The 72,089-nt window shown below is 43.6% G+C and overlaps 2 protein-coding genes and 1 long non-coding RNA gene across 4 annotated transcripts; 2 read left to right on the top strand and 1 right to left on the bottom strand.

Annotated features, from left to right (window-relative positions):
- Positions 1–8,699: 8,699 nt before the first annotated feature.
- On the bottom strand, positions 8,700–16,409 carry LOC311001376 (uncharacterized protein). Of its 2 annotated transcripts, XM_083992458.1 has the most exons (5): positions 16,191–16,409; positions 12,656–12,876; positions 12,482–12,568; positions 10,040–10,188; positions 8,700–9,015 (listed from the first exon to the last, which is right to left on the bottom strand). In XM_083992458.1, the coding sequence occupies exons 2-5, from the start codon at positions 12,774–12,776 to the stop codon at positions 8,962–8,964; spliced, it is 411 nt and encodes a 136-aa protein (XP_083848584.1). In that variant the 5' UTR covers positions 12,777–12,876; positions 16,191–16,409; the 3' UTR covers positions 8,700–8,961. The 2 variants fall into 2 exon arrangements, with proteins under 2 accessions (XP_083848584.1, XP_083848585.1); XM_083992459.1 differs by lacking the exon at positions 12,482–12,568.
- Positions 16,410–16,628: 219 nt separating this feature from the next.
- LOC311001513 (uncharacterized protein) lies at positions 16,629–48,113 on the top strand (the record flags this gene model as incomplete). The annotated part of the gene is made up of 2 exons (XM_083992601.1): positions 16,629–16,658; positions 47,166–48,113. The coding sequence occupies exon 2, from the start codon at positions 47,223–47,225 to the stop codon at positions 48,111–48,113; it is 891 nt and encodes a 296-aa protein (XP_083848727.1). The 5' UTR covers positions 16,629–16,658; positions 47,166–47,222.
- On the top strand, positions 18,068–34,046 carry LOC311001422. The gene is made up of 6 exons (XR_014596179.1): positions 18,068–18,538; positions 20,007–20,101; positions 26,915–26,985; positions 27,187–27,252; positions 33,171–33,279; positions 33,746–34,046. It is a non-coding gene; the product is annotated as an uncharacterized lncRNA (long non-coding RNA).
- Positions 48,114–72,089: the final 23,976 nt, after the last annotated feature.

The raw sequence follows: 72,089 nt of genomic DNA on the forward strand, positions 1-72,089 counted from the left end.
TCTCCCCCCTGCTTACACCAAGGACTGTATACCAGTGAATCGAACACACATTCCTACCTGTGACACGGCACGGAACTGGAATCATCTCATCAAAATAGCAGATGAAATCCCACCACAGCTGGAATGTGAAGTCGGTCTGCTGATCGGCTACAATTGCTCAAGGGCACTGGCACCACGGCAGGTAATCCTTGGAGGAGATAGCGAACCATATGCAGTTCAGACGGATTTGGGGTGGAGTATCGTAGGCTGTTCACCTCACCACAACTCACCAAGCATCACCAACATGTGTCAAAGAGTTTCAGTCAGAGAGCTTCCTCCAGTGACCCCAGCTGAGGCACTCAGGGTTCTCGAGTCTGACTTTAAAGATGCCAATAAGGACGGAAAGACTGTGTCTCAGGATGACATCCGCTTCCTGGATGTGTTAAAGGAAGGGATCAAGAGGAACATTCAGGGACATTACGAGATGCCACTCCCCTTTAAAGAGATACCTCTAGCTACAGATGTTAGCGCAGAAATACAGATTGGAGATCCTGAAGTCAAGAGGATTCAGACTCTAAACACACAGACACGGGAACAGCTGAGTCTCTCAGACCGCCTGTCAAAGTTTTCTTCGTGGTCAAAAGCAACTCAGGCTGTCGCTCGTCTCATTCGTCGTGTCAGACATGATAAGTCAACAGACCACAGCACCGTCCAAGAACGAGAAGACGCACGCTGCATCATCATAAGAGACTTACAGAGACACGCATATCCAGAAGAGTTAAAGTTGCTCAGTAAGGTAACTCAACTTCCCTCTCAGAGTAAACTGTTTCAGATGGATGCTTTTCTTGATCAGGATGGACTCCTCAAGGTGGGAGGAAGACTGAAAAATGCATCACTCCCTACCTCACTGAAGCATCCAGTGATCATACCAAAGAGTCATCCCATCACCAAGGCAATAATTGCTCACTGTCACGAGAAAGTCCAACATCAAGGAAAAGGCTTGACTATTAATGAGATCAGATCAAATGGATTCTGGATTCCAGGAATCAACAGAGCTGTGGCAACGCATCTGCATCAATGTGTTACATGTCGAAAACTCAGAAGATTCACAGAGGAGCAGCGAATGGCAGATTTGCCGTCTGAGCGTGTGGATCCATCACCACCTTTCACCTATTGTGGAATGGACTGTTTCGGTCCGTTTTTCACCAAACAAGGACGCAAGGTACAAAAGAGATACGGACTGCTTTTCACCTGCCTTTGCTGTCGAGCTATCCACATTGAAATGTTAGACGACATGTCGACAGATGCCTTCATAAATGGACTTCGTTGTTTCATTGCAATAAGAGGAGCAGTACGTGACATAAAATGTGACCAAGGAACGAACTTCGTTGGAGCTAAAAATGAACTGAATGAAGCTCTCAAGCAATTGGATGCTGATCGTCTGACTACGTTTTTGGCTGAGAAACAGTGTGACTTCAGCATGAACGCTCCGCATGCAAGCCATGCTGGAGGCGTATGGGAGAGACAGATCCGAACGGTGAGGAATGTTCTTCGTTTAACTCTTTCACCCTCATCAGGCAGGCTGGACGATGCCTCTCTACGGACATTCTTTTATGAGGCAGCAGCTATTGTGAACAGTCGTCCACTCACCGTTGACAACTTAAATGATCCAGATAGTCCAGAGCCGCTAACGCCCAATCACCTGCTCACCATGAAACCCACTGCAGCCTTACCACCTCCTGGCAGATTCATCAGAGAGGACATGTATGCTCGGAAGAGGTGGCGCCGTGTTCAGTACCTTGCAGAGCAGTTCTGGGGCCGGTGGAGAAGAGAGTATGTGTACAACATCGCCACCAGACAACGCTGGCATACCCCAAGGAGAAACCTCAAAGTCGGTGACATTGTGATGGAAAAGACAGAAGATCAACCTCGCAACGAGTGGAAATTGGCTAAAGTTGTAGAGACAGTAACTGATAAAGATGGACTAGTGAGGAGAGTGAAGATTCGTGTTGGAGACCAGAAGATGGGAAAGGAGGGACAGCGTTCTGGCAAGCCATCCATCGTTGAACGTCCAGTGCAGAAGCTGATCCTGCTCCTAGAGACTGTTTAATCACCCCCTTCACTCCACAACCTATACTTTACAGTATGAAGAGTTTATGGACATTTTTTGACTCAAGCACTAAAGGTTAAAGGTCACATGGTTTAGAAATCATTCATGCTTTACATCTAATAAGGGGATGAAAAACCAGTAATGATTTGGTGGGAGTGTAAATGACCTTTAATATGAGCATAGTATTTTTATAAATGTGTTTTTATGTTTACTTAGTAACATCCTTTAAAGCCAGGCTTTTATTTTTTATACATTAAGCAGACGGATATTCAGGGCTTTTATTTTGAAAGCGTCTCGCTGAGACCTCGTACACATCCGGTGCTTCGGAGTTTACCGGCAGAAGGAAAAGTGTGTCTTCAATGCTAAAAGCAAGCAAAGTGTGTCTAACCCACATGAAACGCCCTAGCACCTGGCTAATAAGGGGCACAAGGTTTGTTTTGTTACCATTTCATGCTATATTTATGTCCGGCTCGAGTTTGGTTGCCGTGGATATTTTCATGCATAAAACGTATTGTGGTTAGCGGTAGCTACTATTAGCATCGGCGAGCTGCCGTGTCGGTCTGTATTGAAGTGAGATGAAGCTATAAGCTAACTCGTAGGTTGTTTTGGTAATGCAACAGGATGTATTTTGTCTGTTTTATATAAGGTCTGCTAAGGTTAAAAACTGTTTATTGGGTTAAAAACGAACGGTTAAAAATGCTAATTTCATGTCAAATACTGTTTTATATTGCACTCTATGGGAGGTTGTCTTTCAGTTAAAATGTGAATTTTCCCTCATGACTGTAACATCAATCATAGCAGTTAAAATATATATATTTAAATTCATGGAGTAAAACCTGTGAGTCTACAATAAGTTTATTAGATAAAAGGAGAGTCAACTTACATGATTGTTATGTGATAAAGGCAGTTAAAGGTAATTTCAAGTAAGAGTAAAGGTAACTGTATTTTGTTTTCTTCTTTTCATAGCTCTTACGGTGTGTTTACATTGAATACGGTCCAAGGAATAAAACATTGTGAACCATCAGTTTGAGAGTCCGACCATCATTTAGCCGGGGATGCTACAAAAAGAGACCCGAACCCCTCCTTCCCGTAGGTGATGACGTCATTTAGCGACTTCTAGCAACTTGCAGACTTGGGCTGATTATGCGATTGTATTTGCGTTTTTCATGAGGGGCCGCTAATTACCAGGAAAAGTAACCGCCCGGGAAAGGCAGTCGGCGACAAAGTTGTCCTTGCCCGCCACATGCTGAATGTCTGTAGTGAGTGCAGAGATTGCAGAGCGCTGCCGGTGCTGACGACCAGACCATGGCTCAGAGGCCTTGGGACATGGCGAATGTCAGAGGCTTGTGGTCCACAAATGCAGTGAACCGGCGGCCCTCCAATAGGAATCTGAAGTCTCGGGTTGCGAGGAAAAGGCCCAGGAGCTCTCTATCAAAGGTGCTATATTTTTTCTCATTGTCGCGGAACTGCTTGCTGAAAAAGGCCAGGGGCTGCTGGCGCACCCATCTCCCAGTGCCCAATAGTCTCCACTACAGACGCCTCTGACTATGCAGTGGGGGCGTTGTGTGAGCAGTGGGTGAGCGGTGCCTGAAATGTTGATTGCCTGTATGTTTGAATAATTTTTCTGAATGGGTGAATTCTGGGGGGGCCTATTGTGGTGACCCACAATTGATAGCTTTCAGTCACGTGACTTCCCAGGGACCTTGCGGTCAAAAGCAACATTCCAAAATGGAATTGCTTTCTATGGACAAGCAACCGAGTAATGACTTAAATCATCTGCCAGCAGCTGAGAAAGAAAGATATAAAAACAACTTTGAAGTTTTGGGCACTTGTGACTAGGGTTGCCACCCGTCCCTTAAAATACGGAATCGTTCCGTATTTTGAAATAAAATAGTGCGTCCCGTTTTGAATCAATACGGGACGGGCTTTGTCCCGTATTTCCGAGTTGTCATGAATGCAGCATCACTTCGCACGTGTTCTGTAAAGATCCAGCATTTGTCAGAACGAAACAGAGACCATCCTCTCTGTAGGACACTTTCTATCCATCGCTAACTCATTTTCAGCTGGCGTCACCTTTACTTTGAAAGTCCAGAACGGAGCGTTTGGGAGGGAGAGATCAGCTGATCCGCTGCTGTTGACGTCTCCGCCTGCAGATGTTCAGCTGAGGGGATACGCTGCTCAGCTGTTGAGCCGAGCGTCAAGAGGTCATTATAGCCTATTTACAGTCAGTTACCACTGAAAGAAGTTGTGCGCCGCTCGCAGCAGGACAGATAATAAGATGGATAATCGGTAAATTAATTTTTAACTTAATGTGACTATCTACATATTTCGCCGCCCTGTTATGTGTTGCTCAAACGCAAATCTTGAGTAGGTCTACTCTGTTTTCACATTTAAAAAGGTCTTTGTACAGAGACAACATGAGATTTGCTTGTAGCTACAGCACCTAAAAAACCCACTGTAACCTATTTTCAGTCTAACGGGATGATGAATGAACGGGCAATATGGAAAAAAAAAATCTCTGCTTGAAGCGACAGCTTTACTGGGCTGATTTTATATTAGGCTTTTATATTATTATTATTACATAAACAAAAGCAAACTAACTCAGTGGGTGCTATTTATTCGTCTGACCTGCTGTTGCTGGTAGCCTATGCAGCTGGTCTTGAACTTGTCTGAACATTAGCACAGTGTTATTTCTGATCATTTTGTGCAGATGCATTTTTATTTGATTTGCGTGTTTCAAACCATGGTAAATCACTGTTAATAATAGGCTTTATGCACAGCTCCACTACTTCCTGAACTTAAACCATCCAGTCCTCCCATTAAGCTGGCCAGCTCTCTGACTATTGAGGTCAGACACACCTGGATTAATCAGTTTGTCCAATAATACAGGAAATAAAGGAACTTGTTTAAATGTTCAGGAAGTAGTGGAGCTGTGCATAAAGCCTATCAGGCTGTTGTGAGGAATCATTACATGTGTAACATGTGACAGCCTCTTCACATAGGCTATAGGCATTAATATGTATGACTATTATATTTAAGTGGGATATTGCAACTTTATGTTTTGGATCAAACAGCCCGTCCTGGCCTTAGCTATGTGAAGTGATAACCTCAATAAGGTGCACTGTACCTGCCCCCATTCCAGTTTAAAATATGTGTTAATACAAGAAATTGAACGTGTACAAAATACATAGGCCTACATGAAAAGTGTGGCGTTTTGACCCGTGTCCCGTCGACATTTGGTCGAGTGTCCCTTATTTTCACAACTCAAAGGTGGCAACCCTACTTGTGACCCATATTCAACACCAGCTGCTGTATACGAGCTGTTTAAGATGACCAGTTCCCTGCCGAAGCTCGAGTTGGGCGATGTTTACATTTACCTGGTGGAGAAGCCATCATCCTCCACCGCTTGCAACCAATATTTCTGGTGTTATGGCTCAACTGGTTTCTGATTAAAAGCCCCATTTTGTAGTTTTGAGATCTTTGATCTGAACTCATTGAAGTGGTAGAAATGAACCTGTAACTTCCCTGTGCGTGAACACCGTCCTGGTACGGCAGCTCCGCTGAGCTCCACAGTCTGAGCTCCAGCCCACTGAGCCCAGGCTCCCTGCTGCTCTCCCCCACAAACCAGAGCCCTTAGCTGGGCTGCACGGTGACCAGCTGCCCCCCCTTCCCCCCGGAGCTTTGCTACGCACCGCTACCGACGGCAACGATGACGGCGGTCCGACAGCAGCGGGACCGGCGGCGGCGGTAACCCGGCGGGACCGCCCGCCACCGGACACAGCAACAGCACTGCCCGCGGCAGCAGCGACGATGGTAACGGGACCAGTATTGTTTAGCATATTTTCAGAGTGTTTTCCATTAGTTCGTAACTTTAACACGACAGGCTTTGTCATAGTGTGCAGTGTTGTGCAGAGTGAGAGTAGTGTGGCGCTGACTGTGAGTGAGCCTGGTTTATTCCTCCATACGGACAGACGCATATTGGCTGCAGTAACATGTGAACTGCGGCTTGATTTGTGAATTTGTGACAAATCTGCGGACGGAAGTGCAGCACAGCTGTTGTTCGGTACGGTAACCAGTTAAATCAGACACCAGTTGGGCCATAACACCGGTATCTTTGAAGCAGCAGGGAGCAGTGTGTGTTTTTCTGAGTTTTTATTTGTTTACCAACACGGCGGATGTGTGCTTTAACCTGACTGCAGAAAGAACGGAGCCTTTTAAACACCAGCGGTGATGAGGTGGTTATGTCCACACACCCGTACTGGTTTATGTGACTAAAGGGGGCATGTCGGTGCAGGAGGGAGTGGAGTGTGGAGCCAGTCTCCTTCAACCATGCAGGGAAAAGGGGAATGATGGGAAAGGTTTTTCTAATTTATTGAGAAAGTAGTGGTAGTGTCACGGAGCTGTCCCCGCTTTTACGACGGCCATTAGTGACTTTCCTTATTGAGTAGTTAACAACACTGGCCACTGTGGACTTCAGCTGATTATGCGTTGAATGATGCAATCACATAATTGCATTTTTCATGAGGGACGGCTAATTACCAAATAACTGTTGCATTACTCTTTTAAAATATAAAATACGCAAACATGTCAAATAACTTGGACTCGCCCCCCTAACCTCCTAACCATAACCCCTATAAACGCCCTAATTCTCATCACGGGTTACTATATCAACTCAAGCACTGACATGTTTTCCTTAGTTTCAAAGTATAATTTGTACTGGAAATAATTCTGCTTGTAAGATTTGTGAGGAATTTAAAAAGATAAACAAACGTCTATCCATTATTGATTGATTGATTCTCTCTCTATCTCTCTCTCTTCCTGTCTGTTGCCATAGAAACAGAATAACACCAGAGAGAGGCCGTACAGCTGTGAGATGTGTGGGAAGGCGTTTACTCAGTCTGGAGAGTTAACGGCCCACCGACGCATCCACTCCAGAGATAGGACAATCCGCTGTGACTGCTGCGGCGCCACCTTCAGCAAGATGTACTCGCTGAAAATCCACCGGCGTAGCCACACCGGGGAGAAACCGTACGGCTGTGAACAGTGTGGAAAGGCGTTCGCTAGTTCCAGTAGGTTAGCGAGACACCGGCGCGTCCACACCGGAGAGAAACCGTACAGCTGCGAGCAGTGTGGGAAAGCGTTTACTCAGTCTGGAGAGTTAACGGCCCACCGACGCATCCACTCCAGAGATAGGCCAATCCGCTGTGACTGCTGTGGCGCCACCTTCACCACGTTGTTCTCCCTGAAAATCCACAAGCGCAGCCACACCGGGGAGAAACCGCACGGCTGTGAGCAGTGTGGGAAGGCGTTCTCTACCTCCAGTCGGTTAGCGGTCCACCGGCGCAGCCACACAGGAGAGAAACCGTACGCGTGTGGACAGTGTGGGAAGGCGTTCTCTACCTCCGGTACGTTAGTGAGACACTGGCGCAGCCACATCGGAGAGAAACCGTAAGGCTGTGAACACTGTGAACCAAGGGGGCAGTTGTGGGTCTGAGAAGTGAAGTTCACTTCCGCGTTCAAAAAACTGCAATCCCCTCTTCTTCCTCTGGGGGCTGGTGTCAGAAAGCAGCATTCTCCATAGACCCCCATGTTAAAATCACCGACTTTACATCCTCAATAAACATGATCAAAGCCTGGTGTCACAACGTTTTTTGGTCTCAACCGATAGTTTCTACCCCCGCACACACTCTGAGGGGTTTAACTCTACCGTTTTACCGTTATCAGGTTAAAACTCTGGCCAATTAGGGCGCGGAAACGTCGAGTGACAGGTCCGAGCAGCTCCGTGGACAGCTGCTTCGAGGCCAGTGGGCGGGTTCTCGGCCGGCCAATCCAACATGGCGCTGTTCAGGCCGCCATGTTGGAGTCAGAAAAACGACTCCCCAACACCACTGGGGGACGTCACGGACGCTACGTCCATTCTTTTTACAGTCTATGCTGTGAACACTGTGTGAAGGTGTTCTCTAGCTCTAGTAGCTTAGCGGGCCACCGGAAAGAAACTGAACGTGTGTGGGAAAGCCTTCAGCCGGTTCAGCCACGTTAAGAGACACCGGCAGCTCCACAGCAGCGAGAGGACGGGACGGTGCAGTCCTACACCTGAGCAACCAACGACTATTTAAACGATTAATCGATTAGTTGTTTGGTTAATAAAATGTTGAAAAACATCACCAGATGACGTCCTCAAATGTCTTGTTCTGTCCACAAACCAAAGAGAGACTCAGTTTATTGTCATAAAGGAACAAAGAAACCAGAAATATTCACATTGAAGAAGCTGGAATCAGAGAATCTTGACTTTTTTCTTAAAACTGATTATTGATTAAAAGCTTAGAATGGGTTGTTTACAAATACATCGTGGCGGTGCACCCACCTGAGGCTGTCATGTTGCATCGCCGTCTTTGAATACGGTATGCGAAAGCGGACAAACTTGGCTCGTGTGTTAAAATAATATTGTTAGCAGTTAGCGGTAGTTTGCGAAGGTGTTTGTACCTCGGTGGCCACGGTGCAATCTAGAATCTGAACGCTGGATGGCATGGTTTAGCCGCAATACTACATACTTTTCACAATAAAAGGCTGGAAATAGCTTAGCTTCATAAAACACTCTCCTGCACAAAACAACCTTTTCCACATGTTTATTTTGAAGGAAAACTGTTTCCTGAGATCAGGTGAAGGAAGATTCACAGTTTTTTTTTTTTAAACATGTTTCAGAAATCAGATCAAAACAAGATGTCCGACCTTGGTGCCATGGCAACGTGGTTACAGTTAGCTCTAACATGAGAAGTGTGAAGTTTGTTGTCGTTCAACAAAATGGAAAAATAAACCTGAAAACGTTTTAAAAGTTGACTGAAGTGAGTTTTCACTTGTATCTGATCAGTGCGTCACTGGGAACTCCTCTGATTGGCCGGTCGTCCAGAGGGGGCGGGGCCAGAGACCTGTAGGAGAAGGAGAAGACCGTCAGACTGTGTGCTGGCTGTTGGTCTCTATAGCCTCGTTTCCACTGTCGGTACGGGTACGGTTTGGGTCGATATGGTCAGCTTTGCGTTTCCATTGTATAAAGGACCTTCAGGGGTGGGCGGAGTGCGTGTCGAAGCGTCACTACGCAAAGGCCCCCACGCACCCCGACTACTGCCGACCAGAACGATTGATATAACAGAGTGGCGATAGGACTCCCATAGAAATACACACCAATTCTAAGTCATAAAGTGGTAATAATCTTTGCCATGTACAGTAACCATGTTGACTTAACAAAATAAAATGTATTAGACTGATCGGTTCATTGTAAAACATTTATTTATTTACGTAACTGTGGTGATTTCAGTACGTAGCCCTGAGGCAGCCCTGCTCACTTTTCATTCAAACAAACTAATGCCACTGCCACAGTTGTTAAATTTCATCAATGAGACCAACATTAATCTCCTAAAAAGAATTCAACCAGCCGGTGGTAAACATCCAAAAGCGTGCGGGATCCCCCGGGATGAGGACGGAGCTCGGCCAGCAGATCAGCTCAGTAGACCGGCTGCTGCCCCTGTGAGAGTCGCTGCCACGGTTCCCGGTCGCGGCTTCCGCAGACTCTGCACTTCTTGTCTCATAATTATTCTGACACCCTCCTTGAAACCGACCGTTCACGCTATCTTGGAAAACTACAATGAATGAATCTAGCGGTATGCTCCTTTAGCCTCCCACAGTGATCAATGACTCCACACAGTGGCCAGAAATGTCTGACCCAGACATCTACACGTATTTGGTGGAATCACCGGGAGGTTTTGGCTAAGTGTTGTCTGTAAACAGCCTGTTAATACACAACTTTTTGTTAGTTAGTTTGTCAAGACAGTTTAGGCTGAACTTTTCAATGGAGGGATGCCGGGCGCTGCCCCTAAATTACCCAGAATGCCTCAGTCATTCTCAGATGCCGCTCTGGTCTATGGTTGGAATCAGAACCACAGAGGACAGTCTCACCTGTCTGTCTCTGTCCGGTCCCACTTGTCCTCCTCCTCGTCCAGAGAAGACGGTGGTCAGCCCGTTGTGGGCGGGGACGTGTCTGAGGGGACGGGACCTGGACGCCTTCAGCTCTGACAGCAGCTCGGGGCTGGACAGGGACAGACGAGCTGCAGAGACAGAGACAGAAGTTACATGTTGAACCTCTCTGTTCCTTCTGTCTCCACACACATGAATCTTCATCTCGTCTTTATTTTAAACAGAAAATGTTTTGAACTTGGTCTTTTTGATGAGAAAATACCTACAAAGTTGTTAAAGCAGAAGTAAGTGGAATTTTTGTGTTAATATAAGTCTTAAATAGTTGTATCTTCCGACAGCAATCACTTCTATAGAGTGTTTGGTCTGAAACACGGGTCTGTCAGTCACTCTGCTCTGCTCTTTCCTTGTATCCTACAACCTTTATCCAATGACGAGGGCGGGGGCTGCTAACTCCATCGGCTGACAAGACGTTATGGTGCGTTCAAGGCAACTCGTAACTCGTGTTTTTCCGACCTGTGAAGTCGTACCAGTTTGATCTGGTACGAGTTCACGGGTCAGAAGTTACGAGTGGCCATTATAGTGACTTTCACAGGTAAAACAGGTCGGAGAAACATGAGTGGGTTGCCTGGAACGCTACAAAGTCGTAAGTCGTGACTTGAAGCTGTAATTTACGGTTTCAAAAGCCTGCCTGGAACGCAGCATTAGCCAAAACCACCGGATCGCTTACTTCTGCTTTAATAATCAAACTTTTTACCTTTTACAAAACAAAAACACAACTAACTGTAAAATCACATCTGGACACAATAAAGTACTGCACAAATTCCAAAGCTTTAAAAACGACATCCTTATGTAATGAATTTGACTTGATTTAATCGATTTTTTTTCTCTTTTACTCTTTATTTGATTTCTGCATTATAATTATTATTATTATGATGACGTTTTTGTTTAGTTGTTTCCCCAAACCGCATTACCTCGAGCATTCCTTGTTTCTTGTTATCGTGTACTGCATTGTTTAAATAAACTGTACTGAATAAAGTTGATGTTTTTTGCTGCGTTCATAACAGCTCGGAGGTCGGAAATCCCAACTCGAAAATGTCCGACTTCCGACGTCATTGCGTTCACGCTGCAGGAACTCGGGAGAAAAAAACAAACATGGATACCTGAAGGAAGTTTGTCGTATTGTGGCTCATAACTGAACAGGAAAAATCACTGCAGCAGTAAATGATGTTTATTGTGGAGGAGAGGAGACGCTGCAGATGAGTGCACATATAACATGGATGCAAACAGCGCGCCGAAAAGCGAAACTCGCTTTTTTCATGACCAATTAGGTGACTTGTGTGAATCGTTCAGATCCGAAGAGTTTTTGTTTTTGGGAGGGGGGGGGGGGGGTCTCAGCGTCTCAGCTGGGGTCAGTAAAATGTTTTTCTAACAGGCTGACAGTGACAATCACGTGAAACTGAGGCAAACTCATTCATGGTTGTCTCTGATTATACTGATAACAGCCGACCTCCAATGTAGACGCACGACATGCGCGCTCATTAAAGCGGCGCGTATCCGCGTGCAGTCGGTGCGACGGCGACGCTGTTTTTCCCCCCGTGCATGTGGAGCTGTGCGCCGTGGACAAGCACGGTTCCCTACGTTGCTGTATCAGGCAGGTGTCTCCACGGAGCTCTGCCCCGTTTCAGAGATGAAGGAAGCTCTAAGTGGAAAGACGTCACCTCCGCCATGTAGAATGTGTTCAATTAAAGTGAAACTAACACATTATATAGGCCTAGCTATATGTCCATTACACACTGAATGACACATCCCATGTCTTTATTTATTCAGTTTATTTTAATAGTAATAATTATGACTAACATTCAGTGAAGACCTAAAAATCAGTATCTCCAAAATGGAAATATTGCAAAGGTTTTTTGTTTTTTTTAAGCATTTTTAATATAGAAATGTTGGCCTTCTGAAAACTATGTCCATCTATATGCGGGAAATTCCTCTCTTTTTTGGTCCTGACCCGTTTGCATCCCTGATATAATGTTACAGCCTTGATAACAGTTAAACGTTATTTCTGTCACATACGAGGAACACAACTTAACACCGTACAACAATCACAGCTTAATATAAACGTATTTCATATCGGCTACTGCAATAATACACAACAATATGCATTCAAACCTCAACAAATAAATTAAAATGTCTAAATTCTAGCCGTTTAAGACGAGGGCCGCCATGTTTTGATGTTGTCGTGACGTCAAGTCGGAAAGTCGGAGCTCTGATATGATACCAGAGTTTCAGACCTGTAATTTCGACCGAGTTCGACGCCGTTCAATTCATTTTTTTACAACTCGGAGCTCATTCTTTTTCCGACTTCCGAGTTGTCTTGAACGCAGCATTTATCCTGAACCTAAAGTGACGTCATAAAAAAATCACCTGGTCTGATGTCACAGCGGGGAGACACTGGAGAGGAGGAGGAGGAGGAGGAGGAGGAGGAGGAGGAGACACCGTTGTTGTCCCACTCTGTAAACAAGGAGAAGATGAAGATGGAGAGGAGGAGGAGGAGGAGGAGACACTGTGCCTCCTGGTGTCTGACAGACAGACACTCACCTGGTAGGAACTCCTCCTCCTTCAGGTCTGGAGGGGGAGGGGCTGTTGGAAGGGGGCGGGGCCGAGGAGTCGTCACGGAGATGGAGGCGACCGACGGTGATGATGATGATGATGACTTCATGACGAAGGTCTGACAGAGACGCGTCAGGAAACTGTGAGACACTAGGACACTAGAGGAGGAGAGGAAGACTCCAAGAAGAATATCAATGGCTTTGCCAAAGCTAATGGAGATTCAAATAAATGAACAAATGAAGAAGAAGAGGAGGAGGAGGCGGAGAAGAAAGAAGGAGGAGAAGGAGACACAGAGAAAAGGGAGAAGAAAGAGAGGGAGGAGAAGAGGAAGGAGGAGAAGGTCACCTGGTCACCAACAGCCGCATGTTTACATTCCTATATTGATCATTCCAGACTCTTATTGTGAAAAACTCTCCCTCCCATTCCAGACTCTTATTGTGAAAACTCTCCCTCCCATCCAGACTCTTATTGTGAAAACTCTCCCTCCCATACAACGAGTCTGCAACCAAGGAAACGTCACTTCCGGTCAGAGCCGTGGGGGGAAACAAACCGATTCCCCCGTAGACATACGTGTGAAAACGCAGCATTTTAACCCTTTGTCTAACGCTTGTCCGCTGTCATGTCTTAGTTTGAATCACTTGTGCTGACAAAGAGCTAGAGATTAAAAAACTCATCATGATCCGGGTCCAGTGTTGTCGGTACATTTTAACATATTGGCTGTTTCCCAGTCGCGATATTTTTTTTCCTACTATGACCAGCCAACTCCCGCCAAGACCCGCCTTACTCCGCCTCTGATTGGCTGCCTCTGCAAGGCTAAGCCTATCCCTGCATCTTACCCTAACCTTAACCACTCCCTTCACACGCCTAAACCAACCGTCTTTGCCTAAACCTAACCGTCAGAGTCGAGCCAATCAGAGGCCTAGTAAGGCGCGTCTGACGTTTAGGTGGCGTTCCCTTGGTCTAGACACTCGGAGACGATGCCTAAGAGTTGTTGTTGTGAACCATTTTGCATCGCAAATAAATTGAAAAACCACAACCTGAACTTTTATATCTTTATACCCAACCGTGTAACGCATACATGGGCATTTTACGGCCCGCGGGCCAGACCCGGCCCGCATGCCGTCTCAATCCGGCCCGCGAGCCGAAGTGCGAGCCAAACTGGTATTATGACCCGATTGCTTTTATTACGTTGATGCGCACTAATCAGCTGTTTGAAACAGTGACAGCCCTGTTAGAACAGGAGCTTGCACATCGCAGACAGAAAGTAACCTCCTCCAGGTAGAAGACAGAGATGAACGGCTGCTCAGTCTCTTTCTCTATCGGACACCGGAGCTCCGACGGAGGAGGGAGAGCAGCCGCTCTGCTGCAGCTTTTCTCCACAGCGGAGTTTCTGACCACCGGGACCCTGTCAGCGGTAGCCTAGACCGCGGGACCGGGCCGGTGTTTCACAACCCTCCGTCAGCCGAATCATAACTGCTGACGGTTATAAAGCAACATCGCGGCACCTAATTATTATTTCTCAAACACTAAGGTTTAGCAAACTGTGATTAAAAGAGTATTTTATGAGATCGCTGGGTTTTCTGACGTGATCGACCATATGACTGATTGTAGCCACGTGCGTCTGAAGCCTCCATCCACCAATGGCTACGCTTGTAATCAAATCAGTCTTTTTTTTCATGTTGGTGCTGTTAGGCAGGAGCAAAGGAGTATTGTGTTTCTTCATAAATAAAAGGTTATCTACATACAAATAGAACAGTGTCACTGAATCAGAACTGAAAAGGATCTGAGTGCTTAATTATAATATTCAGGTGTCTGTGAACATTATTAATTGGTGCAGTCATTTATGGTCAGTAAGTTTTGATAAAACAATCTGCCTTGAGTCCATATTTATATCATAATACAGCATGTTTCCTCAGTGATCTGTGATGGATAAAAGTTGAAAATGCGATTACATTGATTGTGGGCTGTCAGCCTATTGTAATGCAATCATTTCCACCAAATATATGTAGTTATATAGGCTAATATATAATTATATATAATTCAGCAATAAATATTTGATGTTTCAATTTGATTTCGAATCGTGTGGCCCTTCACTCACTTTATCGGAGTCAGTGTGGCCCTCTGGAAAAAATAATTGCCCACCCCTGGTGTAACGGCTCTGACCGGAAGTGACGTTTCCTTGGTTACCGACTCGGTGTAGGCGAGATGTGACTGACTGGGAAAGAGCCAATATTTTAAAATGTACGGACAACAATCGACCCGGATCGTGATGAGTTTTTTAATCTCCAGGGATGCAAACGGGTCAGGACCAAAAAAGAGAGGAATTTCCCGGGGGGGGGGGGGGGGGGGGGTGCTCACCATTAACAAATAAGTACATTACAATATCACGGAAAGGCAATTTCCAGTAGTTCAACCCCAACCAAGTATTGAGTGCATATAGATAGACATAGTTTTCCAGAAGGTCATTTCTATATTAAAAATGCTTAAAAAAAAAAAAAAACATTTGCAATATTTCCATTTTGGAGATACTGATTTTTAGGTATTCACTGAATGTTAGTCATAATTATTACTATTAAAATAAACTGAATAAATAAAGACATGTGATGATTCATTCAGTGTGTAATGGACATATAGGTCTATATAATGTGTTAGTTTCACTTTAATTGAACACATTCTACATGGCGGAGGCGACGTCTTTCCACTCAGGGCTTCCTTCACCTCTGAAACGGGGCAGAGCTCCGTGGAAACACCTGCCTGACACAGCAACGTAGGGAACCGTGCATGTCCGCGGCACACAGCTCCACATGCACGGGGGGAAAAACGGCGTCGCCGTCGCACCGATGTACGCGGATACGCGCCACTTTAACGAGCGCGCACGTCGCGCGTCAACATTGGAGGTCAGCTGTTATCAGTATAATCAGAGACAACCATGAATGAGTTCGCCTCAGTTTCACGTGATTGTCACTGTCAGCCTGTTAGAAAAACATTTTACTGACCCCAGCTGAGACGCTGAGACCCCCCCCCCCCCCAAAAACAAAAACTCTTCGGATCTGAACGATTCACACAAGTCACCTAATTGGTCATGAAAAAAGCGAGTTTCGCTTTTCGGCGCGCTGTTTGCATCCATGAATCTCTAGCTCTTTGTCAGCAGATACAAGTGATTCAAACTAAGACATGACAGAGGACAAGCGTTAGACAAAGGGTTAAAATGCTGCGTTTTGGCCCTATCCTGCGTGTCACCCCCCCCCCCCCCCCCCCCCCCCTCTCTGCCTCCCATTTCCTGTCACACTCTGAACTGTCCTATCTAATAAAGGCATGAAAAGCCGAAAAAATATACTTAAAAATAAAAATAAAAATGCCGCGTTTTTACACGTATGTCTATGGGGGAATCGGTTTGTTTTCCCCCACGGCTCTGACAGGAAGTGACGTTTCCTTGGTTGCCGACTCGGTGTATTCCAGACTCTTATTGTGAAAGCTCTCCCTCCCAATCCAGACTCTTATTGTGAAAAGCAGAAACATCCACCTGTCTGTCTGTCTCCGTCCGTCTGCTCACAGGTCAGAGGTCATGGGTCATGGTCCGCTGCTTCCTGTGTCCGTGGCGTGACGGGGGTCCGGCTGATTGCAGGTCTGAGACCGTGGCTCCTCGTCCTCGCTCGTCTCCACGACAACGACTTCCTGCTGCTCTATCTCGGCCTGACACACACACACACACACACACACACTCGCTCTTTGCCCTCTCAGTCTGAACCCTGTGTGTGTTAATGATTGATGTGGTTGCCGTGGAGACGGGCTGGACCTCAGACTTTGAGCCGAGTTACCACGGTACCAGTGAAGCTGGTTATCAACTTGGCTGAGTCCAAGTTGATAAGTCCGACTCTCAGCTTCATGCTCTGTGCGCGTTCACATCAAAGGAGGCGTTTGGCGTCATATGATTCTACTTCCTCACTAAATGGACCAATCACAGGCCTCGGATTTCAGCCAAGAGCAGCAGGTTGTTTTCATGGAGAGTACGAGCGATACAAAAAAAAAGACTGATCGCAGCCTGAAGCAACAGTGTTGCTGCAAATATGACAAGAGAGAGGAGGATGCTTTTAAGGGTTAGGGGTTTCTGACAGCTGAACTTTGCACTACTTTTAAATATGAAACTGTATCCATTTGAACTAAATACACTAGAGCAACAACAACTCTCATTTTAAATTGTATTTTATTGTTTTCATATATTTCACTGAGCGCAATTATAGAATGCGAGTGTGTGTTTTATTATGTAAAGTGAGGCTGGTGTGCGTATGAAAATAGGTACAGTGGGGTTTTTTAAGTGCTGCTGCTACAAGCAAATCTCATATTGTCTCTGTGGCAAGGCAAGGCAATTTTATTTGTATAGCCCGTTTTTACAAACAGTTTGTCTTTACATGGCATCGTAACAACATCCTCTGTCCTTAGACCCTCACATCGACTGAGGAAAAACTCCATGGAAAACCCAAAGACAGCAAAGACCTTTTTAAACGTGAAAACATTGTAGACTTATTCAAGATTTGCGTTTGGGCAACGCTGATATATAACAGGCGAAACATTTTACACTTTACCGATTATCCATCTGATTATCTGTCCTGCTGCGAGCGCACAACTTCTGTCAGTGGTGACTGACTGTATATAAAATGAAATATATAGGCTATAGCCTAATTTATAATGAGCTCCTGATACTCAGCTCAACAGCTGAGCAGCGTATTCCCTCAGCTGAACATCTGTAGGTGGAGACGTTCAGAGAGAAAGTCAACAGCAGCGGATCAAACGCTCCGTTCAGATCCAGCTCCACTGGACTTTCAAAGTAAAGGTGACACAGCTGTAAATGACTTAAATAGTGAAACAGCGGCGCTTTTATAGCCGGTTTTAGGATGAAACTCTGAACATAACCTGGTTGAGACCAGATTATGAGCTATACGTTACCGTGGTGATCTAGCCGGGTTAAAAGAGAGCCACCTTTGTAGTACAGGAGAGCCTGGCTTTAGACTCAACATACCTCGCTAACCCACTAGACTGGCTTCACAGTACACCCGTCAGGTGTTGGTTTGTTTACTGTTTATTTTACTCAACAACAACAACAACAACACAGAAGGCTGTTTATGTTTGCGATGTAAATGATTAATAATGTGTAGCTACAATTAACATTACTAGTAATAATTATTATAAACATAGTTCCTAGTAGATATAACAATTAGGGGGATGATAAAACTTACTAATTGGTACTATCACCATAGCTTTTGTACTTTTATAGCCTACTAGAATGTGTACAATAGGTACTTTAGTGAGTGTGTGTGTGTGTGTGTGTGTGTGTGTGTGTGTGTGTGTGTGTGTGTGTGTGTGTGTGTGTGTGTGTGTGTGTGTGTGTGTGTGTGCGTTGGTTTCACCTGTATATGAGGACATTTCATCCGTTTACGCACCGACATTATAAGGACATACCGTAATTGTTAGGACAGTTGCGATGTCCTCATAAGTCTGGCAGCGTAGAAGCACTTAGCATGATGCAAATAACTTCCTCCCGCTTTTTCTCGACATGTCCCGACAAATACGGTCATCGGACTTTTTTGTGTATGATACACAAAGTCATACACACGGTTTTTTTTTCGCGCCACTTGGATTCATACACGATTTCCCGCCACCCCACACACAAAATGACCAGAAGTCATTGGCTGCGTGCGTCAGTGACGTTCTGCTCAGTGAATGGCTGCCGCGGATGTCGGTCTAGGCAGGTTCTGCTCAGTGATTGGCTGAACCCGGAAACGTCGGCTCTGGACGCTCTGCAGCGGAGAACTCCTCCCACCAGCAGCTGCAGGTTATTCTGATGAGTGGATTAATGAGGAAGACGCCGAAGAGGTAAGGATCTAATGTTTAATAGTAGTTAACGTTTGCTTATTGGAAAATTGTTGGTTTGTTATTGTCATGGTCGTTCGCTCTCATTGTTAATTCTCTTCTACCGAGCTGAAATATCGACGGTACTGCCGTGTTTTTAGGTCAGGGTATAAACTCTTAGCCGAGCTACCTGAACTATGAATGAAAGCATACAAGTTACAAGCTATTTTACGAATTAAAGCATAGTTGAAATCGCGTCGGGTTTGCTCGGGGAGCCTGCAAATTAAAAGCCAAGCTGGTCTAACTATGGTTAATGAAGCCTGGACCGTCTGGATCAGTCCGGCCATTTAACAACACTAGCTGAGTTTAATGTCAGATCAGGCTGCTGAGACAGAGGGGGACACTGCCTGCCTTACTGTAAGACAGCAGAGACACTTGTGAAAGACAAACAAACTGAAAACTACGGTACATTTCTCTGATTAGCTGTTTTCTTCTTCTGATCGACGCTCGCTCTTTTTATTGATTTTCAATGTCGCTCTCTCCCTCTCTCCATTCACTCTGTAGGCCTGTCTCGCTCAGCCAAACAAAATGTCCATCAGCCCGTCTCCTAGTTGATGCATCCCAGCGACATGTGGAAACAAGTTTTAAGCTTTTCGTAGTACGTTTGTGGGGTGAAGCCCTCGCGGAGAGAAACGTCATTAAAGTAAAGTCAGATCAGCTGGTTCACGTGAGATCAAGCTGCAGGGAGGAGGAGGGAGGAGGAGGGAGGGGGGCTCTGAGCAACATGGAGGTGAATAACAAACATTCAGTGAATGACTGAGGTGGAAATAGACGTAGTGTTAATGAAGGAAGACTTCAGGTTAGTGGAATATAACTGCGCAATGTTATAATTTCCCGTAAATGCAAAATCAATCATATGCAAATTAGCCATGTGTTTGTTAGGTGAGGAGTCGCGGAGAGAAACGTCATTAAAGTAACGTCGGGTCAGCTGGTTCACATGAGATCAGGCTGCAGAGAGGAGGGAGGGGAGACTGAGCAACATGGAGGTGAATGAAGAAATAACATGTCGTTTTCTGATGATCAAACATTCAGGGAATGATCGAGGTGGAAATGGACGTTGTGTTAATGAGGGTTAACTTCAGGTTTGTGGGCTGAGCTTGTGCAGGTTTATTTAATTTGCTGTAAATGCTGCAATGATTGTATGCAAATGCCATGTGATTATGTTGAGAAAAAAACAGCAATGAGCCAGTCCTCCTTATTTTTCCAGATCAAATGCTTCATCCGTTTGTGTAAACTAGTCTGGTGTCTAGTCTAGTCCAGTTGACCTGATTTAAACATGTTTAATGTTGAGAGAGAATGTCTGATGTGAGTTTGGCACATCAGTTTGGCTATAGCTCACTCAACAGTTTCAATGTTCAAATGAATGTGAATGCAACATGGCAATTATTAAAGCTTGTTTAAAATTTATGTTATTATCTGGACATTATTACAGGAAAGATGACTGAGAAGAGGAGGAGGAGGAGAAAGACTCCTGACCAGGATGCACTGGAACATGTTGTTCAAGGAGAGGATAAAGCCTTCCTAGAGGTAAGGTTTATTAACAAGTATAAAAGGTACATTTTTCATCCAATATATTAATGTTTGTTTCTCCTAGTGTAGTCACCTTAAAGGGATAGTTCAACATTTTGGTAAATTCGCACATTGCCATATAGTCATAGCTGTAGGTTCATTACCTTAATTGCTAGTGCATGTTCTGAAATCCACGGGCAGAGATGAGGCACACAGTACCTCCGTTTTTTTCTCAACTACACAATCCAACAACTCCAAAATGCTCTGGTGGACAAGTTGTGACCTGCACATTCTCCATGATATGAAATAATCAAGTAACATTACGACACAGAGTTGTTTACGAGGCAAATGCAGCCGAAACTTTATTCCAGACATGACTGCTGAGTGGAGGGATTTTAAAGTGGAGGTGAAGCAGCCAGCCAAATACACATAGGTCATTAAACTGTTTTCCACTGTACTTAAAAATTGTCAAACTAACACATGAAATGTAACCATTAAGGAGAAATGTTAAGTTTAGTTTGACGTTTTGCATTAGTTCTGTCCGTGACGTCACGGGGTTGGTTTCCTGCGTTGGCTGACAGCCACAGACAGTGAAAGTGAAGGACATTAGCTACAGACAGAGACGGTAAAACATGAAACTGTGGAGGCACTGGATTAGAAGAGACACAGAGGAGACCTCTACTGTGTTGCTTCTGTGAACTAGTTTTACAGTGTTAAAAACTAGAAAAAAAACTTCTGTTTTCATTAACTGCGCTAATAAGGAGCCGCCGCAGCAGCGGAGCTGTTAACAAGACTCCTCTGCTGATCTCGGTGTGATCATTTCTTACAGCATGTTTACATCCAGTCTGGAGACAGGAGACAGGCTGGACCCTCTGGTCCCACACCGAGGAGCCTTCACAACCTCACACACACACAGCAGCGATCTGATGGCATCTGATAACATCGGTAACAGTAATAGCGCCCATCACCATAAAATAAGAAGGGAAAATGACTTCAAAATCTCTGATCTCATCCTCCACACACCCAGCCCTCAGCAGATGACTATTCAAACAATAAATATGTCTTACCTTTACTCCAGGTGTCCAAATCAGTCAGCAGCAGCAGTCATCCAGCTCCATTATTCCCTTTTACATCACGTTCCTCGCGGCCAGCGCGTTTCATTCATTTGCATTGTGTTGAAAAAAGTTTTTTTAGCAGCGGCAATAGCCGTGTTTCTGATCAACCGGACCTGTGTTGTCCGGTTCCACCGCTTTGTTTTCTCCTGGTGCAACATTACTTCCACACGGACACGGTCTGCAGTGTGTCGGACTGTCTGGTCCTCTGGACTGTGGTCTGGACTCGGTACCGACAGCGGAGAGGCTCCACCGTCTCCTCTGTCAGCCTCTCCTGTCAGGAGCTGAAGCTAAAGCTAACGTTAGCTGAAACTTTTTCTTTTCTTTTTTTCAACACAATGCAAATGAATGAAGCACCACGCTGGCTGCCATAGATGAGGAACGCTATGTAAACGGGAATAATCGGTGGATTATTAAACAGTTGGAGCTGGATGACTGCTGCTGCTGACTGATTTGGACACCTGGAGTAAAGGTAAGACATATTTATTGTTTGAATATGAAACATTCAGTTTGAATAATGTTGAATGTTGTTAACTACCTGACACAGCACAGGACTGTGAGGACACAGTGTCCTGCAAGGACAGTCCCCTCCCCCACCTTTCATGTTGATCAGGCAGCAAACTGTGCTGTGTGTCAGATGTTCACCTGACACACCTGAATTATGAGGACACCTTTCTGACAAAGCCCTCATACTTCTGCTGAGGGCTGGGTGTGGAGGATGAGATCAGAGATTTTGAAGTCATTTTCCCTTCTTATTTTATGGTGATGGGCGCTATTACTGTTAATACCGATGTTATCAGATGCCATCAGATCGCTGCTGTGTGTGTGTGTGAGGTTGTGAAGGCTCCTCGGTGTGGGACCAGAGGGTCCAGTCTCTCTCCCCGCGGTGACCGATGCTTATCACGGTGTGAACGTGGGCCGGTCGGGGGAGGACGGGCTGAGGCAGAGAAACTGAAAACTGTCGGAGTAACGTCAGGTTGTTGTTGGTTGATCCGGTGAATGATCAACTTTCAGGGTTGATCAGAAGTTTCCTGTGGATCACATCCAGACTGGATGTAAACATGCTGTAAGAAATGATCACACCAGATCAGCAGAGGAGTCTTGATAACAGCTCCGCTGCTGCGGCGGCTCCTTATTAGCGGCAGTTAATGAAAACAGAGGTTTTTTTCTAGTTTTTAACACTGTAAAACTAGTTCACAGAAGGAGCAACACAGTAGAGGTCTCCTCTGTGTCTCTTCTAATCCAGTGCCTCCACAGTTTCATGTTTTACCGTCTCTGTCTGTAGCTATGTCCTTCACTTTCACTGTCTGTGGCTGTCAGCCAACGCAGGCAACCAACCCTGTGACGTCACGGACAGTCGAACGACAAGATGGCGGCGCACTAGCTAAAACATGCAATTTTTAACTCCCATTTTCTCCTAAATGCTTGTGTTTCATGTGTTAGTTTGCCTAATTTTAAGCACACTGGGAATCCATTTAATGAATTATGTTAAATTGGCTGGCTGCTTCATTTCCACTTTAAAAGTGCAAGTAGTTCATAGTATTTGCTTCATGTGTTGTAATGTCACATAATTATACATGATTATCTCATAGCCTGGTGAATGTGCAGGTCACAACTTGTCCACCAGAGCATTTTGGAGTTGTTAGATTGCGTATTTGAGGAAAGCGGAAGGTACCATGTACCTCGTCTCTGCCCCGCCGATCTCAAACCAGCTTGCAGAGACAAAGGTAACAAACCTACTCCTAAGACTATATGGATTGTGGCAATAGGCAAATATTGAACTATCCCTTTAAAATTGTAGCCTGGTGTAAAAGTAAAGAATTAAGAAGTTAGTTTCTAATAAAAGTAGCTGAAAAAACACAAAGGCTATTAATACTAAGAGTAATTGATTCAATAAAGAATAGTTAATTGAAAGGCACATGGATATTGGAAACAGACCATAGAGCATCAAGAGGGGGAAGCACACGACACGTCATCCACTTGAGGATGAGGGTGGATGACGTGTGCTCTCATGTGACGTTAGCCAACCCCCTACCCCACATTCGCACACAGCGGTTCACATACTAACATCATTATCCTCATTATCTAAGAAGTTTTTTTAATCCACCAACACTTTCTGAAATATCAAAGGAAACCAATTCTGTAAAACAAAAAAAGAAGTAGTAAACCAGCCCCTGAAAATCTTAAAATGGCTCCGAACTGCTTGTGTAACTTCATCCAAGCCTCCTGCAATCACCACAATTGAAAGCATCACTTAGGGCGTTATCACACCTGCAGTTGTTCCGATTCAGCAACTAAACCGATACAACTGTTGCGTTCTTTTTTTCTGGGCCGTTTGTGTTCACATTGCATGATTCTAAAGCGGTACAGCGCTTTGCGCTGTGGAACAGCGCCATAGCAACGGCCCTAACAACACCCCATCAGCTGATCAGCAACAATGGCAACAATGAACCGCGGGCTGACTTGCAGTAGTGAGGAGGTTCAATTTCTTATTAATATTTGGGCAGACGAGTAGCCTATTTAGTTGAAGTTCAATTAAAAAAAATGCCCAAGCTGACTGGTTTATGGCTGGGGCGAGACCTTGAAGTGTGCCTATAATGTGCTATAGCTACAAATGTAGTCTAATAGGCTACATTATTATTTATTATTATTATTATTATTATTAGCTAGTGACCAAGCGTGCTGTCCGCTGTCTCAGTGCTGACACGTGAATGAATGACAGAGCGTGTCACTGCCCGTGAGAGAGAGACAGAGAGAGAGAGAGATACAGGGAGAGGGGTGGTCAGGTTGTGTTGGTCAAGCTGTGTTTTCAGTTTCAGGTGTCATAGTTATGTCAGATGAATTGTCCTCTAACACAGCCATTCTCAACCTTGGGGTCCCTCCCGACCCCAGTTGATGTGGCTGGAGGGGACGAATGAACGACATTGTTTCTTAAAGGGATAGTTCGGGTTTTTTGATATGAATCTATATGGCATCCCCATCATCAGTTACGTGCTGTGACGGTGCCTTTTCCCGGACTGTGTCCCGTGAGCGGAGTTCCGGCCTGGTTTCGGTGCTGACGAATGTAGTCCGGCTAGTTGGCTGGGGTCACGAAAATAAAGCGTTTTTCTTCTCAAAACAATATGCATTCAAAAGAGTGATACATTTGCATCACAAAACCGTTGTCCACGAAAAAGTCTGACCTCGCAATCGCTTGGCGCTATTTTCTCTCCCTCCGTATCACTGCGCGCTGCCGCCTGTAGACGGCTGTGCGCGTTTCTATCAGCTGTTTCACGGAGTTTACTGCTCGGATAGTTCACATAAACATTTCTGATTGTGACACAAGTGATGAAGCCATCCCTTGTTTTAGCACAGAGCTAAATGGAGAGCTTTATGAACCTGATGTGATGCTGAACTTCGTCAGATGGAGTTAAAACGAGCAGACAGAGAGAGGAGGGACAGGGAAGTGACAAGCTGAAGTTAGACCACAGCTGCAGCTGTGACAGACAGGGTGATGATCAGTAATGCAGCGCAGTCCGTTATGGAAGATCTGAGGCTCCTCTGACAGCTGCAGGTGAGCCGCAGGTGAGCTGCACGTCAGCTGGCTGGAGAGTAGTGCCGTACTTTTTTTTTCTTTCTTTTTTTTCCAGCAGCACCGTCCGGTGCAGGTGATGCACGCTGTCTGTCTGTGTATGTTTGTAGGTCTGATCTTCCACCATGAACTGCGCTGCAACGATCACCCACCTCTTTACCTAACTCCATCTGACGAAGTTCAGCATCACATCAGGTTCATAAAGCCCTCCCTTTAGCTCTGTGCTAAAACAAGGGATGGCTTCATCACTTGTGTCATAATCAGAAATGTTTATGTGAACTATCCGAGCAGTAAACTCCGTGAAACAGCTGATAGAAACGTGCACAGCCGTCTACAGGCGGCAGCGCGCAGTGATACGGAGGGAGAGAAAATAGCGCCAAGCGATTGCGAGGTCAGACTTTTTCGTGGACAACGGTTTTGTGATGCAAATGTATCACTCTTTTGAACTCATATTGTTTTGAGAAGAAAAACGCTTTATTTTCGTGACCCCAGCCAACTAGCCGGACTACATTCGTCAGCACCGAAACCAGGCCGGAACTCCGCTCACGGGACACAGTCCGGGGAAAGTCACCGTCACAGCACGTAACTGATGATGGGGATGCCATATAGATTCATATCAAAAAACCCGAACTATCCCTTTAATAAATTAGAAAAACTTTTCTTGTCATTCCCCTTTTCCGTGCATGGTTGAAGGAGGTTGGCTTGCATCCACGCTCCACTCGCTCCTGCGCCGACAGGTCCTCGCATGTCACATAAACCAGCCCGGGTGTGTGGACACCGCATCAACTCGCCACCCGCATCTATTTAAACTCCGTCGCTTTGTTTTGTTCTTTTGCCCTGATGAAAACCTCCAGGTCGGAATATTGGCCATGGAGACAAAACTACAGCAGCCAATTATTTTTTTCAGTGCAGGGATCAAGAACTAAAAAGGCAAAAAAAAAAACCACCGCGGACAGCGCTGCGCTTTATCCAACATGCGTTCACACCGCCGTGTGTGTGTTTGTGTGTTGGGGCGGGGGGGGACAGCAGTGCATGTGAAATTGGGGGTCGCGACTCAAAAAGGTTGAGAACCACTGCTCTAACACCCTACAGTTTGACTCTTTATTCTTCTAGTAAACGGGCAGCGTAGCATGACTAGTTATAGGGGTTGTTTGCGGAGCTCTGCCCGGTGCTGATCGCCGCGGGTCAGCTTGGAAAGGCTGGTGGACTCATGGCTAGAGTTTGCGTCTTTCTTTTCTTTTGGCCACCGGCTTTCCTGTTTTAAGGCCAAGACGACACGCTGCTGATGCTCCATTATGTTTTTGGGGCAGTTGCCCGTGGTCCTCCTCCTCCGGTTGCCAGGTAACCAGTCAATTTGTTCCGATACATGTGTCGGTTGCGTTCTCACTACAAACGAACCGCTCCAGGGCTCGGATGGAAACGAGCCGAGACCGCCTCTCCCAAGCGATCTCGGCCCGCTTGTTTTGTTCCGCATCGAGCGCGATTGCTGTGTTCACATCTGACCAAACGAACCGATATATGACGTAAACGCTCCCTGTTTCGGAACAAATGATCAGGTGTGAAAGCGCCCTTAGACTGTGTTTTTAGTCTAAGTCCTCACTGTTGCAGGAAAACCTAAAGCAGCAATCATTACAGTGTGTGGGGAACCTGTGTGCATTTAGCTATTCTTCCACCTGTGAGGACTTAGATTAAAATCAGCGTAAGTGACGATTTTCAAGTCAACTGCAAGTGGAGGGTTCAGGAGACTTGTGGCGCTTTTCGACTACACAGTCACGGCACGGCACAGCTGGGCTCAGTAAAGGTGCTCTTCCACTACAGCTGAGTTCTTCTAGTTCCTCCTCAGCGGGGGCGAGGTTGTCGCAAGGCCATCGTCTGCACCACAGCGTGGTTTTACACACAGCATCCTTTGACCCGGGTGAAGGAATAACAACAGTCTCGATACAGATCAGTGGGCGCTGTTGCCGCTCTTGGGTGTGATATTTAATGAATGAATATTGAACAGGTTCACAGCATTAGGTGTAGTAGATGGCCAGCCTGGTCATTGTAGGCATGTGTACATCTGCACATGACAAATTTTTCATGTCTTCTTTTACATGACCACTAAGTGATGGCGTGATGAGACAACACTATATTTCTGTCCAATTTCAGGAACCCTGTGAAGCACCATGTGACCTGAAGGCTGAAGGCCAATGAAAGCGAGGCAGCATCAGAAAAGGCAAGTTGTGCTTTGTACCTTCACAGTTACTTGCTTTAATATGTTAGAAATGCTTTTGATCCTTCAGGTCTTTATTGTAGTACTGACATTTCTGCAGTAAACATGGCGGTGTCATTACTGATGATTTTTGGAATGAAAGAGTATTGTTTCTGCTTAAAGTAATCTCAGATTTGTTATTGTCATTCTCACACACACATACAGGAAGCTGCTGGTGGAAATGATGACCGGATGACGGGTCGGTTCCAATCCTGCAACATGGAAGGATAACTCTGTAAGTTGACTGTACTCTTGTGATGACATGCTTTTACATCCAATCATAAATCTGTTCTATGACAGTGCTCACGAGTCCATACACTGTTGAATGTTGTTAACTACCTGACACAGCGCAGGACTGTGAGGACACAGTGTCCTGCAAGGACAGTCCCCTCCCCCACCTTTCATGTTGATCAGGCAGCAAACTGTGCTGTGTGTCAGATGTTCACCTGACACACCTGAATTATGAGGACACCTTTCTGACAAAGCCCTCATACTTCACAGATGAGGATGCAGAGGTTGGTTATGGATTATATTAAAGATTATGTTAAAGCAGGGGTCTCCAACACGTTGCTCGCGACCTACCAGTCCCTCACAGCCCCTTTGCCAGTAGCCAAAGGATTAAAGGGATAGTTCGGGTCTTTTGACATGAATCTATGTGGCGTCCCCATCACCAGTTAGGTGCTGTGACAGTGACTTTCCCCGGACTGCGTCCCGTCAGCAGAGTTCCGGTCTGGTTTTGGTGTTGACTAATGCAGTCCGGCTAGTTGGCTGGGGTTATGAAAATAAAGCGTTTTGCTTCTCAAAACAATATGCGTTCAAAAGAGTGATACATTTGCATCACAAAACCGTTGTCCACGAAAAAGTCTGACCTCGCAATCGCTTGGTGCTATTTTCTCTCCCTCCGTATCACTGCGCGCTGCCGCCTGTAGACGGCTGTGTGTTTCCATCAGCTGTTTCACTGAGTTTACTGCTCAGATAGTTCACATAAACATATCTGATTATGACACAAGTGATGAAGCCATCCCTTGTTTTAGCACGGAGCCAAATGGAGACCTTAATGTACCTGATGTGATGCTGAACCTCGCCAGATGGAGTTAAAACGGGCAGAGAGAGAGAGGGAGGACAGGGAAGTGAAAAGCTGAAGTTGTTACCTTACATCGCCACAGTCTATGGTTGTGGCATATTACACGTGCATTGCGTCACTTGGTAGCGGATTCCACGGTTGCGTGTAGGGATGCACGATAACATTTTTTTGAAACCGATACCGATAACCGATAACTTTCTGCTTCCGAAGGCCGATACCGATAACAGATAACATACTTGGAAGACTAGTGAGGACCTAACATATATCATGACATCAATACTATAAACAAACCAAAAACAGTTTTGACTCTTTAAATGAAGATATTCTATTAACAAGCCTTTCAAACATTTGCTAAAAGATATCAGACAAAACTATTTGATATCTCAAATGAGCATCTATTTAAATAAGCTGCATTACTTATTGATATAAAAATAAAAGACTAGAACTGATGCAAATACTTTGCATTGTTTTATTTATTTATTTTACTCATTTAAAATAAATACAAAGTGGGAAAAGTGCATCCCACAAGTTAAAAAAGCTTGGCTGGTTCCATACAAATGAATAACTTTTCAGAGAGGGGGAGAGACAGACAGACAGACAGACAGGCAGAGTGTCTGTGTGAGAGGGGGTGGGGGGGTGCAGGGGTGTGTGTGTGGTTGAGGGGGAGAGAGAGGGAGTGTGTCTGTGTGTTTGTGTCCCGGTGGCTTCTTACAGTTAGCTTTATGTTGCTAGCGTCGTTAGCATCGTCCTCGTAGCTTTAAAAACTCCGTCGGAGCGACGTCATGTTTCAGGTGACTGACCAGGTTTGCTCGCGCTATTTTCCCTCCTCGTGGCGCTTCCTTGGAACATTTATTACAGATATCCAGCGAGCTGTCTTCTTTATTACCGTCACACATTAGCGCCGTCATGTTGTGTTTACAACAGAGATGGGACCAAGTCACACATGTGCAAGTCTCAAGTAAGTCTCAAGTCTTAACCTTCAAGTCTCAAGTAAGTCCCAAGTCATTTTTCTTTGGGCAAGTCAAGTCAAGTCAAGTCACAGGTTATGTCAAGTCAAGTCCAAGTCAAGTCGTGCATAGGTCAAGTCAAGTCCAAGTCAAGTCACCTTATTATTGCAATTTCACCCGCAGAATCTAATCTAAATAAAGTGAAGACAATATATTAGAATAGAATAGAACATATATTATGTCTTATGTCTTATCATGTCTTATAATGCATTAATGAGCCTCTTCATACCTGATCTGATCACAAAAGGTTAACTCCTACTACATCAATAGAATAGAATAGAAAATCTTTTAGCTATATTCTATCATGACAACACTATTCTCAGCCTGCACTCATACCAAGTAGTTAGATATTAATTTGATATTTTATATTCAAAAGTCAAAGAATGTGTAACATTGAAACATTCCTGGATGCTATGAGTGACAGGCAAACAGCAAACAGCTGTGTAGTCACTGCAGATTCTGCAGCAGTGAGAACGTGAGGCTGAAGGAGAGGAGATTTTTTAATTTTTTAAAAAGGACACTTTAGCTTCTCGCTATGGTAACGCTGGTAACAGGTGACTGTTACCGTATGTCTATTGGTTACTGTGCGTTGTCCCGACGCAGCGTTAATGAAGCAGCGTCAGGCCGCTCACCGTCACTGAAACTCCGGATGAAATCTCTGAGCTGCGAGCGTGATAGCGCGCCATGGATGTATTATATTATAATAGATCCATATAGCACGCCCGCTGCAGCGACCCTGGAGGCCCCTCCGTATCAAACCCCCCTCTCACTCTCCCCCCTCCCTCTCTCTCTCCAGCGGTCCTTTCAAAATAAGTGCATAAAAAGTCCGGGGGAAAAAAAAAAAACACCGACTGAGCTGGTGCCGTGCCGGTGAGAAATTCAGCGGTGGCGGCTGGTCATTCAAGTCATTCAAGTCATTCAAGTCATCGTGTCTCAAGTCAAGTCCCGAGTCTTTAACCTTCAAGTCCGAGTCAAGTCGCAAGTCTTTTATTTTTTGTCAAGTCAAGTCAAGTCGCATCAAAATAGTGACTCGAGTCGACTCGAGTCCAAGTCACAGTGACTCGAGTCCCCATCTCTGGTTTACAAACCCAGTACGCACGTTGTGCTGCGTTCACGTGTTGACAGAAGTTCCCTGTTCCCGTTTTGCAAGCCGTTCTTCAGACCTTTTTATGTTCATATTTCTATGGTTTATGTGTAATAAGGGTAATTGGGACAAGTCTAGTCAAGTCAAGTCGGCAACTACCAAAATGATGACCGAGTTGACGAAATGAGGGACTATTCTGATTTCAGTCAGAAAATTGTTTTTCTGATTATAGGGAGGCCACCTGAACGCAGCATTCACTGCAGGCCGCAGGTCTCATGTAGGAGCAGAGCAGAGCGCTCTGAGTGAGAGCGCTTGGTAAAAAAAAAAAAAAAAGGACCCATACCGCAGTGCTGACAAAAAATATATACTAAATCTTATCGGGCCGATAAGTTATGATATCGGATTTATCGAAATGACGTCATAATTTCCTGATATCGGGCCGATAATTATCGGACCGATAATTATCGTGCATCCCTAGTTGCGTGTGTACGGAGTGTTTTTATTACACCACTCGTGTGGACGCGGAGCAAAACTCTGGTTTCAAAAATCCCCGGGCTCGTGTGGACTAGGCCTGAGTGGCAAATCAAATAGCAGTGGACACAGAGAAACCGGGTAAAACATGTAGTATCAAAACAAACTGTCAAACAATCCGTACACTACGTTGTGTGTTTTAATAAATCCTGTAACACACAGTGTGACCGCGGCACCGGCAGAGAGACAGACAGGCTCATTGTTAATATGCAGAGGGACTAGTTTACAGCTGTTACTCGCATCCCGACAGTGACTCCCGACACTTATGGTGTGTTCATTATAAGTCGGGAAAAAAAACGAGCTCCTCTCAGACCTCGCAATCACTTGGTGCTACTTTCTCTCCCATCGCATCACTGCACGCTGCCACCTGTAGACAGCTGTGCACGTTTCCATCAGCTGTTTCACTGCTGTTTCAATCATATCTGATTATGACACAAGTGATGAAGCCATCCCTTGTTTTAGCACAGAGCTAAAGGGAGAGCTTTATGAACCTCAATAGGCTATGTAATGCTGAACTTCGCCAGATGGAGTTAGAGCTATAGACTGTATAAAAGAGGTTAGAGCAGAAAGAGTGATGGGTGATTGTTGCAGCACAGTCCATGGTGGAAGATCAGACGGACAAACATACACAGACAGACAGCGTGCATCACCTGCACCGGACAGTGCTGCTGGAAAAAAATAAAAGAACAGAGGAGCCTCGCTAGTTCTCTCTCTTTAGCCTGGCGTTTGGCTGCCCTTTGTTTAAAAGAGTTCAACATGTGAAGATCTATAACCGCCATCTGACCACCGGTCAGCTGAGCCAGAGCACAGTGGAAATAATCGTACTGATTGTCTGATAGTCTGTGTACATTTGTCGGGCTGATCTTCCATCACGCACTGCGCTGCATTACTGATCATCACCTGGTCACCCTGTCTCTCACAGCTATTGACCCCTTGCACGTGACGTCACGTTCCACTCGGCGGTAGCTCCGGACGCCATGATAGACGGCAAAAGAACAGTGAACGTCAATGTAATTGAATGGGCGCGTTATAGTTTTGTGACATACCGGGGTTGTAGGGTTTCCCCTCCTTTTCCACTGAGCTGGTTCCAGTGCTGGTTCGGAGCCAGAGCCTGACTAGCACCGGTTCTTTGCTTTTCCACCGCTTAAGAACCGGTTATTGGTTCTTAAAACTGGTCTGAAGCACCAACTCCTTGCTGGGCTAGAGCTAAGAACCGGGGGCTGGCCACTGGCAGCGGGGTTACATGAACAACAGGACCAGTGTGAAGATATACAGACACGTTATCGATGCCATTATAAGTTAGTTTATCTACAGTGTATAGTCGATGTAAACACAGTTGAAGCTAACTAGCTGAGCTACATGCTGTGGCTAACAACAGCTAACGCTCGTATTAAACATAGCACCGTCACAACGTAGTTGCCCCCGGCGGATCGCGGCGATTACAACGAAGACGGCTTCCTGTTTTCTTTTATTTGTCAGCCGGCTTTAATCAGAGAATGATCACTAATTATACAGACGTCGGGTCAGGTCTTCAACACCCACGGGTCGGACCAGGTTTTAATTTCCAGGTCTGTTAACTGTAGTTAGCAGCAGCAAAGACAGGAGCAGCTGCTGTGGGGAGTGTGGCACTGACTGACGTTAACTCCTTAGCAGTTGAAAAAGCACAGAAAACTGAGATATTCTATGGTGAATAACAAAAAAACAAACAGAATATTGCAACGGATGAGTAGATATTCTATTTTAAATAAGTGATAATGCTGTGAGGTTGTAGTGTGAAGTGATCGAGCCACATTGTTGGACGGCACCCATACAGTCTATGGACAGTACATTATCACTGAGCACTTTCTGCCGTCCGTCATGGCGTCGCCTCTCGCGTAACGTTCTAATTGTGACGTAGCTGCAAGGGGTCAATAGCTGTGGGTCCAACTTTCACTCTTTTGAACGCATATTGTTTTGAGAAGCAAAACGCTTTATTTCCGTGACCCCAGCCAACTAGCCAACTAATCCTTTAACAGTCGGCTGACGCGAGACATGGACAACCGTCTCACATTGAAACTGCAGTATTTACCAGAAGCACCATAATTTCTTATTGTACATGCCCACGATAATATTGAGTCACTTTTCTTATCGTGACTTTTGGTATTACTGATACCGTTATGTCCCTATTATATTCTAGTTATTTAAAAATCAAGATATATTTGTTGTTCAGTTTTCATAGTTTTTAAGATGTTAAGTTTAACATTACAGACATGTGCTTAATCAATATATTATAGTGTAGTGACATGGTTAAAACTTTATATTCCACATTTCCAATTTTCCTTGTCCTGGTACGGAAATTGTCTATTATACCATTTTAACTGACTTTGTTCATGTCACAATTCAACACTAACACATTTCAGTTATGGATTCTTTTGGTTTAATATAAAGGTTTCTTTTTTCCTGCCTAGGATGGGGAGCACTAGATGATCATGTTTCCTCTGCTGATGAGAGGCTCGAAAAAAAGAGAGACAATGTGGACCCGCCATCGCCCCGCCACAACCCCGCCCCACTGAGGAGGTACTGGAAGAATTCAGCTGTAGTGGGAGAGGACGTTAGAGAGAGAGAGAGATTCCTGAGTGTTGATATCGAGTAGAAAATTTTAGTATTGTGTATTATAGAGGCTTAAATAGGCTACTATTTTCATGAAGAGTGGGAAACACAGATTTTACGAACGTAAAGAGTTAATGTTACAGTGTAGCTCTCGGCCATTTTCAATTTCCAAAAGTAGCTCTCAGAGGAAAAAAGGTTGGAGACCCCTGGTATAAATTCAACAAATGAGTGAGACTGATAAAAGTAACAAAGTTGTATGCAGCATTTTGTTCATTTTCTGAATTGGTAGGATGTAAATACAGCCCTGGAATATACTGTATAAAGTAAATATGCCGTAGTGTTTTGGTAAATTATACCAAAAATAACATGTCAGAAGTACAGACCTGCAACAACAATGATATTTATTTTTTGCATCAAATATGCTTTTCTGTAGATGAATTGGACCTAGAGCTGGACGAAGGTGAGCAGGATGATGGAGATGACGAAGACGAGGAAGACAGTCAAGCTGAGGGAGATGATGACAGCATCGGGGACAATGAAGGCGATGAAGGTGGTAGAGACAGCGAAGGTGGTCCTCACAAAGAAAGGTTTTTTCCTGGTAGTTTGTATGTGTGATTATACAACAAGTATGAATACTTATTTTTATAATTTTAGAAACGTTATGTTACTCATGAAAATAAATCACAAACTTAATCAACCTCCTGTAGAGTGCTCCTTTCAGGTGCCAAACTCAAATTTTAGAACAATTAAATACCCTTTTTTTTTTTTTTTTTTTAACTTAAATTTTTATTGAAATTTTTCATCTCCACATGTAAACAACAAGGTATACATATACAGTAGATCCATGAATTACATTCTGCGTGTGGAGCAGTTGGAAAAATCAGATACAACTGAGAAAAAAGAACACAAAAAGAAAAAAAGAAGTACAGCAGTCGTGGCTACATGTGTCCATTGTTAAATTACACTGTATACAGATCCAAGAGAAAAAATATGAATAAGACAGATTTCAGGTATTCCCAACTGTGTCCCATCGGGTCCACTTCTCCCATTTAGTCACAAAAACATTTTCCTTCATTCTAAGTCTATATGTCATTCTCTCCATGTTATGGACTTCTCTAATGATTTCTAGCCATTCATTCACAGCTGGTGGCTCGGTCTTATACCATCTTCTTGTTATTGCTTTTTTACATGTGACCAGTAATATTTTTATTAAATATCTGTCTTTGACCAGGACATATTGATTCAAGTTCCCAAGGTACATAACACCACATTCTTTAGGTATTTCATAACCCAGGATGTTCTTAATTATATCGTGTATGTTTTCCCAAAATGGGTTAAGTTTCTGACATCCCCAGAAAATGTGTGTATGATTTGCTTCCCTTTCTCCACATAAACGCCAACATGAGTGCTGGGAGCCTGTTTGTTTACTTTTTAATTTGGGAGTGATGAAAAAACGGGTCAGGTTTTTCCACCCGAATTCCCGCCATATTCTCGAATTTGTGGTTGTGTGCTGTGCTTCACACATACTCTGCCACTCCTCTACAGTAATGTTAATCTTCAATTCCTTCTCCCACTTCTCCTTAATGTACAGAGTGGAGACATCTTCTGAGTCTCTTAAGTTTTGGTACAGTACTGAAACTGCTTTCAGTTTGGTTCCATTGTATGTCCTGATCATTACATCAAGTACACCATTTAGATTTTTCACAGTTTGTATTTCCTTGATAAAATAGTCCCGTAGCTGTAGAAATCTAAAATGATCTCTATTTTCAAGGCCATAGTCCGTTTTCAGCTCCTGGAAGCTCATTATGTGTCCATTCTTCATTAGTTTACACATTGCTGTGAGCCCTTTCCTACTCCAGTCCCTGAAGTTGTAGTCATTTACACCTGGCTTAAATCCGTCATCATAAGAAAACCAGCTTAACAATTTTATGTCCCTTTCTAATTTGTGTTGTCTGACAAAATCAAACCAAATAGACAGTGTGTGTAGAGTTATTGGGTCTATCCATTCTTGTAGTGACTTCATTAGTTTTAGATTGCCAACCAGGGCCTGGGTTGGTGTATCTGCCACCACCTTTTCAATATCTTTCCACTTTGCATTATAGTCCTTGTCACACCACATAATTATTGGTCTTAATTGTGCTGCACGGTAATAATCTTTTAATTTTGGGAGTCCCATACCGCCTTTTTCTTTTCCCAATTGCAGCGTAGAGTACTTTATCCGTGGTCTTTTACCATTCCATACGAATCTGGAGATCATTTTATCCCAAATTTTGAACTTTTCCTGTGGAATCTTGATAGGTAGAGAGAGAAAGTAGTAAAGTAGTCTAGGGAAAATATTTATTTTAATTACTTCAATTCTTGAGTTAAGATCTAATAGCAAGGTTGTCCACCTTTCTATGTCTCTACTTATCTGGAGATGGATCTGATCGTAATTTGCTTTGTATAGGTCAGAGAGTCGTTTTGTTAGAGTTACACCAAGATATTTTATAGTTTTTGCGTGCCATTTTAATTGGTAGGTTTTCTTGATTTCTAGGGATGGGGTATAATTAAAGGTCAGAATCTGCGTCTTATTTACATTTATTTTGTATCCTGAGTGGATCCCAAACTCATTTATAAGGTGCATTAATTGAATAAAGTTTGTGTTGGGGTGGTCCAAATATATTAAAATATCATCCGCAAATAGACTTATTGTATGTTCCTGTCCTTTGATATTAATTCCTTTTACCTTCTCATTCTGTCTGATTGCCTGTGCTAACGGTTCAATATATAAAGCGAAAAGGAGCGGAGATAGGCAACATCCTTGTCGGGTACCTCTTTCTAGTAATATTCTATCTGTTAGGTTGCCATTAACTTTTATCCTGGCTGTAGGGTTTTGGTAAATAGTTTTAACACAATTGACTGAATCTTTGTTAAATCCGAATCGTTCTAATACTAAATATAGGAAATTCCAATTAACGCTATCAAAAGCTTTTTCAGCGTCAAGACTTAATAGAATTGCGCTGTTCTTATTTGATTGTATTGTATTGATTATCTGGATTGTCCTCCTAATGCTATCTTGTGTTTGGCGCCCTGCGATGAAACCTGTTTGGTCTTCATCAATTAGGTCATTCATAAGGGTCTTATATCTTTGTGCTATGATAGATGTATATATCTTGTAGTCCACATTAAGAACTGATATTGGTCTGTAATTATTACAGTATTCTGTATCTTTTCCCTCTTTGGGGACTAACGAAATGATTGCCTCTTTCCAAGATGGTGGTAATTGGCCTTCCTTGAGGGTCCAGTTAAAAGAAGCTGTAAGGAGAGGTATCAGTTCCTGCTTAAAGGCTCTATACCACTCCGATGGGAAACCATCTCCTCCAGGGGTTTTGTTAGCTTTAAGTTTGGATATGGTCTTGGATATTTCATCAGGTGTTATAGGAGCTGTGAGTTTGTTATTCTGTAATTCCCCAATAGCTGGTAAGTCGAGTGAGTTGAGAAACTGTCTTTTCGCCTCCTCACTAGACGAGGGTGGTTGTGAATATAGTTTTTTGTAGTAATTTTTAAATATGTTTTCTATTTCCGCTACCTCATATTCTAATTTGTCTGATTGTGGGTCTCTGATTTTGGGTATTGTACTTTGGACCTGTTGTTTCCTAATACGCCTTGCAAGAATTCTAGTAGCTTTAGGGCCAGTTTCATAGTATTGCTGTTTCACAAATCTGAGTTTCTTTTCCATCATCTTTCAGAAGTTTGTCTATTTCCTCTTTAATAGTCTTCCCTTCTTGTAGAAGTTGAGTTTTCTTCGTGTTTCGATGTTTTGTTTCCAGATTTTTTAATTGATCAGTCAAGTTGAGATAGGCTGCTTGATTAAGCTTCTTTTGCTGTGATGTTATAGCTATTAATTTTCCTCTAATTACTGCCTTTAGAGTGTCCCATAGGATAGTTGGTTTAACTTCTTCTGTATCATTATCTTCTATACAGCTCTTTATTTCTTTTTTAATTTGTTCAGTTATTACCTTACTGTTCATTATTCCCACGTTCATTCTCCATGTTGTGTTTTTATGTCTACTATCCAGAAGTACAGTTAAGTGAACTGCATTATGATCAGAAACATCCGCCACCCCAATTTTACACTCTTTCACCCTGTGCAGGTCCCAGCTATTCATAAATACATAGTCTATTCTGGAGTGAGTCTTGTGTGTGTTAGAGTAGTGTGTATAATCCTTCTCCGTTGGATGAAATTCCCTCCACACATCTTTCATACCCTGTTCCTTCAGTGACATATTCATGAATTTAGTTAGGTGGATCTTATTCTTTCTTTTGCTTGTTGTATCTATCTTATGATCCAGAATGACATTAAAATCCCCTGCACACATCATAATACCTTCTGCCTCAGATGATATGGTGGAAAATAAAGCTTTAAAGAAATGCTTGTCACTTTCTGGTGGGGCATAGACATTAACTAATGTGATCATTTTGTTCTCTAGTTTTCCTTTAACAATAACATATCGCCCTTCGTCATCGTTGATGTCTTTCAGGCATTCAAAATTAACTGTGTTTTGTATCATTATAGCAACCCCTCTTTTTCGGCTTTGCCTGCATGTGCTATAGTAAGTTTTCCTATAACCAAACTTCTTAAGCTTTTCATGCTCCTCCTTGGATAAGTGGGTTTCCTGGAGAAAGATGATTTGTGCTTTAACTTTCCTCATTTTCAAAATTACCTTGCCTCTCTTAACCGGGTTGTTTAGCCCATTTATGTTTAGTGACACTAGTGAGATATTACTCATACTTCAGTCGTTCAATCTTTGGATCCACATCGTAGCCATAGTAACCAACAACAAACAAAAACAGAACCGTTTGATATAGAACGTATAACATAGAACAGTTTAACTTCCAAAAATAGGCATGTGTCCTTGTGTGTGCCTCCCACATTACCTGTGTGGGTTGAGGGGGAAATCCCACTGTGTATGGGGGCCCCTCTCTAGGTAGGTTTGGTCTAATTGTCCAGTAATGTCTGTGCATTAACCTCCTAGGTAAACATGTTCTCATCGATCAGATATACGTAGTATATGAAGACTGATCAATATTATGACCGGTTTTACGAGTTCAATCACTTCAGGTCTGTCCTTTCGTGTCCTTTTCTGTCTGTTTTAATGCACTCACATACCTTAGACCATCATTTCCTTTGAAAGTCTTGTAGTTTTTTCTTGATTCGCGCAACAGTGTCTTCTGGGTTCCCGGTTAATTGCCACGGCAGCGCCCGCTGGAGCCGCTCCTCCGTCCCCGTCCTGGCTGCGCCTCTCCCCGGTGACTCCGCCGTGATTCCCCTCCTGTGCAGCTCCTCTGCAGCCTCCTGTGCGCTCTCGTATGTCCGCGGTCCGGCTTCCCAATGGATCCTTATTTTCGTCAGGGGCGTCTGGAAGCGTATTCCCTTCTCTTTTAGGGTTTTTTTAATACCGTTGTATTCTTTTCTTTTCCGGATAACCTCAGCGGCGTAGTCGTGATCAAAGAAGAGTGGTTGGTTTTGGTAGTGGATCTTTTTCTTCCAGGCTTCCTTCAGCACCGTCTCCTTCACCGTGTACTGAAGAAAGTTCACCACGATCGATCTCGGAGGTTTATCAGCGTCTGGTTTCGGCATTAGAGCTCGGTGTGCCCGTTGTATTTGTAGCTCCATGCTTATCGGCAGCGGTAGTTCTTGTTTCAGAAGTTGTTCAATGAATTGTGCCACTGAGCTGCCCTCAGTTCCCTCTTTCAGACCGAAGATGCGGATATTATTCCGTCGATTTCTTCCCTCTTGGTCTGTCAGCTTGTCTTGTAATATTTTCTGTTGTTTCATCGATTGGAGTAGGGCCTCTTTTGCCTCTATGTTCCAGGTTTCCATCTCTTCAATTCTCTCTTCTGCCTCTGTGAGTCTCTTGTCTTGTGTAGCTAACTCTGTTGTTGTTTCTGTGAGCCGCTGATTAACGTCTTTTTTTAAATCCTCGAGTTCTTCTTTCATTTCTTTTTTTATTTCTTCCTTGAATGCTGTAAACTCTGCTTTCATTTTGGTTTTAAAATCTTTTATTTCTTTGGCGATATCTTTCAGTCCCGTTCGTATTAGCATAGCCGCTTGTGTCCCCATGTGCTCTTCCTCACGGTCTGAGTCCGTGCCTGTCGTGTCGTCTCCGTCTTCGGTCATTTCTTGTTGTTTTCTCGTGTATCTTTGTTTTCTTTGTCTTCTTGTTTTCCCACCCCGTTCCATCTCGGCTTCAGGTTATCTATTTCTATCAAGGTTGTCGAGTTCGGGGAATTTTATCGAGTACTGATCGGGAGCGAGTTCTCTATGCTGCCATTTTGGGCTGCAGCTAACCGGAAGTCCAAATACCCATTTTTTAGTGTATATACAGCCCCGTTTTAGCCCAGTGGTTGTTCCCTTCTGTATACCTTGTATATATCTTGTATAGGTAATGTCCAGTTATAGCAGGTTGGTCCTCACAACTAAGGGTTTAATAGGCTTGTGTATGTGTATGAGTAATGTCCAGTTATAGCAGGTTGGTCCTCATAACTAAGGGTTTAATAGGCTTGTGTATGTGTATGAGTAATGTCCAGTTATAGCAGGTTGGTCCTCATAACTAAGGGTTTGATAGGCTTGTGTATGTGTATGAGTGATGTCCAGTTATAGCAGGTTGGTCCTCATAACTAAGGGTTTGATAGGCTTGTGTATGTGTATGAGTGATGTCCAGTTATAGCAGGTTGGTCCTCATAACTAAGGGTTTGATAGGCTTGTGTATGTGTATGAGTGATGTCCAGTTATAGCAGGTTGGTCCTCATAACTAAGGGTTTGATAGGCTTGTGTATGTGTATGAGTAATGTCTCGATATACCAGGATGGTCCTCCTAAGTCATATTCATGTCTGGAAACGCCTCCTCCCGCCCCGTCCTCACAGTCCTGTAGAATGTCAGGCCTTCATATCTCCAGATTCTTTTACTAGAATTGAATTCTGAATAGTGGGGAATTTTTCTAAATTCAGAAATACCAGCTTAATGTTTGTTACAGCTCTCTACAACCACAGGAAAGTGGTGCCTCCATAAACCATGGTATGAACTGGTATGGGAAAAAAGACCTTATAAACCACCCGTACCTGTATAGGTGTGTGTGTGTGTGTGTGTGTGTGTGTGTGTGTGGTGCTTAACACTGCACAATGCAGGCACGATAGTGTGCAATATGTGAGAATATTATGTAGTTTTGGTTATGACATAAAATTATTTTCAGCACTTTATGGAGAATATCTATGCCTAACATGTATTTAGAAAACGTCCTTAACTCATTGAGTGCCGCGCTCCTTTCCAAAGTTTTAGTCAAGTGTACCGGCAATTTAGACCATTTTTGACTTTTTATGTAGAGCCATAGTGTATTCTATATTATTGCCACCAACACATACTGTAGCTCAATTGAAAGGTTTAACTTTATGCTTCAAATGACCACAAACCGTTTGTTTCTACGTGCCTCCGTTCCTGAGAAAAGTCAAGCTAAACATGGCTGGGTTTCACCAAAATCCCTCCTTTTTTTCTAGAAAAGGAGATAGAGCGTCTTTTATGAAAGGTGCTCTGTTTGTGTCTGTCGCTCTTCTGACACTCGCATTTCTGGATCAAAGGGCTCGTATAAGATAAATATATACAACAATTGTTGTTCTATTCACAAAACCACCATCGGGGGTGGGGGGGGCGCCACTAAACAACAATAACACAGACGCACCGTGCCGTGTCACAGCCTCTCGCCGCGGAACGTGAGGCTCTGCCGGCCACAGCGGCTCAGGAACACCGGTCCCGCCGGTGGTCGCGGCCCGTCTGTGGTACGGGTCGGTGCCGGCGGTCTGCTTTGGCCCAGAGACCATCAGATTTTACCGTGGGAGGACTTTGGGGAGGACACGGTGTTGCTCCAGATGAAGACCGGGCGGGACTGTGGGCTGAGAGCTTCCTGTTTCTGCTCCGAGCAGCTTGAGCAGCTGGAGCAGCAGCGCGGGTGAGAGCAGAGCAGCTGCGCTGCATCTGCATGCAGAACTCCGTTTGCAGAAGCTGAGTTATGATAAAAACTTCCACATCATGAGCTGTCATGTGACTTTGATCGTCATCTATTTCAGTTCTCCTCGTCGTAGAGTCCCCAAATTTACATATAATGTGTATTAAAGTGTCTATTTTCATAATTTAAAAAAAGCAAAAAACGAAAAATTTCGTTTTTGGCACTCAACGCATGGGAACGAAAAACGAGAAATTACGTGGTTGGCACTCAATGAGTTAATTCATAAGATTCCATTTGAGTCCAAGATAGCCTTTCTACTAGCTACTGAAAAGCTACAGGCTGTCTCCAAACAATGCAACACCTATTGTGAAAAACTCCATGGTAACTGACATGATCAGAAACCATTCTATTTCTGGTCTCCCCAAAGTGAACAGATAGAAGACCGTTGGCCACAGCAAGTTTGGCTTTGGAGATAGAAAGGCTATCTTGGACTCAAATGGAAGCTTATGAATTAAGGAAGTTTTCTATATACATGTTAGACATAGATATTCTCCGTAGTGCATAGTCCAAGTGCAGAAAAATGGCGAACAGTACTTTTTTGGGGTCTTTTTTGGGATGTTGGGGTGATATCTTAAAATCGAGTTGTACCAAACCCCAGAATCTTTTTTCCTGCCTCCCCCTATGTGTGAAGATACTCTCTGCCAAATTTTATAGTTGTATGACTATTTATGCCATTGGAGTACCTAAATATTTGCATTTACATAATAATTTCGCCAGCAAAATGACCCAAGAAAGGGGTTTTGGCCCCTGTAGCTTTCCAGCAGCTAGTTGACCGGGTTGTCCACCCAAGTTCCTAGAGATCATTTCTGGTGTCAAACCTTTTACAACGCCCCGTGTCTGTTTTCCAAAAAAACTGGGATTTTGCCCCCTGGGTAGTAGGAGGTCATTGTCTGTGCACCAGGTCACTACTTAGTTGATCCGTGCACGGTATTCTGGTTCCTGGTTGTTGGTGATGAGTCCTACAATGGTTAAGTCGTCCACGTACTTGTACAGGTTGACAGAACTGTGGTGTGATGTGAGCTGGTTTGTGTAGAGGGAGAACAGCCAGCACTGAGGGTCAGAGGGGAGGTTGTGTCATTGCTGATCTTCACCTTCTGTTGCCTATTCCAGACTAGGCTGTAAATCCAGTGACGGATGCATGGGCTTCCGAGATGTAAGACCAATAGATGGAGAGATTAATATGTCCCTGCAGAGATCAGGCTTTTAAATTACCTATGTTGAATGTTTTTTTGGATGTGATAGTTGCATGTTTGCTACTCGCGGTGAAACAAATTGCCCCTAGGGGATAATAAAGACTCTTGAACCTTGAACCTTGGGTCGAAAAGGTTTAATATTTTTTCATGTGAGAAAGTTACTGTTAAATCCCCAGTCTGTGGTCAGTTTATCCAGATATCGCCTGTTAGGACGTTTGTTTTAGGAGAAATACAGAGGGAGCAGCGACCGGGGGCTAGTAGGCTACATCCATGCTACCGGCTCGTCTCAGAGGCAGTAGCCGGTCTACTGAACCGATAGCCCGGGGCCGACTCCGTCGTCTTCCCGCTAGCTTCTACATCGCGGAGGTGACGTCTTTCCACTTAGGGCTTCCTTCACCTCTGAAACGGGGTCGGTGGGTCGGTGCAGTCGGTGCGTCGCCGTCGCACCGACTGCACGCGGCTACGCGCCGCTTTAATGAGTGCACATGTCGCTCGTCTACATGGGAGGTAGGCTGTTATCAGTATCAGAGACAACCATGAATGAGTTCGCCTCAGTTTCACGTGATTGTCACTGTCAGCCTGTTAGAAAAACATTTTACTGACGCCAGCTGAGACACTTTTGGGGAAAAGGGTTCTATCTTCTATAGGAAGACTCTGTGTCCAGACCGGGGAACATAGAACCCTTTTTTAGAAAAAAGGTCCTATGTTCCCCACTGTTCCCCTCTGTGTCCAGACCCAAAAGGACCCGGGGAACATGCAATTTTTGTTCCCATACCTGGAAGTTGAGTTGTGACTTGGCATATTTTTGCCTATTTTTGAGTGAGAAGTTGAGTTGTGACTTTGAGTGAGAAGTGGAATTGTCCCATTGGTTGGGTTTAGGCAATAAAGAAAGGAGTTGGTTAAGTTTAGTAAAAAGACCAGGTAAAGGCTGGACAGGCCAGATATATAGAGAGTCCAGATAAGTACGGAGTCCATCGACCAGCAACAGCGGGGAACATAGGGCCTTTCTTCATAAAAAGGGTCCTATGTTCCCCAGTATGTATTGCGACCGGGTAACATAAGACCCTTTTTGGTAAAAATGAGGAACATAGGACCCGGGGAACATAGATACGCTCCCCTCCAGGGAGACTGCTCGCGCTGCGTGACCGGGCACATGGTGCTGTGTCTGGGGAAGAGGAGCAGGAAGACCGGGGCCAGTCGCTCCGCGGTGCAGAGAAACCCCGGTCAGGCGCTGAATTCATGGGTTCATGTGTCTGTGGCTGAGCAGCTCAGAGCGGTTACAACTACTTGTAGTTTATAAGTGGAAGGGGGTGGGGACGAGGCGGGTCGAGGAGGAGCAGGGAAGACGAGGGGATTGGATCCTCCATCCAATCCCCTCGTCAAAAAAAAAACTACTATGCCTAGATTTCTCAAATCTGGATTAGATTATTTTGCAGAGGCTAAACATTCATTACACCGTTTTCTCATCATATAGACCACATTAGACCTGGCCCAGGTCAAAAACCACGGTACCTAGACTTCTCAAATCTGGCCTAGATTATAATGAATGTTTAGCCTCTTTAGGATAATCTAATCCAGATTTGAGAAGTAGTGGTTCAGCAGTTGCTGAATTCCTGGGTTCATGTGTCTGTGGCTAAGCAGCTCAGAGCGGTTACAACTACTTGTAGTTTCTAAGCGGAAGGGGGTAGGGACGAGGCGGGTCGAGGAGGGGATTGGATGGAGGGTACGAGCCAATGGGAGCCAGATGGGATGCGTGGCGCCCATTGGTCAATTTCTATGCAGGTCCAGATCAAAAACCACTGTACTCAGACTTCTCAAATCTAGACTAGATTCATCTACAGGCCCTGAAGATTCATTCAGGCAGTGTTTCTGATCTGTGAAACCTTTATTCTATTTGTGAAAATGCAATAGAGGCACATTTCACTGTTTTCTCAGCATATGGACCAAATTACACCAGGTCCAGATCAAAAACTACTATGCCTAGATTTCTCAAATCTGGATTAGATTATTTTGCAGAGGCTAAATATTCATTACACCGTTTTCTCATCATATAGACCACATTAGACCTGGCCTAGGTCAAAAACCACGATACCTAGACTTCTCAAATCTGGCCTAGATAATGAATGTTTAGCCTCTTTAGGATAATCTAATCCAGATTTGAGAAGTAGTGGTTTTTTAGGTATCAAACAAAAACAGTGAAATCTCCCCTTTAGCATTTTCACAAATAAAATAAACGTTTAACAAATACAATAGCGGGTGTCACGTAAAGTTAATGTCTTACCTAAAATGTCTAAAATGTTTTTACATCAAGAAGTGTCACAAAAAACAGACCATCAGTGTACAAACAGAAACAGTCGCACTGCACGTTACGTTAATTTCCTCTTAACTTTCCCCTTAAGTGCCAAATCGGAGGCTAACCACAAAACATACAGAAACACAGACCTGTGGACCGGAACCGGATGGACCGGAGGGCTCGTTGTCCTGGAGGACCGCGTCCTGCTCTGGATCCTGGTTCTCCTCCTTTAACATGATATTATTGTAGTCCTGGTCCTGGTTCTCCTCCTTTAACATGGTATTGTTGTAGTCCTGGTCCTGGTCCTCCTCCTTTAACATGGTATTGTTGTAGTCCTGGTCCTGGTTCTCCTCCTTTAACATGATATTGTTGTAGTCCTGGTCCTGGTTCTCCTCCTTTAACATGATATTATTGTAGTCCTGGTCCTGGTTCTCCTCCTTTAACATGATATTGTTGTAGTCCTGGCCCTGGTTCTCCTCCTTTAACATGGTATTGTTGTAGCCCTGGTCCTGGTTCTCCTCCTTTAACATGATATTGTTGTAGTCCTGGTCCTGGTTCTCCTCCTTTAACATGATATTGTAGTAGTCCTGGTCCTGGTTCTCCTCCTTTAACGTGGTATTGTTGTAGTCCTGGTCCTGGTCCTGCTCCATAATTCCGGTCGTGTTCTGATCCAGGTCGCTAATTTCCCGGTCCTGGTTCTCCTCCTTCATCCTGGTCCTGGTCAGACGGGATCTCCTCTTGGAGCTTTTCGGCTCTGGGAAAAGCAGCTGTGGTCCGTTAGCGAGGAGCAGACGAGTGAGTCTGGAGCTGCCGAGAGGAGAGAAACAAGAGAGAGACGACGTGATCTGACGAGGAGCAAAGTATGAAGAACTCAGAGCTGGAGAAGCTCCTCAACCGAGCCGAGCCGAGCCGAGCCGTGGCTCTGTAGCATGGATGTATTATATTCTAGATCCGTGCTGTGTCTGTGAAGTGGAAAGCGCCATTTTTTCCTTTGTATTCCCGCGATCTCTCCGACTCTCGCGGTCACATCGCTAAGTCTCTTCCCCTTAGATACCGTTGCTAAGGTGTCGGAGAAGAACAGACTGGGCTGTAACTTCAGAATCATGTGACCCTGTAGAAATGTTGAGGAAGAGTGGGCAACCAGCGTGTTTTGAAAGTTCAAGGTGTCCCAAACAAGTATCCACCGGTTTCCCTCCAAATAAGGCCCCTGGTTTTTTTCTACCTTAGCAACGGTATCTAAGGGGAGGAGACTGAGGCGTTAACAAAGAAGTAGCAGGTAGGAGGGGCTGGTGGAAAGGGGATAAAACCCAGTAGAGCCGTGCCGTACCGCACTGAGCTAGTGGAACCTGGACCAGGACTACAACATGATAAAGGAGGAGAACCAGGACCAGGACTACAACAATATCATGATAAAGGAGGAGAACCAGGACCAGGACTACAACATGATAAAGGAGGAGAACCAGGACCAGGACTACAACATGAAGGAGGAGAACCAGGACCAGGACTACAACATGATAAAGGAGGAGAACCAGGACCAGGACTACAACATGATAAAGGAGGAGAACCAGGACCAGGACTACAACATGAAGGAGGAGAACCAGGATCTAGAGCAGGACGCGGTCCACCAGGACAACGAGTCCTCCAGTCCGTCCGGTTCCGGGCCACAGGTCTGTGTTTCTGTTTTCAGTGGAAGCGAGTCAAGAGATGAAGCTAAATCCTGTCAGCTGTTGTATATTTTGTGGTTCACTAAAAAGTCTACAACCCAACCTGCCTACATTATTTCCTGCTGTAGCGCTGTTACGTCACTTTATATTGTTTTGCACGCAGACGTGTGTAGCCATGTTGTTGTGGTGTCTTATCCCTGTATACTGTTTAATCTGTCTTGTTACTGTGTTGTATTTTTGTGACCTGCCATGGGACTACAGATGCAAATTAGCTTAAAGCAATAATCTGGTATAGTGCATACTACGTATACTGGTAATAATAGATTTAATGAAGAATTTATTGATTGATTGATTGATTGATTGATTGATTGAAATGTTTATTTCGAATATGAAAAGTAATAAAAAAAGAGAATCAGACAAAACATTTAAACATGAAAAAAAAAATAGAATACATATTCGAAAAGGAGTGAGAAGAAGTAAAACTTATAAACTCCCACCCCCTCTCCTTATACATGTCTAGCTAAGATCCTTTTTAAGATTTAAAAAGGAAAACAAAACAGCAGCATCAACAAGCTGTGTGATGACGATGATGACGGTACTTAATGTCCATCCATCCATTAAGTGACTGATTGATTCTCTCTCTCTTCCTGTCTGTTGCCATAGAGACAAGATCACACCAAGGAGAAACCACACAGCTGTAACGGGTGTGGGAACACGTTCATGACCTCAGTTCATCTGAACGCTCACCGCCGGCGGTGCCAATGTGGACAGACGGCGTACAGGTGTGAGCAGTGTGGCAGATCATACGCCGACTTGTCCGGACTGAAAATTCATCAGCGCATCCACACCGGAGAGAAACCGTACAGCTGTGAGCAATGTGAGAAGGCGTTCACTACCTCCAGTAAGTTAGCGCTCCACCAGCGCGTCCACACCGGAGAGAGGCCGTACAGCTGTGAGCAGTGTGGGAAGGCGTTCGCTACCTCTGGAGAGTTAGCGATCCACCAGCGCGTCCACACCGGAGAGAGGCCGTACAGCTGTGAGCAGTGTGGGAAGGCGTTCGCTATCTCCAGTCGGTTAACGGCCCACCGGCGCACCCACACCGGAGAGAAGCCGTACAGCTGTGAGCAGTGTGGGAAGGGGTTCGGTACCCCTGGAGAGTTAACAGTCCACCAGCGCTTCCACACCAGAGAGAGGCCGTACAGCTGTGAGCTGTGTGGGAAGGGGTTCGGTACCCCTGGACAGTTAACAGTCCACCAGCGCATCCACACCGGAGAGAGGCCGTACAGCTGTGAGCAGTGTGGGAAGACTTTCACTCAATCCGGAACTTTAACGGCCCACCAGCGCATCCACACCAGAGAGAAACCATACAGCTGTGAGCAGTGTGGGAAGGCGTTCACTAGCTCCAGACAGTTAACGGCCCACCAGCGGATCCACACCGGAGAGAGACCGTACAGCTGTGAGCAGTGTGGGAAGGCGTTTACTCAATCCGGAACTTTAACGGCCCACCGGCGCAGCCACACCGGAGAGAAACCGTATGTGTGTGGGCAGTGTGGGAAGGCGTTCAGCAGTTCCAGCAGCCTGAACAAACACCAGCAGCTCCACAGCAGCTAGAGGACGGGACGGTCCGGTTCTACACCTGACCAACTAACGATTATTTTTGATTAATCTGTTGATTGTTTAAACGATTAATCGATTAGTTGTTTGGTCAATAAAATGTTAAAAAATGTTGAAAAATATCAATCAGTGTTTCCCACACCACCAGATGACGTCCTCAAATATCTTGTTTTATCCACAAACTAAAGAGAGACTTAGTTTAATGTCATAAAAGAACAATGAAACCAAAAATATTCACATTTAAGAAGCTGAAATCAGATAATTTGGACTTTTTTCCTTCATAAACTCTTAAAACTGATTATTGATTAAAAGCTTAGAATGAGTTGTTTACAAATACATAGGAAGAACTTGGCTCAAACGCTTCATTGAGTGTCTGTGACTTGGCTTGTGATCGACAGAGTTGTTTTTTTCTGCCGTTATAAAACACACATGTTGCTACAGCTGAGCAGCATTAGCAGCTACATCTTACAATGTTGAACTTAGCCCCAATACTACAAACTAAGGCTTTAATAATCGATTATAATTCAATTAATCGATTAATTGTTGCAGCTCTAGTTTGTTGTTAAATCAACATAAGAACTTATGTCCTGGGGGCGCTAGAGCGCACATGACAGAGTAGACGTGCCTAGGTGAGGCTCCGCTCCGATAAATCGAGTTTTTCATAAAAACACCACTTTTTCGACCAAAGACAGTAAGAGGAAGGTTGTAAAACTCGCAAGGGACGTTTTAAAAATGCCACCAAAGAAGCAAACGGCCAAGAAGCCCGAAGAAGAAACTTCGGAAACTTTTGAGAGTGGCCTGCTAACTGAGCTAACAGCTAGTCCCTCACTAGAAAGTGCAGCTATTCTCCATGCCATAAACGGGATGAGCAAGCAAATGGTCGAGAGGTTCAACTCGCTGGAAGAGTCTCTGCAAGCCAGCCAAGCTACACTGACAGAACATGCGTCTCGTCTTTCCGCAGTGGAAGTAATGGCCAGCGACCACGACCACAGGTTAGCCGCACTTGAGCTACAGGCTAAACGCCTGGGGGATGCTAACAAGGCTTTACAAGATAAAGTTGTGGACCTTTAGGCACGTTCAAGACGCCAAAACATAAAGATAATAGGCCTGCCTGAAAATGCTGAGTCTACTCGCCCGGTTGAGTTTGTGGCCAACTTTATTGAAAATCTGCTGGGGAAAGAACACTTTCCGAGACACATAGAAGTTGACCGTGCACACAGGCTGGGTGGACAGCCTGCTAACGACGCTAACCGGCCCCGTGTGCTAATTGCCAGGATACACAACTATCGCGTCAAGGAGCTCATCATGAGGCTTGCAGCACAACAATCCCCTCTGATGTACCAAGGTCAGCGCATCCATATCTTTCCGGATTTTCCGGCTGAGGTTATGAAACAGCGTCAACTCTTTGATGACACCAGGAAAAGATTCAAGTCTGCTGGTCTTCGCACGGGATTCATCTACCCTGCCCGCCTGAGAGTTACCCACGGCAACGTCACCTCCACGTTCAATACCCCAGAGGAGGCGGAGAGGTTCGCAGACAATCTCGACACGTAAAGATGTCCTAGGAGTGTTGTGAGTGTTGGTATATAATGCGGACATTGCTCTCATACTTCAACCAGATAGAGATGAAACAAACCCCGCCTCTTACCGTCCAATTTCTATGCTGAATGTGGATTTCAAAATTTTTACTAAAATATTAGCCAACAGACTAAACCAGTATATTGAATCTCTTATTCATAGAGACCAGACAGGGTTTATTCCAAACAGATATTCTTTTTTCAATACAAGACGGCTAATAAATATCATGTATTACAAATTTGCTACAGGTTCAAAGCAGGCCATTTTATGTTTAGACGCCGAAAAGGCATTTGACCAGGTGGAGTGGGGATATCTGTTTAGAGTGATGGAATCATTTGGTTTGGGAGACACTTTTGTCTCCTGGATACGGATGGCCTACCTTAATCCAACTGCCTCCGTGGTCACTAATCAGGACAGATCACATCCCTTCCCGCTCGAGAGAGGCACCCGTCAAGGGTGTCCCCTCTCGCCATTACTTTTCGCGCTAGCCATTGAGCCATTGGCAATTAGTATAAGGGAAAATAATTTTATTAAGCCTGTCATTATTGATGGTATTAGCCACAAAATATCACTATGCGGATGACATCGCTATTTTTTTGACAGACCCCGAACAATCTATCCCATATCTGCTCAATCTGATAAATGAGTTTGGTACGGTTTCGGGATATACCATAAACTGGCAAAAAAGCGACCTTTTGTCGCTCACAGCTGATTTAGACCCCTCATTCGTGACCTCAACTCAGTTTAACATTTCAAAAAACTGGGTTAAATACCTAAACTCACTAAAAAACCAGAGTTACTTTTTAAATATAACTTCATGGAGAGATTAGACGCCCTGAAAAAGAATATTGAAAAATGGAGAACATTGCCTCTGTCATTAATAGGCCGTATAAATACAATTAAAATGGTCTCTCTGCCAAGGTTCCTTTATTTGTTTCAGAATATCCCAATTTTCATCCCGATGTCCTTTTTTAAAATGATTGACTCTGTGATTTTACCATTTATTTGGGGATATAAGGCACACAGAATCTCTAAACAACATCTTCAAAAGCCAAAGGAATCTGGAGGCCTTGGCCTACCATGTTTCCTACATTATTACTGGGCCGCTAACAGTAGAGTGATGGTATATTGGCAACTGGCTAATAACCCTGATCCACAGACTGAGATACCATCCTGGTTAGCAATAGAACAAAGTCTACCCCATAAAACCTCCCTCAGGGCAATTCTCTTTTCATTACCAAGGCCGAGAGCCACTTGCAAGGGAGAGCATTACACAATATCTAATGCTCAAAAAATCTGGATGCAGATCAGAAAATTTTGCGATCTTCCTAAGACATCAGTGCACGCCCCTATATGGCATAACCATGCCTTTCTTCCTTCAAACACAGATGCAGTTTTTAAAGCAGAAGTAAGTGATATATTTGTGTTAATATAAGTCTTAAATAGTTATATCTTCCGACAGCAATCACTTACATAGAGTGTTTGGTCTGAAACACGGGTCTGTCAGTCACTCTGCTCTGCTCTGAGCCGAAGAGAAAACATTTATCGTATCCTACAGTTTTTATCCAATGAGGAGAGAGAACGGCATGCAGGGCTGTGTGTGCAGCCAAGGGACGCCGTGAATGTGGCGACTAGGGGGGGGGGGCTGTTATGGTGCGTTTAAGGAAACTTGTATTTTTCCGACCGTGAAGTGGTACCAGTTCGATCTGGTACGAGTTCACCGGTCAGAAGTTACGAGTGGCCGTTATAGTGACTTTCACCGGTAAAACAGGTCAGAAAAACACGAGTGGGTTGCCTGAAACGCTACAAAGTCGTAAGTTGTGACTTGAAGCTGTAATTTACGATTTCAAAAGCCTGCCTGGAACGCAGCATTAGCGAAAACAACCGGACCACTTACTTCTGCTTTAAGGAGTGGAGTAGGAAAGGAGTAGGGTCCATAAAGGATCTCTATGTTAATAAACATTTATGTTCATTTGAATTTTTACAAAAAAAATATGACCTGCCAAAATCAAACTTCTTTAGGTATTTACAGTTACGTCATTACATAAGACAAAATATTTCATCATCTGACTCCTTGCCAGAAGAAAGTGCTATTTTTAAGCTCTTACTTGGCCCACCAGAAGCGCAAGGTTTGATTTCAAAATTGGTTTGTACTTTCTCTCACAAACTTGCACAACCTGCTGTTAAATTTAAACAAATGTGGGAGGCTGATCTTAATATCACGATTCAAGACGAAATATGGAAACGAGCCTTAAATGACATTCACCATTGCTCAGTTAACGCTAGGTTACAGTTGATTCAATTCAAGGTCATTATGGTATGGTCATAGCAAAGAGATGCATTTTGAAAATGTGGAAATCTGACTCACCACCTAAATTCGAAGCCTGGCTGAGGGAGCTGGTAGGAATTCTCCACATTGAAAAACTGAGATACGAGATATCTGGCAACTTACAGAAATTCTATGGTGTATGGAGACCTATCCTGGAGTATTTGGAACTGTAGTTAACCCCCCTAAAGAACACCTATTCTGACATATTTGATGCACTCAAGTGGACATTCAACTCTGATGTTTTATTAAGCCTCTTTGTGTGTAATCTGTTTTTATATGTTATGGTTTGTGTCAAGTCTTTCTTTATTTTTATCTTGTTTATTTATTTATCTATTTTTTAAATTAATCTTTATTATTATTATTATTATTATTATTATTATCATGTGTATTTGAAGAGTACTGATATATTTGATGCAGAAGTGGATATTCTACTCTGACACACTCGAGTGGACATTTAACTCGGACACTACATTAAGTCTTTCTGTGTGTACTTTATTTCGACATTCGTCATGGTTTGTGTCAAGTTTTTATTCATTTATTTATTTATTTATTATCATTATTATTATGTGTGTATGTATATTGTTCGTTACTTTGAAAATTGACAATAAAAATATTTTGAAAAAAAAAAAAAAGAACTTCCGTCCTAACTTTTCACAATAAAACACTCTCCTGCACAAAACAACCTTTTCCCACTTGTTTATTTTGAAGGAAAATGTTTCTGAGATCAGGTGAAGGAAGATTCACTGTTTTTTTGACATGTTTCAGAAATCAACATGTGTGAAGTTTGAATCCAGTTTGTTCTTGACATTTGACAAAATAAAAAAAATAACCTGAAAACTTTCTAAAAGTTGAATGAAGTGAGTTTTCACTTGTATCTGATCAGGGCGTGCTGTGGATATTCTTTGCGAGCACCAATTAACATCTATATTTATACTTAAGGGGTCTTCAAAGGGCCTTTTGGTCTAGTGGGGGCCCTGGCTTTCACACCTTACAGGAACTGACATTCCCCTAGTTCTGTTGTTTTCCGATTTGGGCTGTCCTGCAGGAATTGAGCCCCTGGTGGGTTCCCATGGGAAAATAATGGTGGGGATGTTGCATGTAAGACAGGGTAACTCAAACATAAAGAGGGTGAAACTTATATTACAACTCACAAATGGTTAATACACAAGAAGGCCTGATATCTTGGTGGAAAAGGGAGGCAAGGAAAGGCAATTTTATTTGTATAGCCCGTTTTTACAAACAGTTTGTCTCAAAGGGCTTCACATGGCATCATAACAACATCCTCTGTCCTTAGACCCTCACATCCACTGAGGAAAGAACTCTTTTAACAGGGTTGTAGGGTGTGGGGACATCTTAAATGGTTGAAACACAACTGCATTGAAATTGCCATTACAATTCTCCCTTTTGATTAGTATTCATTAATCATACACATAAACAGTCACAACTTAACCATCATTACAGTTATTAGAAAAAGGAGAACAAACACAATACAGCTACAGTGCCACCTATGGACCAAACTGAGTATTACACTTATGGTACTCCAATACACTACGTCTTCCTTTTTCAAGATTGTTTTTTTTTCTTCTCAGTTTCTATGCAGAATATTGGCATAACAGTTATGAAAAACAGGTGATATATTGTCTTCAACCCCATTTAACAAAAGCACTGTAACAAACATACTATAGTCCTGATCAGACTTAATTAACCAACCAAAATGCCATCTGATATTACTGATCAGATTCATTAATAAGTCTGCACATTTACATACACATCAGAAAAGCAATTGACTTTACTGAACTATATGAATTTCAGGTTTTAACAAAAACATATCTGTACCTTTATGTCATGACTGAAATGTAAAAGATTACACTCGGTACACAACAGCTCAATGTGTAACACTAACAACAACCACTGTGTGTATTTCTTTTTCTTTTTCTTTTTTCACAATTCTTTAATCAAACCTTGAACTAAACCCATAACAGTCCTTAAGTCAGCCTGTTCTGGCTAGACCAGATAACGCTGCGGCACTCTTACAGGCCTTCCACACCGTGTTGTTGTCACAGGGCTGTTTGTACATACAGTATTGTCAGCAGAGGTGTGGACTTGGACTCGGGACTTGAGACTTGACTTGGACTCGAGTCCCGATTTTGATGACTTAAGACTTGCTTGATCAAATCAAAAAAAGACTTGGACTCGCTTGGGACTTGATGCCAAAGACTTGAGACTCTACTTGGACTTGAGAGCAAAGACTTGAGACTCTACTTGGACTTAACCCTCTTGACTTGAATTCAAGTCAAGTCACATGAAGCAAGCACAAATATTAAAATAATCACATCAATGTTATACTGTAGCAGCCAGTCAGAGACGTTCTGTATGGAACCCACTCCTGTTATCAGTCTTGGCTGTATGATTAATGCCAACACACTAAAGCCTACCACACATAAAGATAATCTGGCTGATTTTGCCCCGATTTTCCCCCTTCCAACCAAAGACAAAAGTCGCCCAATTATCTTAGGCTTTTAAGATTAATTTATGAGATTCTGGTTCTGGATTGTGGTGTTTTAAGATTTAAATTCTCCCGACAATCGGCTCGTAAAACGGTCGGCGCCGACAATCGTAAATATTAAACATGTTCAATATTTACAATTGTCGGCTCCAATAATCGTGACCGTTTGGATCAAAAGTCGGCTTGTGTGTGGGGGAACTCGACAATCCTGAGTCACCGGCTCCGCGGAATGTGATGTGAAATTGAATGTAACCAATAAATAAGCGATCTGACTGCAGAACACGTAGCATAACAAACCAGTGTGGCTAAAGCTCCATGGCTACCAAAGACGGTTTAATAGAGTATCTTTGATGGCTAGCATCAACAGAGAAGCTACGTCAGATCACATTCGATCACGCAAGATTTCCGGCGTGTTACTGTAGGCCTACGTCAATTTTAAATAGCATAATAACAACTTAACAATTGAGGCGTGGTCATGATCTTTATGTATCATTAATTATAATCGATTTGTTTGGGACTCGAAACAAAAATCTTTGGACTTGGTTGGGACTCTAAACAAAATCTTAGGACTTGGTTGGGACTCGAAAAAAAATCTTAGGACTTGGTTGGGACTCGAAACAAAAATCTTAGGACTTGGACTTGACTTGGGACTTGAGAGCAAAGACTTGAGACTCTACTCGAGACTTGAGAGCAAAGACTTGAGACTCTACTTGGACTTGCAACATAGGGACTTTCTCCCACCTCTGATTGTCAGTCACCACTTTTGGACTCGGTGGTACAGTGGAACAGTCTGGAGTAGGACCAGGTGGATCAACACTTGACAAAGTGTCTTGTCCCACATGACATGGGTACTCTGATGGAGTGTCAACAGTCCCTGGAAATGAAGTCTCTTTAGTTTTGAGCAAGTGTCTGCGATTCCTCCTGTACACTTGTCCACTTGGAGTTTTAACTATGTAGGATCTCGGCAGGTTGTGTTTCTTTATCACAGTGGCTGGTTCCCACTTGCTGCCTTGTCTGATCCTCACATTTTCACCATCCCGGAGATCAGACAGTGTCCTGGCGCCTTGGTCAAAGTATTGTTTCTGTCTCTGCTGTCTATTCACAAGGTCGCTCCTGGCATTTTTGTAGAGAGCCGGCTGCAACAATGTCTTTGTCACTGGTAACTTTGACTTGAGCCTTCTCCCCATGAGCATTTGAGCAGGTGAGAGACCAACCCCGCTCAGTGGTGCATTCCGGTATTCCAGCAGGGCGAAGTATGGGTCACCAGCGCTGTCCTGTGCTTTCCTCAGCAGGTTCTTGACCGTTTGGACAGCCCTCTCAACTTGCCCATTTGACTGCGGGAAAGTTGGACTGGAGGTGGTGTGTTTGAAACCCCACTCAGCGCTGAAGTCCACCATCTCCTGGCTCACCAGCTGTCTCCCATTGTCTGAGAATAACTCATCCGGCACACCATGCCTCGCAAATATAGACTTGAGTCCGATGATGATATGTTTGCTTGAGGTCCCATTCAGCTTGACAATCTCTGGAAACTTTGAAAAGTAATCCACACACAGTAAAAACTCTGCATCATTGAAGTGAAACAAATCCACACCTATCTTTGGCCATGCTCTCTCAGGCACTGGATGTGACATTAGTGGCTCTTTTTATTATTATTATTTTTATTATTATTGTTCTTGTGTGTGTTACATACAGCACAATGAGCCACAACTTCCTCTATCTGTTTGGCCATGCCCAGCCAGTACAGTACATCACGGGCTCTCTCCTTACACTTTACCATACCCATGTGTGACTCATATATTTTTCTGAGCATTTCACTTCTCAGTGTGTGTGGTACTACCAACCTTGAGTTCTTGAATATGAGTCCATCCACATAAGCCAGTTCTTCTCTAAATGTCCAGTACTGTTTGATTTTGTCTGGAAGTTGACTCTGTTTTTCTGGCCAACCTTTCTGAACTGCATTTGCGACCAGTCCCAACTCAGCATCTTCTGCCGTTGCTTTTCTAAACTCCTGCAATTTTTCCTCTGTTACTGGGAGTTGGTGGTTGACAAAGTTGACTTTCAGTTCTTCATCAAGGAGTTTCTCATTGTGTTCTTTCAGAAACACTCTGCTTAAAGCATCAGCGATATGCATCTCCTTGCCTGGTTTGTACTTGACCTCAAGACTGTACTTTTGTAGCCTCATGAGCATTCTTTGCAGTCTGGCTGGGGTGCTGAGGAGTGATTTTTTGAATATCACTTCCAGTGGCTTATGATCACTTTCTACATGGACATGTCGTCCATATAGATATTGATGGAACTTCTCGCAGCCGAACACTATTGCAAGCAATTCTTTCTCGATTTGGGCATAACGTTTTTGACAGTCAGTTAATGCCCTGGAGCCATATGCTACTGGCTGCCTTCTTGAAGTAGCACTGCTCCTAGGCCCTCAGAGCTTGCATCAACAGATAATGTAACTGGCTTGTCGACATCATAGTACTTGAGTACTGGTGCTTGGCTGACGAGAACTTTTAGTTTGTCAAAACTTTGTTGTTGTTCTGTCCCCCAGTGCCATTCCACGTTTCCATCCAGCTTCCTCAGAGGGGCACTTATGTCCGAGAGGTTGGGGATGAACTTAGAGAGGTATTGTAGTAACCCGGTGAACCTCTGGAGCGCGGCTTTATCCTCTGGTGCAGGCATGTCTTGAATGGCTCTGATCTTTTCAGGATCAGGCTTGAGTCCCTGCTCACTGAGTACATGTCCAATGTAAGTGATTTCAGTCATTCTTATCTTACACTTACTTCTGTTCAGTTTCAGATTAATGCTTCGGAGGCGTTCCAGCAGATGCCTCAAATGATGGTCATGCTGCTCTATGCTCTCTCCCCACACTAGGATGTCATCTATAACACTGACTACACCCTCTAGCCCTTCTAGGTGTCTGGCTATGCACCTCTGGAACACTTCAGGTGCTGATGATATACCAAATGGAAGTCTTTTAAATCGATATCTTCCAAATGGTGTGTTGAATGTACACAGGTGAGAGCTTTCTTCGTCTAGCTGGATTTGCCAAAATCCATGATTTGCATCCAAAACTGAAAAGAATTTGGCATTTGGCATTTCAGCTACCACTTCTTCTATTGTGCGCAGTGGGTGATGTTCTCGTTTAATGGCAGTATTCAGGTCTTGTGGGTCAATGCAGATCCAAACTTTGTTAGGTTTTGTTACAGTCACCATACTATTTACCCAATCTGTGGGTTCTGTTTGTTTGGTTATCACACCTAAGCTTTCCATTCTTTTCAGCTCTGTTTCAATTTTGTCTTTCAGCGCGACAGGCACTCTCCTGGGTGCATGAACAACTGGAGTGACTTCTGGATCTGTCTTAATGTGGTATACTCCCGGTACGCAGCCTAATCCAGTGAATAGATCTTCAAATTCACCAAGAATGTCACTCTCTGTTTTAAGCACATGCAGTCTCTTGACAAGACCCATTTCCTCACATGACTCTCCTCCCAGAATTGCAGGTGCCTTGTTCTTTATTACTTCAAACTCAACATCATAGTTTTTATCTTTGTACTGACATGTCAACATGATTTTTCCTTTAGCTTGAATACGGTGGCCTGCATAAGCAACAAGCTTGGAGTGAGATTTGCTCACCTTTTTGTCCATTCTCAACTTTCTGAGGTCGCTCATGGAAATTACGTTACAATCAGCTCCCGTATCCAGTCTGACTTTCAAAACGTTCTTGTTGACAATCAGATTTTCATGCCACTTTTCTTTCTTTGCATCCACAGTATTAATCTGCGAGACTGGGTGGTCATGTGCTTGGATTGAACCAATAAAGAATTCTTGGTCATCTGCCTCTGCCTTGTTTATTTGTTGCACTTTATGGTTGTCTGTGTGTCTTCGTGAGTTGCACATTTTTGCATAATGATTTTTCCTGTGGCAGGCTTTGCACACTTGTCCGTAGGCAGGGCACTTCCTCGGCTCATGCCTGTAGCCACATCTGGTGCAGTTTCCTTGATTTCTCATCTTTGTACTCTGTGATGTAGCACCATTATCTTTCTTTTTATCAAGTTGTTTTTGCTTGGTGACTTTATGAACAGGAATTTCAACCTCCTCATGTAGACTTTTGAGCTGACTCCGGCTTAACTCACTGGCTCTACAAATGTCTATTGCTTTGTGTAGCGTGAGGTCAGGTTCTCTCAGCAGTCGTCCTCTGACTTGATCATCCGTGATTCCACACACGATTCTATCCCGAATCAGTGAGTCGGTAAGATGCTCAAACTCACAGTCTCTTGCTTTACTCTTTAAATCAGTCACATATGCATCAACAGTTTCTGATTTTCCTTGCACTCGTGTGAAGAATAGGTGTCTCAAATATGTCACATTTTTCCTTGGCTCACAATGTCGGCGGAACAGCTCTTTCAACACTTCGTAATCATCGACGTCCTCATCGAAGTCAAACGTGTTAAATACCTTAATTGCTTCGTCCCCAGCCACATGCAGGAACGTGGCTCTTTTCACTGTGTCGGACTTTTCACCAATTCCGCTGGCTACAAGGAAAAGTTCAAATCTCTGGATCCAGACCCTCCAATTTTCCGCTAGAATTTCCTTCTAGACTTAGTGAGGAGGGCGGTTTCATCTGCTCCATTTTCTTCCTTTTTTTCTTTCAGGTTTCACTCTGACACCATGAATATATGATAACTTTAAAACCAGATTAAATCATGGTTTAAGTTTAAATTCTGTTGCACGTTAACTGTGTTTTAATCACATGAAGGTGTGTATGTGTGTGTGTTTGTGTGTGTGTGTGACTGTAATCACATGAAGCTGGCTCTAGAGTCTGTGTGTGTGTGTGTGACTGACTTGACACATAGTTAGTTAGTAGCTGCATCCTGTGTCAGTCTGATTTAGCTGTGTCTGTGTTTATAAACATTTAAACGAGCGCCAGGTGGATTGTTTATGAAGTTAACGAGCTCTGGCCTGAGGATCAAAGAGGTTACCACGGCGATAGGGGCCCCCCGCAGGCTGAGACAGACAGAAACGTGGAGAAAAAGAGCCATTTTCTGCCTCTGCACCGGTCTCACAATTAGGCTTAGCATGACAAAACGGTAACTCCTATCAGAACAAAACACAGATCAACGTTGCTCTAAGGACTTAATGAAAATTTCGGTACGATTTGGTGTTTCTACAGTAAATATTTTGGCGACGCTGGCAGTTTTAAAACATCAGGCCGTTCTGCTTCTCTCAGAAAATATATGTATTGGAGTCAATGAGGAGCAGAGACAGACGTGGCCGCACTTAGAGGCTGATTCTGTAAGTTCTGTTAGTCTCTCTGATATTTTGAGCACATGAATTGATAGATAACAAGTTTGTCTTACAAATTCTGAAAAAATTATGTGTGTAGATTGTGAATTGTGGCCGTGCTGACAGTTTATCCAGAAAAAATACAGAATGTTTCTTCACTCTCTCCCACTCTAACCGATGATGTCACGCACTCTGACACGAACATTCCGTCCAATACACACACATTATAATCTCATAATTTCTCCAAAAATGATCATGGTCATTGATCAGGGATTGATCAAAAACTATATGACCTATCAAAACGTGGAGTAATACGACAATACACAAGACTTGTGTCTACTGTTTAAAGTTTAAATGAAGTCTCTAGGTGAAAGTATGCCTGAGCAGTAGACGTTTGTTAAACTCCAATGATTGGTCTTTTTCGGTCTTTTTTTTCCGCCCGTCCCATTGACTTACATGCAAAATTTTGCGTAGTTTTTCGCGACATACGTCGCGAAAAATTCGTACACTGTTGAGAAAAGTAATAGCACACCGATCCCGATCGAACCGCACGTTTTGATATATAATTTAGTCCTGCAACTCTTCTAGTAGCGAATCGAAAATCGTCCGGAAGATGAAAAATATTATGGAAGAAAAAATCCACACAATAACAGTAGTGCCCGGTGCGATTGCCCGCGGCCCTAATAATGATGCATTCTTACATGTTCTAAACAGGTTGGTCTGTAGTAGAAGGTTATCTAAAACATGGTTCTCCAGTGTAAAGATTTTAAAATGGATTTCAGATAAGAGATCAGACTGACAAAACGAGTGATTACCAAAACAAGGAGTACAAATTCAAAATGTTAGAGACTTGACCTACTGTGAACCTTCCAAATGAATTTATGGTGTCAGAGTTTTGTAATCAATTGTAATATTGTCACGTGTCAGGTAACATTGTTGACTTGAATAAACATGTAATATTCAGTTCCAGTGATGACGGTGAAGTTTTCCTGATGTGGCCGGAACGTAGTTGTTTGCATCACGATTATGTACTGTACAATCTTCAACTTTATATGTTAGATATTGGTCCCAATAATATTCTCTCTGGTCCAGCTCTCACAGAAGATGTACTTTCCCTCCATACACCATTGGAATTGGGAGAGGATGAGAGGCCTACTGAATGAATTTCAGGTCCAGAGGTTTGTGTGCTGGGAAGATGGGACCAGCTGTGTGCACCAACAAAGGGAGGGATAAAGTCTAAACCACAGCACCTCCCCACCTGTTTTGATCAATAAGAATGAATTACACACACATAGTGTGAAGTATTAAAAATCAATGTAACGTCTTTGTCTTGGGCAGATGACAGAGAATTCTGGCTCTCTTGGGATGGTGATTGCAGCTAACTGCTTGCAGACTGCGATTTCCTGAACAGGAGAGTTTTTTTTGTATCTGACCCTTTTGATGATCCAATTTAATAAATAGTTAACTGGAAAGTTGTTGTTTGTCCTCTCAAAATAGTTATTTTCATCATCAATTAATCTGTTGATTATTGAAACGATTAATCGATTAGTTGTTTGGTCAATAAAATGTTGAAAAATATCAGTGTTTCCCAAACCACCAGATGACGTGCTCAAATGTCTTGTTTTGTCCACAAACCAAAGAGAGACTCAGTTTATTGTCATAAAGGAACAAAGAAACCAGAAATATTCACATTGAAGAAGCTGGAATCAGAGAATCTGGACTTTTTTTCTTTATAAACTCTTAAAACTGATTATTGATTAAAAGCTTAGAATGAGTTGTTTACAAATACACAGGTGGCGGTGCACCCACCGGAGCTGAAGAACTTGGCTCAAACTTTCACCTACATTTCAACATCTCCCTCTGTCAAAGCTCAGTACGTATGTGCTTCAAAGAGTCCATTATCATCCCGGTTCCCAAGACCAAGAACATCTCTTGCCTCAATGATGACAGACCCATTGCCTCGACATCTACAGCCATGAAATCTGTAGCAGCCATTCTTTACTTTGACCACAAGGGTGCAGTACCTTTTCATTTTGTTTGCTGAACACCCAGCAGCTGCCCAGCTGCCTGAACTGAAGGGTGGTTAGTTTGAGTTGGATGGTGGTGGGTTCACACAGTTCTTACCGACAGCCGGAGGAAAGCCAGGGATCTTTGTTTTTGCTTCAATCCACATCAACTACTGTTTTGTTAAAAACCTTTTTTGTTACAATACATGGGAACATCACCCAAAGAGACCAACTTTGCTTTCTAAAGAAACTCCTGCTCATTGTCTAATCAATTCATAGTCAAAGCAGTGCTTGGAGGTGGTAATGTTCTGGAGCAGGTGTGAATGTTCAGGAGTGTAGGGTGTGGTGGTAAGTTGGGGGCTGCATGCAAACCTTTTAGGATGCTAATCACAGAGTATAATAGGTTAACCAGACAGTGTTGTGTGACTGGTGAAATGTGTGAATGTGTAAACTCTTTATATTTTACTCAATTTCCCTACCACCCAACTTTTCCTGCAGGTTATCTAAAAGTTAATAAGTATAAACCTTTGTTTCACATGTATTGTTTCCATTTCAGAAGGACAGATCCTTGATACAGTGTGCTGGATGTGAGTGTTATCATCCAAAATGGATCGAGTGGTGTGGACATGATGTTCGATATTGGTCCCAATAATATTCTCTCTGGTCCAGCTCTCACAGAAGATGTACTTTCCCTCCATACACCATTGGAATACTTCTGGAAGTTTGTGTCTGAACCTTTTATATACAGTCTATGGTCTGAACATATTATTTAAGCTCTGACAACAAACACAGATCTGTAAACACTAATGTAAAGGAATTGGAGCAGGTGGTGTGGTCATCTTTGCTTTCTGGGATTATCACTGCAAACTGACATAGGCTACATGTTTTGTAATACATTACTATGTTTAAAATATGACTGAGTTAACTTGGAGGAGGAAATATAGAAAACCAGGGGCCTTATTTGGAGGGAAACCGGCGGATACTTGTTTGGGACACCTTGAACTTTCAAAATACGCTGGTTGCCCACTCTTCCTCAACATTTCTACAGGGTCACATGATTCTGAAGTTACAGCCCAGTCTGTTCCTCTCCGACACCTTAGCAACGGTATCTAAGGGGAGGAGACTGAGGTGTTAACAAAGAAGTAGCAGGTAGGAGGGGCTGGAGGAAAAGAGGATAAAACCCAGTAGGGCCGTGCCGTACCGCACTGAGCTAGTGGAAAAGCAACAAGATGAGGTCTCGTCTGACCAGGACGAGGATGAAGGAGGAGAACCAGGACCAGGACTACAACATGATAAAGGAGGAGAACCAGGATCAGGACTACAACATGATAAAGGAGGAGAACCAGGATCTAGAGCAGGACGAGGTCCACCAGGACAACAAGTCCTCCAGTCCGTCCGATTCCGGTCCACAGGTCTGTGTTTCTGTTTTCAGTGTGAGCGAGTCAAGAGAAGAAGCTAACAGCTGCTAACTCTATATATTGTAGCTCACTAAAAAGTCTACAACCTAACCTGCCAACTTTATTTCCTGTTACGTCACTTTATTAAGTTTTAATTTTTTCATGCGAGAAAGTACCTGTTTAACGTCTTGAGTCAAGTTAACGGAGTGTTTTATTGTCAGTAACAGTAAGAGAGTTTTAACAGGGGAAACGGTAACTTTCTAAGCCATTATTTTAGAAACGCCCTAATTCCCATCACTGGTTACTATATCAACTCAAACACTGACATGTTTTCCTTAGTTTCAAAGTATAATTTGTACTGGAAATTATTCTGCTTGTAAGATTTGTATTAATGAAGAATTTAAAAAGGAAAACAAAACAGCAGCATCAACAAGCTGTGTGATGACGATGATGACGGTACTTAATGTCCATCCATCCATTAATTGACTGATTGATTCTCTCTCTCTTCCTGTCTGTTGCCATAGAGACAAGATCACACCAAGGAGAAACCACACAGCTGTAACGGGTGTGGGAACACGTTCAGGACCTCAGTTCATCTGAATGCTCACCGCCGGCGGCGCCAATGTGGACAGACGGCGTACAGGTGTGAGCAGTGTGGCAGATCATACGCCGACTTGTCCGGGCTGAAAATTCATCAGCGGATCCACACCGGAGAGAAACCGTACAGCTGTGAGCAGTGTGGGAAGGCGTTTGCTACCTCTGGAGAGTTAGCGGTCCACCGGCGCGTCCACACCGGAGAGCGGCCGTACAGCTGCGAGCAGTGTGGGAAGGCGTTCGCTACCTCTGGAAAGTTAAAAGTCCACCAGCGCGTCCACACCAGAGAGAGGCCGTACAGGTGTGAGCAGTGTGGGAAGGCGTTTGCTACCTCCAGCTATTTAGTGGTCCACCGGCGCATCCACACTGGAGAGAAGCCGTACAGCTGTGAGCAGTGTGGGAAGGCGTTCGCTGACTTGTCCGGACTGAAAATTCATCAGCGAATCCACACTGGAGAGAAACCGTACAGCTGCGAGCAGTGTGGGAAGGCGTTCGCTACCTCTGGAGAGTTAACGGTCCACCAGCGCATCCACACCGGAGAGAGGCCGTACAGCTGTGAGCAGTGTGGGAAGGCATTCGCTCAACCCGGAATGTTAACGGTCCACCAGCGCGTCCACACCGGAGAGAAACCATACAGCTGCGAGCAGTGTGGGAAGGCGTTCATTACCTCCAGTCGGTTAGCGGTCCACCAGCGCATCCACACCGGAGAGAAACCGTACAGCTGTGAGCAGTGTGGGAAGGCGTTCGCTACCTCTGGAGAGTTAACGGTCCACCAGCGCATCCACACCGGAGAGAAACCGTACAGCTGTGAGCAGTGTGGGAAGGCGTTCACTACCTCCAGTGGGTTAACGGTCCACCGGCGCGTCCACACCGGAGAGAAACCATACAGCTGCGAGCAGTGTGGGAAGGCGTTCATTACCTCCAGTCGGTTAGCGGTCCACCAGCGCGTCCACACCGGAGAGAAACCATACAGCTGTGAGCAGTGTGGGAAGGCGTTCGCTACCTCTGGAGAGTTAGCGGTCCACCAGCGCATCCACACCGGAGAGAAACCGTATGTGTGTGGGCAGTGTGGGAAGGCGTTCAGCAGGTCCAGCAACCTGAAGAAACACCAGCAGCTCCACAGCAGCTAGAGGTCGGGACGGTCCGGTTCTACACCTGAGCAACTAACGGTTATTTCTGATTAACAGCTGTACGGCTATTTAAACGATTAATCGATTCGTTGTTTGGTCAATAAAATGTTAAAAAATGTTGAAAAATATCAATCAGTGTTTCCCAAACCACCAGATGACGTCATCAAATATCTTGTTTTATCCACAAACTAAAGAGAGACTTCGTTTAATGTCATAAAGGAACAATGAAATTGCCATTACAATTCTCCCTTTTGATTATTCATTAATCATACACATAAACAGTCACAACTTAATCATCATTACAGTTATTAGAAAAAGGAGAAAAGGTAAGGAATTATAGTCAGGAAAGGCAGGTATTGGTTACAACAATAAAGAAAATAATGATGCATTCTTAACATGTTCTAAACAGGGTGGTCTGTAGTAGAAGGTTATCTAAAACATGGTTCTCCAGTGTAAAGATTTTAAAATGGATTTCAGATAAGAGATCAGACTGACAAAACGAGTGATTACCAAAACAAGGAGTACAAATTCAAAATGTTAGAGACTCGACCTTCTGTCAACCTTCCAAGTGAATTTGTGGTGTCAGAGTTTTGTAATCAATTGTAATATTGTCACATGTCAGGTAACATTGTTGACTTGAATAAACATGTAATATTCAGTTCCAGTGATGACGATGAAGTTTTCCTGATGTGGCCGGAACGTAGTTGTTTGCATCACGATTATGTACTGTAAAATCTTCAACTTTATTGCAGTCATTGCTTGTGAAAGCAGGGACATGCCTTCTGCAGTGGAGTTCGTAAGATCTTCAATTGTCTATGTGGCTTTGTAGTTTGGAACGAGGGCTTCAAAAAATCTTGTCCAGGTGTCTTTTAGAAAGAAGTGGAGAAGTGAAAAGGGAGCGGAAAAGGGGCAAGGACTCCTGCTCATTGTCTAATCAATTCATAGTCAAAGCAGTGGGGGGTGGGGGTGCTTGGAGGTGGTAATGTTCTGGAGCAGGTGTGAATGTTCAGGAGTGTAGGGTGTGGTGGTAAGTTGGGGGCTGCATGCAAACCTTTTAGGATGCTAATCACACAGTATAATAGGTTAACCAGACAGTGTTGTGTGACTGGTGAAATGTGTGAATGTGTAAACTCTTTATATTTTACTCAATTTCCCTGCCACCCCAACTTTTCCTGCAGGTTATCTAAAAGTCAATAAGCATAAACCTTTGTTTCACATTTATTGTTTCCATTTCAGAAGGACAGATCCTTGATACAGTGTGCTGGATGTGAGTGTTATCATCCAAAATGGACAGAGTGGTGTGGACATGATGTTAGATATTGGTCCCAATAATATTCTCTCTGGTCCAGCTCTCACAGAAGATGTACTTTCCCTCCATACACCATTGGAATATTTCTGGAAGTTTGTGTCTGAACCTTTTATATACAGTCTATGGTCTGAACATATTATTTAAGCTCTGACAAACAAACACAGATCTGTAAACACTAATGTAAAGGAAATGGGGCAGGTGGTGTGGTCATCTTTGCTTTCTGGGATTATCACTGCAAACTGACATAGGCTACATGTTTTGTAATAAATGACTATGTTTAAAATATGACTGAGTTAACTTGGAGGAGGAAATATAGAAAACCAGGGGCCTTATTTGGAGGGTAACCGGTGGATACTTGTTTGGGACACCTTGAACTTTCAAAACACACTGGTTGCCCACTCTTCCTCAACATTTCTACAGGGTCACATGATTCTGAAGTTACAGCCCAGTCTGTTCTTCTCCGACACCTTAGCAACGGTATCTAAGGGGAGGAGACTTGGCGATGTGACCGCGAGAGTCGGAGAGATCGCGGGAATACAAAGGAAAAAATGGCGCTTTCCACTTCACAGACACAGCACGGATCTAGAATATAATACATCCATGCTACAGAGCCACGGCTCGGCTCGGCTCGGCTCGGCTCGGCTCGGTTCGGTTGAGGAGCTTCTCCAGCTCTGAGTTCTTCATACTTTGCTCCTCGTCAGATCACGTCGTCTCTCTCTTGTTTCTCTCCTCTCGGCAGCTCCAGACTCACTTGTCTGCTCCTCGCTAACGGACCACAGCTGCTTTTCCCAGAGCCGAAAAGCTCCAAGAGGAGATCCCGTCTGACCAGGACCAGGATGAAGGAGGAGAAGCAGGACCGGGAAATTAGCGACCTGGATCAGAACACGACCGGAATTATGGAGCAGGACCAGGACTACAACAATACCATGTTAAAGGAGGAGAACCAGGACCAGGACTACAACAATATCATGATAAAGGAGGAGGACCAGGACCAGGACTACAACAATACCATGTTAAAGGAGGAGAACCAGGACCAGGACTACAACATGATAAAGGAGGAGAACCAGGACCAGGACTACAACAATATCATGTTAAAGGAGGAGGAGCAGGACCAGGACTACAACATGATAAAGGAGGAGAACCAGGACCAGGACTACAACATGTTAAAGGAGGAAAACCAAGACCAGGACTACAACAATATCATGTTAAAGGAGGAAAACCAGGACCAGGACTACAACAATATCATGTTAAAGGAGGAAAACCAGGACCAGGACTACAACAATATCATGTTAAAGGAGGAGAACCAGGACCAGGACTACAACAATATCATGTTAAAGGAGGAGAACCAGGACCAGGACTACAACAATATCATGTTAAAGGAGGAGGATCGGGACCAGGACTACAACATGATAAAGGAGGAGAACCAGGACCAGGACTACAACAATATCATGATAAAGAAGCAGGACCAGGACCAGGACTACAACAATACCATGTTAAAGGAGGAGAACCAGGATCAGGACTACAACATGATAAAGGAGGAGAACCAGGATCTAGAGCAGGACGCGGTCCACCAGGACAACGAGCCCTCCGGTCCATCCGGTTCCGGTCCACAGGTCTGTGTTTCTGTATATTTTGTGGTTAGCCTCCGATTTGGCACTTAAGGGGAACGTTAAGAGGTAATTATAGCTGCTGCGCAGCAATGGGTCGGGTCCGGGCTACTTTTGGGCATATTTAGGCAATTCTGAGCAACAAACAGGAGAATTGGAAGACAGGACAGTTGACCTTATAATGTCCAATTTGCGTCATTTGAGGATTGAACCCACAACCTCTAGAACCAAAGACCTTTGTCTATCGCACTGAGCTAATTGACAAGTGGCAATGCAACAGTGGCTTCACAAATTGAGTAAGCCATTCACTGTCGCGCAGGCAGATTTGAAACCACAGTAAAAAGAAAAATCAGTTTTTGAGGTAAAATAATGATATGTATTTGTAAAACATCTACTGTGACTCTTAAGATGTTAGGAGCCTTCGCACATGGTGTAGTCCAAGCTATTTGGATTTTTAAACTTAGAGGCTTGCTGTGATGCCACCATTAGGACTATTGTCTTGTATTTCGTATTGAGAACAACTGACATTTTGATCTGTCATCATCATCATCGCCCTTGCTGGGTCTAGAACTCACAACCTCTGACACCAAGAACCAGCTCCTACCTCACTGAGCTAATTGGCTGGTAGTGAGACCTGCTGTGTAGCTTCATTTATTCACTCAGGTGAGTCAGTGCCCGGGCAGCTGTTGTGATGAAATGGTCAAAAGTCAGAAATTCAGTCATCTAAACAAAAATCTGATAATACATAAATTGCATCTTGACAGCATGGAAATGTTGGTGATTTGTTTTTAATGATACGTGTTTTGCTTCATAAGAGAAAATATGATGTTTATAAATTCCACTCTCACATTGACTGCAGTTGTTCCCATGAGAGCAGAATTCAAAATGTTCTCAAAAATTCTGTTTTTGAGATAAAATTCTGATATTTGCCAAACTTCATCAACCATCACTCCAGAATATTCTCATTTTTTCAGGAAGATTGAAAATGTATTTAGCAAGAATTTGATGGTATATGTTTACAGTACTGTTTACAGTCAAACGTTTTCATGCACTGTAGGCTCAATTTTTGCTTAATCAAAAATCCGAGAAACAAGTTTTGTGGAGGACGGTCTGGAGATGCTCTGTAGCAAGTTTGGTGTCAATTGAGCAAAAATTGTGGGAGGAGATACATTTTAAAAGTTTTACAGTTATTGAAAAAAACAGAGTGATGGACTTCATAATTTGTGATAAGTTTAAGTGGACAAAAGTTTCAGCAGTATTGAGGCTACATTGTGGTGAAGTTTCAACACTGTAGCATCTACCGTTGGTTTGGTAGGAATTTTTAAAGTTTTTAAATTTAAACGCTTATTGTGCCCCCCCTAGGAGGGGGGGGCACATGTCCTTGGAGTTGAGTGAATCTGGCATGGGACTGAACCTTTGTGCAAAGTTTGGTGAGTTTTCGCCCATGGGAAGTATGACTTCCTTGGAAGAAGAAAGAAGAAGAAGAATTCCTAGGAATACAATAGTGTCCCGGCAGCTTAGCTGCCCGGACCCTAATTAACGTAACGTGCAGTGCGACTGTTTCTGTTTGTACCCTGATGGTCTGTTTTTTGTGACACTTCTTGATGTAAAAAAACATTTTAGACATTTTCGGTAAGACATTAACTTTACTTGACACCCGCTATTGTATTTGTTAAATGTTTATTAGGGTCCGGGCAGCGCAGCTGACAGGACACTATTGTATTCCTAGGAATTCTTCTTCTTCTTCTTCTTCTTCTTCTTCTTCTTCTTCTTCTTCTTCTTCTTCTTCTTCTTCTTCTTCTTCTTCTTCTTCTTCTTCTTCTTTCTTTCTTTCTTTCTTCTTCCAAGGAAGTCATACTTCCCATGGGCGAAAACTCACCAAACTTTGCACAAAGGTTCAGTCCCATGCCAGATTCACTCAACTCCAAGGACATGTGTTTAAATAAGCGTTTAAATTTAAAAACTTTAAAAATTCCTACCAAACCAACGGTAGATGCTACAGTGTTGAAACTTCACCACAATGTAGCCTCAATACTGCTGAAACTTTTGTCCACTTAAACTTATTACAAATTATGAAGTCCATCACTCTGTTTTTTTCAATAACTGTAAAACTTTTAAAATGTATCTCCTCCCACAATTTTTGCTCAATTGACACCAAACTTGCTACAGAGCATCTCCAGACTGTCCTCCACAAAACTTGTTTCTCGGATTTTTGATTAAGCAAAAATTGAGCCTACAGTGCATGAAAACGTTTGACTGTAAACAGTACTGTAAACGTATACCATCAAATTCTTGATAAATACATTTTCAACCTTCCTGAAAAAAAATGAGAATATTCTGGAGTCATGGTTGATGAAGTTTGGCAAATATCAGAATTTTATCTCAAAAACTGAATTTTCTAGAACATTTTGAATTCTGCTCTCATGGGAACAACTGCAGCCAATGTGTGAGTGGAATTTATAAACATCATATTTTCTCTTATGAAGCAAAACACTTATCATTAAAAACAAATCACCAACATTTCCATGCTGTCAAGATGCAATTTATGTATTATCAGATTTTTGTTTAGATGACTGAATTATTGACATTTTGACCATTTCATCACAACAGCTGCCCGGGCACTGACTCACCTGAGTGGATAAATGAAGCTACACAGCACGTCTCACTACCAGCCAATTAGCTCAGCGAGTTAAGAGCTGGTTCTTGGTGTCAGAGGTTGTGAGTTCAAGACTCAGCAAGGGTGATGATGATGATGACAGATCAAAATGTCAGTTGTCCTCAACACGAATCACAAGACAATTGTCCTAATGGTGGCATCACAGCAAGCCTCTAAATTTAAAAATCCAAATAGTTTGGACTGGACCATGTGCAAAGGCTCCTAACATCTTAGATTCATAGTAGATGTTTGACTAATACATATCATTATTTTACCTCAAAAACTGATTTTTATTTTTACTGTGGTTTCAAATCTGCCTGCACGACAGTGAATGGTTTACTCAATTTGTGAAGCCACTGTTGAACTGCCACTTGTCAATTAGCTCAGTGTGATAGACAACAGTCTTTGGTTCCAGAGGTTGCGGGTTCAATCCTCAACTGATGCAAATTGAACATTATAAGGTCAACCGTCCTGTCTTCCTATTCTCCTGTTTGTTGCTCAGAATTTGCCAAAATTAGCCCGGACCCGACCCATTGCTGCGCAGCAGCTATAATTTTATTTGTGAAAATGCTAAAGGGGAGATTTCACCGTTTTTGTTTGATACCTACAGACCTCATTAGACCAGGTCCAGATCAAAAACCACTGTACTCAGACTTCTCAAATCTGGACTAGATTCATCTACAGGCCCTGAAGATTCATTCAGGCAGTGTTTCTGATCTGTGAAACCTTTATTCTATTTGTGAAAATGCAATAAAGGCACATTTAACTGTTTTCTCAGAAACCACTACTTCTCAAATCTGGATTAGATTATCCTAAAGAGGCTAAACATTCATTATAATCTAGGCCAGATTTGAGAAGTCTAGGTACCGTGGTTTTTGACCTGGGCCAGGTCTAATGTGGTCTATATGATGAGAAAACGGTGTAATGAATGTTTAGCCTCTGCAAAATAATCTAATCCAGATTTGAGAAATCTAGGCATAGTAGTTTTTGATCTGGACCTTTTTCTAAACCTTTTATCAGCTAGTGGACTTTATGCCTAGTTGTGATGCTGGCCGTGTGTGTTTTGAACGTTGTTTCAAACTATGTGCGTTTGCTTGAACATCTTAATATGTTTTATGTAGCCTATGGCATTTTTAAGCTTCACGTGTGTTATTGGACAGAAAGAGCAGCGCTGCCTCAGAGCATAGCCTACGTACAGAAAACACATTTACATCAATAAATAAATGTTTTACCAATCAGTCTGTATTAGGGGTGTCAACGTTTACAATTTTTTCTACACGTGTAAACGTTCTAACTTATGTGTACCCAGTTACATGGGAGATTTATGATCTCTTTCTTTCGTGGGGGGACTGCAGCAGAAGGGGTGCGTTTGATTTCAGCTCTGGGCCGCAAGACGACGTTGACACGCTGCTTGTGACACCCCTAGTCTGTATTAAATTTTATTTAGTTGGAAGGCATGGCATTAAACCTCCGTCAAATTTCACCAGTTCAGGTAGCCTAATTAGCTAGCTGTCAGCAAGCTATAACTAATGTAAGCTCGCCACTCTCACTTTGTTTTCAGAATGACTGACTAAGACTGAG

The sequence above is a fragment of the Trachurus trachurus genome (assembly GCF_905171665.1).
Source record: "Trachurus trachurus genome assembly, chromosome: 18".
Taxonomy (NCBI): Eukaryota; Metazoa; Chordata; class Actinopteri; order Carangiformes; family Carangidae; genus Trachurus; species Trachurus trachurus.

Coding starts and splice junctions, on each gene's coding strand:
- LOC311001376 (XM_083992458.1), bottom strand. CDS start 12,776: ATGAAGTCATCATCATCATCATCACCGTCGGTCGCCTCCATCTCCGTG. Junction 10,189..12,481: donor CCGCTGTGACATCAGACCAG/GTGATTTTTTTA, acceptor CTGTCTCTGCAG/CTCGTCTGTCCCTGTCCAGC. Junction 9,016..10,039: donor GACCGGACAGAGACAGACAG/GTGAGACTGTCC, acceptor CTTCTCCTACAG/GTCTCTGGCCCCGCCCCCTC.